This window comes from Teleopsis dalmanni, chromosome 2, assembly GCF_002237135.1.
Source record: "Teleopsis dalmanni isolate 2A chromosome 2, ASM223713v2, whole genome shotgun sequence".
Lineage (NCBI taxonomy): Eukaryota > Metazoa > Arthropoda > Insecta > Diptera > Diopsidae > Teleopsis > Teleopsis dalmanni.
Genome location: NC_051847.1, coordinates 223,165,204 through 223,237,292, shown reverse-complemented (window position 1 = coordinate 223,237,292; position 72,089 = coordinate 223,165,204). Strand labels below are relative to the sequence as shown.

The 72,089-nt window shown below is 30.9% G+C and overlaps 1 protein-coding gene across 1 annotated transcript; it reads left to right on the top strand.

Annotated features, from left to right (window-relative positions):
- Window positions 1–33,837: 33,837 nt before the first annotated feature.
- On the top strand, window positions 33,838–71,346 carry LOC119676827 (protein serrate-like). The gene is made up of 11 exons (XM_038088086.1): window positions 33,838–33,982; window positions 54,662–54,716; window positions 55,186–55,501; window positions 61,182–61,315; window positions 61,683–61,858; window positions 62,227–62,587; window positions 66,444–66,965; window positions 67,141–67,268; window positions 69,989–70,136; window positions 70,244–70,369; window positions 71,240–71,346. Exons 1-11 carry the CDS (start codon window positions 33,971–33,973, stop codon window positions 71,344–71,346), a joined length of 2,085 nt encoding a protein of 694 aa, XP_037944014.1. The 5' UTR covers window positions 33,838–33,970.
- The last annotated feature ends 743 nt before the right edge of the window (window positions 71,347–72,089 follow it).

The window sequence follows — 72,089 nt, the reverse complement described above, 5'->3', positions numbered from 1 at the left end:
CAAACATTTCATTTCTTTAAAATTCTGTATATGCGCCGGCAAACTATAAACTGTTTTGCTGTTCTTTTTTACAGTGTACATTCACATAGTAACATGCGCACCCGAATAGTTGGAGCCCCAAGTCTAAACTGCTGTTTGTTAAGCCGCAAATTGCTATTAAACCATAGCCGCTAGCATTCGTTTGTCATCGTTGCCTGCCAAGGCTTCGTATATGAGTGCTTATACGCTCATGCAAAGAGATTGAGACAAAATCTGCGTAAGCCTTTGCTACTTGTTATTTGATTTGACCACAAAATAGAAAAACAAAATTCTCTATTTAAAAAAGCATAAATAATAAATTTAAACAAATTATTTAATTTTGAAATTATTGTTGCAATACATATAACCATATATTCCATAATAAAAATTAACATAATGTAATAAAAACATCATGCAGTTAGTGTGGATTTTTTTATTTTAATATTTAAATGCCGCTAAAATCACTATTAAAACTCTTAACAGTTTTTATTACTAAGGCAATCAATTTTTACAAGTAGCTCAACCCTTGGGCTAGCACGATAAAATCTTATTTATTATATTGTATTAGTAGCCTCACATTCTTCATAACAATACTGTCCAAGCAAGCCAAAGTGCTCTCATTCATAAAATCATTGCTGCCGAAGTTATGGCAATTGCAACTCTTCGAGGCACACATAAAATTATGCTCAGCCACTCATAAACTTAGTGGGTTACACTCCTGCAGTCATTCTCTCGCTCATATCTTGTTTTGATATTTTTAGCCTAAAGGGGTATTAGCTCGTTACTGATTGGTCGGAAATAGCACAATTTTTGTTGTTGTTCCTTTTATTGTGTCAAGTGCTGGCAGCAACTAGCATTCGAGCGTACCAGCATTTATGCTGAATTGTTTTTGTTTGTGCGCAAAATAAAATTGTACCTGTTTCGTTGTTGTTGAAAGCATAAAGATTGTGGATCACATTAAACGGTGCGGTGCGTTTTACAGTTTTTACGATAGTTTTTGCCTGTAGCATTCAACGTCTGCATCATCATCAGCAGCAGCAGCTTCGTGCAGTAAAGTTCAGCAAACCGTGGTTCTGAATTTACCGAAGATTGCAACTTGCGTCGTTGAGATGCTTTAAATTCTGTTACACAGACGCAATTGCATAGTTTAACTTGGCTGCTGGCTAATATTGCGGTCTTTATTATGCTTTCCACTGTTGCCAATGTCTTGGCATAATTCTTATTAGGGTTTCATGTGCATTGCGTTTATTACATTTCAAAGATTTCAAATTTTAAATTGCATTTAAACTCTTATTACTAATGATAATAAATGACATGGACATTCTGCGTTCTTTACATAAAGCGTAACATAAAGCTTTTATCGAAGGGTTTCTGATTTGCTGTGAAGTTAAACATTTCCATCACAGCATCCTCTCAATGTTATCTCTAAATGTAACAAGATTTGAGAAGAACTCATGCCAAGCTTTAGATAGAGATGACATTGTGCGGGGCTCAATCGAAATTCCGGTTAGTGGTGTCTGCAGTGTAGTAAAAGGAGGGTTAAAATGTGATTTGTTTTGGGTTACAAACTATCATAAATAATAATTGTGTAAAATCCAGCTTAACCAGATGATGGGAGAGTTGGTGAGGTGCTTCAGGAGCTCAATCAAAGGTATATATATTATTAATGCATTATGGCTTTTTAATAAGACAAACGTTATTTTTTTATTTCTAGGAATTATCTGAAAGCCTCTCCCAAAGCCAATTTTTTAATACTGGTCTGTCTATATCGAATTAAAAGAATGGCAAAAAAGTTATTCATTTCGGATTACAAATTTCAATAAGTATCAATTGTGTGAAACGATTTATTGAATTCTTAGAAATCATAAATTATTTGAGGAAATGAAATCGTTTTTTGTGAATATATACAATTAGGTTAGGTTAAGTTGAAGTGTCGGCCTTGTACCCAAACCCCCGTAAAGCTCAAATAATGGTCTGTTGTGATATCACAGATTAACGTTGTTGTTGGAGTAAGTAGAAGGTCAGTGTGCATACGACGATGAAAGGCATGACTCTCCATTCAAGTGAAAGTAAACCAACTCAACAAGTCTATCAACTTAGCAAAACCCCTAATTTTTTAGGATGACAGCTTTGCATAAAGTACCATAGAGGACAGTTTTCTTCTCATCCACAAAGCGACACTACCATAATACTGAACAGGTTACGCTTGAATTGTTGAAGCTGTCTGTAACGTTTTTTGCCCATTTTGGACCACGTTAGTCTTAAGGTCATACAAAAGTATTTATCAGTCGAATTTTGATTTGGTATGCTCAGATATTTTTGTTTGATTGCTGACTTCACCATTGCAAGAAGGGTACCATATGTGAAAAATGAATAGCAGTGTAGCAGATTATCTGCCCTAGCAAGCTCGTTTGAACTACAATACTTACAGTTAAAAACATTCTTAATTTAAGTACAATAAATATTCCCTATGTTATCTATATGTTGCATATGTTCCCTATATGTATATACTTTTAAAACTAATGTTTTACATATACACTTATTAATTATCTAAATTTATAGTAACAAGAATTTTTCTGTATAAATTTACAAAATGCTTAATCGAATCTTACCATATTTTTCTCATTAACGTAAACGCATCGATATATAACACTTAAGTCTTTAAAATAAAGAACTTCTAAATATTAAAATTATTGAGACTATCCGACAAATTTTTATTCAAATAGATAAGCATATCAACAATTTGAAAATAGTCATTGAAATCCAACATTCAAATAAATCTTAAGCCCAGTAAAACCAATTTTGAAAAATGCGTGTGCCCCAGAGCCAGTCTCATCATCAAGTGTGGTTAATGCTTTCTCAACTTTATCACTCCACCTAAAACACGGTCTACCTCTAAGCCTTCTTTCTTCCTTCTATACACCTTCTTCTTCCTTTTAAAAGCTTGTGGTTCATTTGGATGTGGTTGTCATCGCCAATTCGTAAAGGACCAAAGATCTTACGCAGAACTTGAAATTTCGAAAATTCCCAATGCTGCTTCATCATTCAGTGATAACGTCCATACTTCTACGACATACAGAGCTTCTTAACATTAATAGCATTAAGACCGCCAGGGTACAATGGTGCTGTGAGTCCTATTTTAATCAAAATGAATGTGTTCACACCTTTTCACTATTTTACCATCTTACTATAACAATCATATCTTAATCATTAAACTTAGAACATTTTTAGTTTTGATCGATAAATTAATATTAGTTTAATTACTCAATATAAGCTCTCAAGGCCTTCCAGATTAAAAATAAGTCCATTTATTTGCTTAATATTTAAATTGAATAATAATAGAATAATACGTGGAATAATACGGATATGGAACCCTATTTTTTCATACTTTAAAGTAGAATGCAAAAACATTCTGTTTACATTATTTTAGAACAATTTTTACAATCCAGAAGATGGACATTGTCTGCAGTCAAATACGCATCATTCCTCTATTCATTCATTCATAAAATGTACTCTTTGATGTCGTACTTCGATTCCTTGATTGATGCTTCAATAAGTTGCACCACTATTGAGATTGAGACGGCAGTAAATATATTGTATAGAGTAACTACAAGACAGTACGAGTATCTGGTATCCTTTTAAGTGCAATGATGAAGTGTACCAATATGGCAGCAATATAAAAACAAGTATCTTTGTTTAACGTAATTATGGACCACAATAAAGTATGTTTTCTTGCGAAATGTGAATGTTTGAGATTTAAAGACCCACAAAGAAAATTTAGCTTTTATTACTGCAATTAGCGTTTTAAATCTCTCAGTGATTCACTAGGAAAACAATCTGCTGTAGCAAATTATGTACACGCCAGGAAATTACTTTATAATTCCAACAACATTTCATTTATTTGTATTAAACATCAGAGAAATGTTTGCGATTCCTTATTTGTCTATTTTGAACCGCTGGAACAGCACAGTCCAACTGTTTGATTGACTTCGTGTTAGATCCATCTTTTTATGGAAACTCATTCTCATATTTGCTTTTCTTTCAGCTTCGAAACTTGTGTGGCTTCAGCGGGAAGGCTTAATTAACTAATTTAAAAAGGTGTGGAAATATTTGTGATGCCATCTTTTAGCGCCTGAAGAGACAAAATTGTCTTTATTAGTCATTAATGTATGTAAACTAAAATAGAAATAATTAAGGAGTTTCATCTATTTAAGGTATTGAAATAATGTATGTTAAAAGAAGAATATAAATCTTATTTGTATGAAAGAAATATAACTAACTATTATATTATTTATATATCTTATATTATTTATTCGTGGAAAAGCTATATCTGGTGCACCTAGTATTAATTTCCAAATCCTCCAATTATAATTGGTATAACTATAAAAAAAAATATGATAAAAGCATGAGCAGTAACAATAACATTATAAATTTGATCATCTCCAATTAAAACTCCGGGATCTCCTAATTCAGCTCGAATTAAAATTCTTAAAGAAGTTCCCACTATTCCGGATCATGCATCAAATAGAAAGTAAAGAGTTCCAAAAAAAAGCCATTGTAAATTATTAAAGGTATTATAATGAAACGAATGTATTCATATTATGTTTTAGTAATACAGTCGAGTAACAAGCCAAAGTGGATTCCTAAGCTCACCATTATAATTTAAGCCTACATTTCGGAACAACACATTAAAATCATTTTGCAGTATCAAATTCTGTTGTAATAAGTAAAATAAATTAAAATGATAATGCAATATTTGTTTGAAATTCTGTTAAATAGATAATTATAATAATCTATTATAACATATAGTTGTATCTATCCTTAAATAGTTTCAGTACCTTTAAAACTATCACATTTAAACAGATTCTGTGTTCAGAACAATAAAATATTTGAACAATTGTTTATATGAAAAAAAAATATATTATTTTTTATTAAAATATATAATAAAAACGCGAAAACTTCATGCCAGGCTGCCAATTATAATACGAAAATATAACAAGGCGTTTATTTTCCGTCATAGCATTACAATGGGTACAAATTAGGTTTCGTGTTCTTATTCCTTCAGCCGAACCTTTAGTGGCAGTGGAGAAAAATTCTGTTACCAGTAGTTTTGCCCTGAAAAACAAATACAAATCCTGTTCAATTCAACCTTCCGTTTTTTTAGCGCTACAGTAAACTCACTTTATATAAGATATACGTGTAAATGTGAGCTATACCAAATGTAGACTCCGAGTCACTTTGCATCTATTTATTCAGAAATTGAACTTAAATTGTTAATTGCAGCAGCAGCAAATTGCAGTGCAGTGACAATATAGACTTCAGACTTTTTTAGTAAATAATATCCAGTAGAAAAAAGTGGTTGAATTATATAAAATCATTTGATAATTCAGTATCTTTGATAAGCTGACACACCTTCGTTTTATACATGTAAATTAGTTGTGATCTACTAGGTCTAGTTAAGAAAGCTAACTACAGTCTCCTAGGTCTTTAAGATATGTACAGGTGTTTCTAGTATGTATCCGATATTAAGGTACTCAACAAAAATACACTGACATCTTGCGCACTTGGAAAACAAATGCTCAGAGCCTGGCAGTATGTTATCCAAATAATGAAATTTATTTAGTATTTTATTTTATTTTTCAATTTTTCGGTTTTATACTGCTGTTAGCTGGCACTTTGAGTATTGCGAAAAACATTTCACCTGATATTTATAGTGTATGTATCTGTGTATAGCACATCGCTTTATTCAGTGAATTACTGTTTTGTGAGTATTCGAAGTGTAGGCGTTTACAGATTTTCTATTTATTTTCGCTGTCATTTTTTCTTTATGGTGAAAATGTTAATATTTTGTTACAAATTTGGTTAAGATTAACTGCAAATGGTAATGAACAATGCGATCCAGTAACAACAATGTAAAATGTGTTCATATACGTTGAACGAGACTCGAACTGAATATGAGGAGGATATATGTTTTTTGCCTATTGACTTCACTGACAGCAGATAAAACAAATTGACTTCGTGTGTGGAAACTAAAGTCACAACACAAAACAACATAGGAATGCATAACTTATTCGAAACACATACAAGACCTGAAATTTTTACAGCTTAGCTTTGAAGAACATAAATCATCGTGCCCGTTCTCAGGCGACCAATAAAACCAGAAGAAAGATGTAAATCCAAAAAAGTGCAACGGTATTGTAAGCAGTTTTGCAAAGTTTTAAGGAAATTTTAATGAGTCCACCCTCAGCGGTATTTTGCCAATTCTCCTTCTGTGTTCTTTCCTATTAAGAATTGTGTTGATGTGCAGAAAATAAGAACTTTATACATTTTTACAACAACTACTATACTACAATTGATACGGAGACTAGTGCAAAAAGTGTTATGAGTCTCAAGTCGCCCTCATAAAAAACGTACTACCATATTGAGCAGCGTCTCTCATAGGACATCATAAATTATCCGAGTAATTGACGCTTTCAATGAGTTCAAATATTATAAATTGCTACTTAGCCGAACAATTGCTTTTAACTGTTCGACTTGTTGTTGCTGCCAACATGTCAATGCGGCAACTTAACTTGGCCATTAGTACGCGGTGTTGTAAACGTTAAGTTCGTTTGTATGACAACCTGTTTGATAAGATCACCGACTTAACGCGTTCCATTGTTATTCTGTGAGTTGTTTCTCTAACTACAAATGGAAGTAGATGTACCCGTGGTGTGGTTGTACTGCTGTGTGTGCAGAGTGAGGAAACTAGTGCAATGACACAAAACACCATCACTGCTTGCAGGTGATCATAAAGGTAGTGCTCATAATGGTAATGGTGTGATGATGGCTCAAATGATGCTGTATCACTTTTCAGCAGAGTTTGTAGGTTTTGTTCTGATAATGGATCGTAGTAATTTGAATGCGTTGGTGTCGTTCAAAAGTAACTTGTTGATGTTAAATTTATTAATAACCAAATTGTTGTATATATTTTTAAGTAGATTTTTTATGTTTTTACTTTTATAAGTCAAGAAATGTAGCTTCTGCTCTCTACTGATGAATGATATAGCAACAGTTTAGTGTTTACGACTTCTCCTTTTAAACTGATTTGAATATTAATGCTTATAATCTTTGTTATAAATTCCGCTTTAGCAAATGAACAATATTATAGTATTATCATTATTGTGAGAGATAGATTATTAACTGAGGAATTTTCATTAAATACAGCTAAAACTAGATTTAACTCTATTTTTAGAAATTAAGAATATTTTTATAATAAAATATAGTAATAACAATGAACTTAATTTACAAAAAATGTTTTTCTTCTTTACTAAGAATGAATTAATTTTGTTTAAGGTATAGCAATTTAAAAAATAAATCTATTAATAAATTTATTAATTGATCACGAAGTAAATTGAAGTACCTATCTTAACTTACAACTTATTTATTTGAAAGAAATTTTTTCAATGTAAGAAAACTGTACCACAAACCCCAGAGCAGAAAAACTCCACCATATACCCGTAGCACTACAACTGTACTTTGACCTCGAGAGCAGAAGCTGAGCTGCTTCTCATAACCTCCACATCAACCTAAATGTAGTAATGTACAAATTGTACAGTTTTGACTGCAATAAGAGTTACTACAATGGACTCAGCTCTAGCCGCCATTTCAGTATTGCGAAGCAGACCGAGAAGAAGCCATCAATCGTAATCAAAGTAAACCTAACGTCGGCAGAGGTTACTAAATCTGCAGTACTACAACCTATAGAATACTTCTGTTGCAATTTCATAAAAAACAATAGCAACAACATACAGTGGAAACAACAACAATGTTTTTATCTAAAAAGTTGTTAATATTTCATTTCGTTGTTGGCTAAGACGAAACCAAATGGAAATTTTTATCTTTTTGATTGCGCGCTACGTATCTGCCAATTATTGGGCATACATAGTATATAACCCAACACCCGACTAGCAACAACAACATTCACAGCAACAATGTTGAATACCTAAATAGAATTAAAATGTGCTGCATTGGCAATGAAGTTTGCCTGTAAGCAATCTGAAAGCTGTTAACTGCGTTTTCCTCATTGATTTCGTGATGCACTTAAATGAAATGAAATCTGAGATTGGTGCAGTGGCAACCTCTATGAGCAACTCATCCAATAGCGACGGTAACGTTTGCCGCACCAAACTTAAACATTCGACTAACAACAAATTTATTATCGGACGTTTATCAATTGCAATATTAAGTTTCATAGCACGCCCTGCCCGCAAGACATGCCTTCACTACCTCACTTGTTGGAAACTTAGAAAGGATATTGTGAAGATAAGGCCAAAGATGATGGCAAACAATTAAAAATTGTTATACAACTTATGCAACAATCACTGATAATGTGAATATTCTTGCCACCGTCGATTACATGCAACAAAATCCAACATCTCTGGTTTTTGAGTCCATTTGACCATATTTTTATACCTGAAACACAAAAAAAAAGTTTTTATTTGGTACGAAAGTCGTCACGTAAAAGGATGGAAAGATTTTCTTTAAGAAAACAACAATACTACTTACAATCATTGATATGTATTAACAATTGTTTAATATTTAATTGCATACTTAAGATTATTGCGACAACTAAGAAAAAATATATTAAATATACACCGAGTTTCCAGAACAACTATTATAACGCCAACAATAATCGGTATTGATTATATGGTAGGGGTTGTAGAATCGAAATTAAAAAACAAAGAAGAATGTATTCCAGAGAAAATTTTGAGTTTGATATATCAAAGCAGAAAACAGATCAAGGCCAAGCGTTAATCATACTGGATAGCTGGCTGTCGCTATTTGCGTTCCTTGACTTGGGTACCGTATTATCTACCATGACACGCCATGTATGAATTCTGCATCCTGAGTTCTATTCAAATTTAAAACCTTTAAAATGAAAATTTTTCAAACCTTTAATGATTTTAATGGTTATACCCGAATATTTGAGGTCGGCTTGCCAACTTTAGTGTTAGAATAAGATGTTATATGGCGACAGATGTGTGAGCAGTTGTTTTTGATGTGAATACTCTAGTTTGGAACTGTGATTGTCCGGCAACCTTTGATTGATTCTCGTTATAGAAGCGCAGTTTACTTCTTTATTGATATTTGGTGTATATATATGTATTATAACGCGAATTCTATTAATTGATTTCCTTATTCTTCTGAGATAAATATAAATATAAAAATAAATTATTTTTTAAAACTCAAATATTTATTAAAATTTTATTCATTTGAATTAAGCCATTGGTTTCATTGTTTTATATATAAAAAACCTTTCTAACTTTTAAACTAGATTTTTAAATCTTTGAATATTGCTTATTACTTAAGCTGCTTAATCTTCATTAATAAACTTTATAATTCCCACCTCAATGGACATATTATAAGCCCAATTAAAGTATAAGCAACTTTCAATAAATTTTTCAAACCCAACAAATGTAATCTGATACGATTACCAATCTGATTCAGCAAAATGTAAAACGAAAGCCTTTTATCTAGTTTAACTTTTTCATTAGCTGAAATTTTTAATCGCTAATTTGATCGGACATAATCGATAATGTCAATGCGATTTCAATCCACGACAAGACGTGTTTATCTGTGCTCTAACATTATCGCAAACGATAATTGAAGCGAAATCGGATTTGGGCGCACATAGCACCAAATCCGTACACTTGACATGTGTACAAGTGCGTAATTCTGGAACAGCATTAAAATCTGGTTCACTGCAGACAGACTCACGCAATACCGTTTCACGTTTACAACGCAGATGTGAGCGAAGGCAAGACTGGAACACTAAGCAAACACCGCGAAAACTAATCTCATAAATCTCGATATGGAAAATACAGATAAATTTAAAGGAAAACAAAAAATTCAACATATTGAGTAATCAAAATTGGCACGCCATAATAGATACATTCTGCGTGCACATACTCGCTGGTCTTTGACTGTACTCATTGCTGGGATTGCGGTTTGCAGTTGTTGCTGTGCGTGGTGGACGTGGTGGATGTGGTGCACGTTGAGATGAAATGCTGCCACCCCAAAATTAACTGCAAATATGTTTGCAATTAAGCTTTGGTGGAAAATGTTGACATGTTGCACAAAAGTGACACATTTTCTAAAACGTAGTGCTATGAAGCACTTTTCTGTGAGGGGGTGAGTTATGTACGACTGGGCGTTAATCTGTGCAAATCATAAATAATTTTTAATTCTCAAAATGTCAAATAAAGAAACTTATAGTAACCATTTATGCAATGAGGTATTCCTTCTGTGGTCTTTATTAGTGTTTGTAACGATCTGTATATATTAGGTTAAAATATTTTTAAAACATGTTGAATTTATTTTTGTTTCTATGGTAGCAAAAGGATTGTTTTTTTTAATGTAGTAGAATTCTTTAAAAATATTAGAATACTTAACATCTGTGATTTAGAGTGTTTATGAAGTGGCACTCTACAATAAGCAGAGATGATCGATTATCTTATTTAATTACCTAAAATAAAGTTAATACAGTTCTGTTCAATAGAAAGCAATGATCGCTTTTCACATTTCTGAGCATTCCAGTACCAACTAATTTAGATAGGTAAAAAGAAAAAAAAAAAGTTTAAGCAAATCCAAATTGTCAAAGAGTTGAATGACTGATCTCAAAATCCATAATACTATATCTATCCAAAAAACGTAATTTATCAGAAAAATATTTGTAAAATTGTAAATTTCTCCCTCACGAATGAATAACATTACTATAACATACTACATATCCTAAACGAAAATATAAATTCCAATTTTTGGACAAAATATTTTTTAATAAATAGTAAATAACAGCTTTTCAAAATTCGGAAAAGGAAGAATGATTTGGTGTTTCTGATAAGCCACATTGAACCTTGAAACGAATTTTGAAGTGATTCAGACAGACATCTAGATTACCGATGGATTATTCACAAAGAGATATTTATTGATACTAATAAATCACAACAAAATTTGGAACCATTTTTATAATACTATTAGAGCACACAGAGCTCGAAAATGCGTTAAGATTGTAAGAAGTGGGGATTATTTTCTATAACTTCATAATTCTCTACTCTATGTATTGAGTATCTAGAGTCCTTTTTAGTGACCTGCGAGTAGCCTACAATAATGTTACTGAACTGTGTAATGCTTTAGATTTTCTACTTGAATGTAGTCCTATAACTACTAATTAGGCATATCTCAGGTTTGATGAAGGATATATTCAATGTATAGTATATATATATATATATATATATATAACACGCTTTCAAGTATGTACTATATGCAAAACAATATTTTTAAGTGATTGGTATGTAACATACCATTAAAAATCTAATACATAGAACTGGAGAAAAAAAAGAGGTAAATAATATTTGCTGATAAATTGTATTCACTTCCGTAGATAATACTATTTCGGGTAGAATTATTTTAATCCTCATCTGCTAGAATGCACATACCACCCGCAGTCTGATATTTCGTACTTATGTCAAAGAATCATCTTTAATCTTTTTATCTTTAGCTAGAAAATAAACCATATATATAAATAATGCTAGAATAAATATAATTTAAAAGTAAAGATATAAAATCTTCTACAAATATTTGATGTGAAGTTCAAGTATGCATTCGATTAGAAAGAGTGCTAAAACATTAATTTTGTCATATATATGAAAAATATATACGAGTATGCTCTATACAGTTACATCGTTAGTACAGTACTAGCATTTTCATAGACTATGTATTCTCTTGCCATACTTTCTAATAAACTTTGAAATAATAATATCATATGTAGAGTACAAAAATTAGCTCCCTCACAAAAGTAAAAAAGCTAAACATAAGCGTAAACAAGAATAGGTCAAGGACTTTCCGACACAAGCCAACGAAAAACATGTGCACCACTCTAACAATAACATGCCACAAGTTCATTAGATGCAACTACAAGGACTGAAAAGGACTGAAATATAAATAAAATAATCATAAAATAAAAAACCACAAAAAACACAGCACAAAGGATACACTTGTGCAACTGATACAAATTTCATGCGAAATTGTCACATGTTCAAAATTTCAATAAAAAGGCCTCGTAATCGATCCTCTACTGCAGTCGCAATAAATTTCCTATTAAACTTCAACTTGTTTATTTACGCTCATCAAAAAGGACACAATTTTCATAGGCGAACTGCTTTCTGTTATCTGTAGTGCTTGTAAATAGCGCTTAACGCCTCATTTAACACCCCTAACACTTCAAATGTGAACGAAAAGTTCCTTTTATACTCAGTATAAATGTGAGGGATGTGAGGTTGCGAGGCAGACATTAAAACCGGCTTTGATTTAATTTCATTTAAAAAAATTATATCTTCTACACAATTGAATTAATTAACTGCACGAAAGGGTGAGTTAGTAGGAAGAACCACTGCATGCGAAAGGTTTTCTGTAGTAAACCGATCACTTGTAAAGGTGCACTCAGACACAAATTTATGCGTATACACTCAAGCACGTCAGAGATAAATAATTATCTGAGTCAAAAAAGGAACAAGTGCCGGACCGGACTTGCATCGATTACAGAACTACTGAGCACATTAAACGATGGTATGGAACAGTGTTGTTTATATGGGAAAATCTGCTTCAAAAGCATTCTTTTGTGTATCCTTCAACATTCTTCGTACTAAACTTACTAAAAACGAAATTTCAATATAATAACGAATTAATGTTGAACGATAATCTTACAAAGTACTACATAAATTTGGTGTATGCGAGTATATAAAACTATTTTTATGTGTGCACTTGTATACACACTAATATACATGATGTCATAAATTCATATCGCATTGACGTTACATGCATTGCAGCCTCAGCAGCACGAAAACACTTGCTTTTGGCACATAACACGGCACCTTCGCACGGATCCAACTGAAAATTGCTTTCTGCCTATTTTCGTGGCAACGCTAACACCACCGATCAACTGAAATCATGGACGGCCACTTGTCCTGCTCTCCTCTCACATTTTATTGATGTTGCATGTTAAAGCGTTCACACATCTTTCGTTGTTTGTATCTTATGTGTGAAGATACAAGTGCATTCACTGCATAACTGGAAGCCACGAAACTCAGCACTTAGTTTCGTGCGGATATTTTGAAGATTGAAATCTGAGTGCGTTGCCATACAAATCCAGACACATTTCATATGTGTACCAGAAGAAAAATGAAGAAGTCATGTAAATATGTTTTACGTGTGCTTCTAATCGTAACGACACCAATAAGGAAGAAGTTCATATTAGCATTCGATCTTCGGAGTAAAATATGTACAAAAATGTTTAAGCTGCTAGAAAGTTTATTCAAGATTTGATATTGGTTTTATTTATTATTAATTTATTTTATAAAAGAGGTTTTCGAACAGAAGTGAAACAACAACAAAAATTTATTTTTTAAATTATTTTAATTAATTGAATTTTTGGTTGACCATACAGCCAAATACCCTTCATCAGTGGTCTTGGAAATTTTATATATTTAAATATAAATATATATTTAAATTTTATATATATTTAATTTATTTTAAATATATTGGCATCAGACTTTGAAATTATTACCACTTACTAGTTGGAATGAAATTAAATTAGAATTTATTCAAAATATTTATCATATTAAAATGATAAAATGTTATGATATAGCCATTCATGATAAAATAACACCAGCATCAGCTATTATTTAATTTTAATTAATTAGCCTTTATTATTAAATTTTATGTATCTGTCTTTTTCTGAAAGATATTGCTTTGCCAATTTCACCCAACGCTCGCATGCTATATATGTTACGCATAAAAAAAATATTCTGGACGCAATGTATCTTGGTCCCTAATAATAACTACATACAATTTATTTGGATATATAATAGCCAATAACATATTTTGAACACAATGCATCTTAATTTCAAATAATAATATTACATTCTTTATGTGGATATATAATAACCAATGACGCAGCAACTACAATAGATAGGTTCTGGACGCAATACCTCTTGACCCCCAATATAATTAACATATATTTTATATTTTATTCGTATATAATAACTAATCACACAATAAACACACGCCTCATACATATACAAACATACACGATTTAAGAGCATATAGATACCCAAATACCTAAAAACTATAATAGACAATATCTAAAATAAAGTATGATTCTATTAGTAGAACATTCAAGCTCCCCTAATATACAAATGTGTGGTTTCTAAGAAAACAACCCAATTTACTATTCAAAATACTACAAATTTATTTGAACATAACGCTTAAAATAATCCTTGTAGTACTATGTATCAGAATAGTAAATATATGCACAGATCTAAAAACAAAAATTTAATAGAATTTGTGAAAAAATTCGATGAGCATCAAAATGTTAATTTCTCCAAACCCCATATCTAAAAGAAGTTACTCACTCTATTGTTTGGTACAATATTGTATTGTGTAATGTACATTGCTGTAACTTAACTGGGTGTCTACACTGTCTAGAGTTTGAGGATTAATCTTGCCAAAAGTCAACACTATGTAAACGCAGAATGACTATTTACGAATACTCTGGGTATTCGTAAATATGGAAGAGTGAAGAGTATTTGATACTAACTCGAATCTTCTTCTAAAAAATTATTTGAAAACAAAGAAAATATATTAAATTGGATTAATTTTTGTCTAAACGTCAAAATCGTTTCTATGACAACACAGTATAATGAAAATTAATTGATAGAAATTAGTAAATTTTAAAATAGTTTGCCATGAAAATTTGACTTCATGTATTGAGAGAAAAAAATTTTCATTCAAAAATTTAATTCTTAACGTGCATTAACAAAAAAGCTCTGAAATTTTTGTTATAAATTACAATCTAACGAATTTCAAGAATTTCAAGAAACTAATCAATATGATTCGTGCTGGTATTGTTGGTTTAATGAAAACTGTGCGCTCTAGCAGCAACGCCAGTATTCCTATTTATCTGCAGCGTCGTCAGAATGCTTCACGTCCAATGGTCTCTCGTCCAAAGTATCCAATGTCGGCTGGTGAAAAGATACTTCTAGGTGGGGGATGGATATTGGTAATTTTTCTTATACCAATCTGGGGTCTTTTCAGTGTACCGGTCTGGGCAGAGCGGAATAGACAGCGGCAAAATCCTGATCCTGAGCCAGAAGAAGTCGCTGGAGGAGCTGACGCTATAAATGTGCAGGAGGTTGCAAATGAGGATGTGAAGGAGGTTGCGGAACCTTCATCTGAGAAACAAGAATAAGACAAAGGACCATGAAGTATTTATGTATTAGATTTAACATGCATTGCAAATAAAATAAATTAAAATAAAAGTTTATTTTCATTTCCATTAAAAATGTAATAATTATTTAATATTAGGATCTTGTGTATATATAGTCAAAAATATTTGCAATAATAATACAAAATCAGATAATTGAGAGATCACAATATCAAAAATATTAGTATTAGAAAAAAAACAATCATTTAATACATTTTTACATGTGACTGTCGTTTATGCGTCTGTTGTATTTGCTATTATTTGAATAACACAATTTAGGTGTGACGCTGGTTCAATGTTTCACCATGCGACTCGACATTTTGAATTTGGAAGGGCTCGATACCTGACGCTTGCAGACCAATATTTCTATATTATATAAATTAATTATTTAATTTATTTTTTAATATTTAATATTAGTTGTGGACATTTATGATAGAAATTTGTAGAAATCCTTTTCTACTTGACATTTTATCAAAATAAAAAAATTTATATTTCAAAATAATAAAGAATTCAATATGATAACAGCAATCAAAACTAAAATTTATTAAAGAGAAAATAATATATAGTATGTAATCAATAATTTTGATCTTATTGAAATAAATTTTACCAACATAAATAAGTTTTTAACTATAATTAGAAATTAATTTGGCTTGGACATTGCTGAAACTTCCGTGCTCTATATAAATGTAATAGGTTTTCTGATCAATGATTTAATATATATTTTACAATTTTTAAAATTTTACAAATAATGATATTTATCTGCATATAACATCTGAAGAGCAAGAATATTTAAGATTTGATTAACGATTATTGAACTAATACCATAGATTTAAATGTATATGGATTTAGTTTTCTTATTATTATTAGCACAAAATCTGGCTTTAAGAAAACTGATTAAGATTCTTAGGTATATTAGAACAACAGACATGTATAGAGATCAAAGAATGGACTCAGTGAAAAAATATATCAAGGACACAGCCCTAAAATTATTCACAAAAGTTGATACGTTGCCGAACCCCGCACTAACAAACCTTAAGTCCACTTCAGGACGCACAGGAAGATATGCTGATCTACGGTCCGTTATCAGTTAAAATATAAATAAATGATAATGATTCTAGTATAGTTAAAGCTTAGTGTGGGACAGGGATAAGCCCCCCAGCCATAAAAGAGTAAAAGTGCGCAATAGCACTAACTCAAGCCGCAACAACAACAACAATTATAAAAACTTGTGGATAATAAATTTCGATAATAAAAATGATAAATATATTAGCCTGTGAAATTAAGAAAATTCTCAATGTTTATTCAAAAGATTTTTATAGCATGAAATTAAACACTGTTTTGACTAGGTAAAGTGATAAATAAAGCTTTTATAATGGAAGTTCAAATAACTACGTTTTGAATAAAAACAAAATTTATTAAAAAAAAAATTTAAATTTACTTATTTGGAAAACCAACCATCATTTCCTTAATTACATTTATTTGAAACGACATCATGAATTGAAAAATACAACAACAAAAAAATAAAATGATTGAAAAAAGTGGAAAGCAATAAAATTTAATCCAGTGCAAAATATGATATTCAATATCAGATAATAATAATTTTGTTACTGTTGAGATTAACGTCAAGAATCCGACTTAACATTAAGATAGAACACAGCATAACATACATATGTTAAAGTGAATGTTGACACAAGTGTGAATTGCTACAGTTTAATACTGAAGATTGGCAGGGTCTTGTCGGATAGAGAAGTGCACTTTGCTAGCAAATTAAAAAAATAGATTTTGATGTTCATAAATTCTGTGTATAAATTTTGTATACTTATTTATTTTTTTATTTATTTGCTGTAAGAAAATGCAGAAACTACTTTAATGAAATATTAATATAATATTACTGAATTGAAGGAAAAGATGATATACTACGAGTAAGCCTTGTAATTTGGTTAACCCAATATATAGATAAATTTTTTGTTGCTTCTTAAAAAATTAAAATCATCTATTAACTTCATCTATCAAAGTACACATATTTAGAGAAATCTTAAATACGATTTCTAGCAAATTCTTTTATAATAGTGGACCAAATTAATATAATTTCTATTCATTACTACCCACCTATAAAGAGCTGACCGTCTAGTCATTAATTAATATTCAATAGCTTGAAGTAAAAACCGTACCTTTCTGTTTAGTAATCTGATAAAGTTTAACTGCATTCTTAATAAACCACCCAATATTCACTCTAATGAAATTTAACCCATTGATTTAAGTGAAGTCCGTGATATAAGGTTTACTTATTTTATTTTATGTTATACAATGTATATGTACAATGTATTATGTAATTAGTGAAAAGATTTCATTGCTTACGTCAAGTACATCAATATCAAATTGGAATTTCATATTGAAGTATTTTGGCGCAATCACCTTATAAAGTTAAATAACTTTAAGAAATACGTCGAAACCATTTTAAATTCGGTTTTTCCTAATATTAGGAATTCTCCAGATGAAGGCAAAAGCCACTTTGCTCAAATACGTATAGAAATATACTTAAAGTAACGCTCGAAATAAAAGTTAAAGTACTCGAAAAAACAAAATCGACTTTAACTTTAAGAAGCTTATTCGAATCTTTATCTTTTATGGGTTCCTAATCTCGTTTATAAATAACTCCAACGCGACGCAAATGATTCAGACCTCGAACGGAAGAGTTTTTTATAACTATGTCAAATACAAGGTCAAACCTAATGGTACAGAACCACCCAAATGCTGTTATCTTTTACTTTTTATGTCACTTGCATTAATGATTATTGATTTTTACATTGTAAAAAATGCTTTACCAGATGTCATGAACCTCCTGATTTACTTTCAATTAAGGCCCTATTAAAGCCCTGGATCCACTTAGGAGAGAAGCACAACAGTAAGTAAATAAGTAAGAAGCAAATTGACCAAACAAACCCATAATATGGTTTGTTATCATAATTTATAACTATAAATATGGTAACCTAGTAATTATTAGTAACCTATTGTAACCTAATTTTTGTAACGAATCAATCAATTAAATGCAATAACAAATTACAGGTGAGAAGAACAAATAGAAACACATTAATAGAATTTGTATTGCAATTCCGATAAATTCACCAAAAACAAAAAAAAAAAAACAAGAAGAATGCATTGTCGTTCCTAATGCCACTAATGGAATATATAAGGTTCCCCTAAATTCTAATGAATACCATATCTAAAAAAGAATCTTGAATGCAGTTTTTTGTAGTTAATTTTATAATATCTATGCAATATTAGGCTAAAAAAGTACTCAAAACGAATAGTTGTCCATGAGTACAGAATATATGCAAAAATCTAAGGATCACTGGATATTAAAAACTGTTCAATGAAATATTTCAAAATATTTTGAAATTGGATTTGCAGTGTTTGTGTTTTTAATTAAAATTCCAAAGTAGCAAAATTCAACATATGTAAAAAAAATAAAATTAAGAGAAATAAGAAGTCGTAACAAAGCACATCTGAAAGATACCGAAGACCGAAAATTTGTTTCTCTAAACTGAACATTGAGTTTTGCTGCTAATGAAGCAAATATTCCGAAAATTTCACATAAATTAAGGATTGCGAAATAACTCAACGTGCGGACGGAATGGTAGATACGTTTTTGGTAGCAAGTATGCGAATGCTCCGCAAATAAAACATACGGGTAAGCCCAAGTAAATACAATTCAAGCTCAGTGCGTAACATTTTAGAACATAAATAAAACTCACAGATTAAAAAAATAAATAAATTATTTTAAAAATTATAATAATAAAATAAAATAAGTTAAAGCAAAATTAATTAAATTTTATTGGATATATTTTTTTACACATTTATTTATATATTTATGTCTATATTTATTTACTGGAATATATTTATTTATACATTTACTGTTTAGAATATATTTATTTATATAGTTATTTATTAATTTCGGTAAAGTAGTTTCTATTGGATCCAAAAGTTAGTTTCCGCTTTCTAAAACGTTCACTTTGACCATTGAACTTGAAGATGGTGCAGCTGTAGTGCAACCTTCCCGCAGGCTTCACGCGAGCATGTTTTGTATTTGTGGGAGCAGTGGAGGATCAACACGCAGCTTTTGGCTATAAATAAAACAGTTCAAGCTGGCCGAGAAATTCAACCATAAAATTTTAAAAGGAAACTTAAAACCAATTCCATGAAAAATTCTTATGCAACTCCTCACCTTATAAGCCCATAAGTCCATAAGTTACTGCCACAGTTGCTGATGCATGCAAGCTGTGCACCAAATAATAACAACAACAACAACATCAACAACATAAGCAACAACAACAGCCACAATATGAGCCGTTGATGAACGATGAACATGCGATTTATTTGTGAAGTTTTATGGATTTAATGTTTCGTTGCTGCTGTTACCGTTTGAGATAATAAACCTAAATTCGAGGCTTTTTTAGCTCATTTAGTGAAAAATGTTTTTATGTGCATTGAAAAGTTAACATGAAAGCATTAATGAGTTACAAGTAGTAAAAATAATAACTGCAGGTTGTACAAACTTACGAAGGCATAAAATCAAATAAAAAATAATGAAAACTGCCGTGCGGCAAACTTATGCAGTTTTCGTATCTTTTTAACTGCAATACTAAAACTAAAGTCAATACTAGTCCATTAATTTAGTGAAATAAAAAGTTTTACTTCACATCTCTAAACCACGAATCAATGGAAATGATTTGCGTCATGTAAGTAACATAGAAGTCAAAAAGGTATTTTAAAATCGTACAAAAATTATATATTTGCCACTATCAAGACCTTGAGGTTTGCTACGTTAGAAAGTATATCTAAACATTTTATACTTTGAGTTATTGTTTTCAACATATACTTTCACCATCTCTATTTTGCAATTTCAATATTAATATTTCAATATTTAAGACTTTTCAACGATGCTGTTATTGGTGGATTTATGGATAACATATATCTTCGCCAAATGTAAGTACCTGCGAAACTTTTCGCAAAGAAAACGTCGTTCCGAAGAAATTTGTCATCATAAATGTTCATTGTAAATGCTTTTGTGATTTACTGTAATCATAGAGACTGCCAAATAAAATATTTCTTTCAGAATTCATTTACTCAAATATTATTCATTAACTTAATATGTGGAATAAAATACAATTAAATACCAACAAGAACAAGTTCATCTTGAACAAACCATTACAACCTAAGCAGGTCTTATATTCTAATACCACAAAAGCACAAAAGACTTTCAGCATTTGGACTGAAGAGGAGTTATTGAGAAGTTCTTACTCCTGACACCAATCAAAGCCAAGCAATTACAAAGAATGTGATTAGAATTTTTCTTTTTTTATACACGCTATTTTACCAAATTAATTTATAGTTACAATCTTATAAATTATATACAAATAATTAAATTCAAAAATATTTTTATAGACCACTGATGATTGGCATTTCTGTTTTGAAAAGGTGTTCATGTGTATCTTTAAAATAAAAGATTTATAAATTGGTTTTATTTCTCTTTATTGCTTCATATAGTTATCTATATGAACAAACTTATTTAATTAAAAATAAAATTTTATTAAAAATTATTTAATTCACCAGTTGTGTATGCAAAAATAGTTTCTTATTCTAATTGACTTTAAATAAATCAACCTTTACTATCCAGAAGCTGCAAGTTGCTTAAAGTCAGGTTCTCCAAAGACTCTTCAAAGTGTCTTGATACAATTGCACAAATGACATGCTAAGAGATCTTACAATAGACCCAGTCAAAAAAAAACATAAGAGGCAGAGTCTTGAAGCTATTCGCGAGAACCGACAGACTACCCGACTTATTACTATCTAATCTCAGAATAATCTCTAGCCGACGGGGCGGTACGTAGATCTTAGATCAGTCATCGAATAATCACGAAGCTTTATTCAGTGAGAAGGGCAGAAACCTCCAGCTATCAAAGAGGACAGCTGAATAAAGACAAAATCTTTAATCAGTTATTATCTTCCTACGTATATCTGATACCATCCAATTTATCAAGATGGTTAATAATACTATAAATGAAGTATATAAATTGAACATAAAATTAATTTTAAGATTACTCTTTGAGAACATAATTTATGAATATAAATCCATAAAAAATTAAGATAATAGCACCTTTAGATTATTAATATTGTTTACAAATCTATAATCAAATAAATTGGAAAATAAATCGAAAAAAAAAATTGTATTCAATCACAAATGTTACAGCGTTCCCACGCGCTCCACACCGCACAAAATGCAATGTAGTAGAGGACGCCTAATCCAAAACTGTTTTTATTTTCTTCATTAATACATTTTTGATTGCTTTCAAATGCGTGTAAAAAAGGAGCACCTTATCTGAAATTAAGCCAAAGTTGAAAACGGTAAAAACCTCTTAATTTTCAAATTCACGAGCGGCTCCCAACTTCAAACTTCCAACTCCCAAGTGGCAAAAGTTGCTAAATTCAAAGGCGTCAAATACTCAAACTCATGCATCCCCAGTCGCACTGCAGGTCGTAGCAAAGGAATACAATAAATTTCATGGCAAATTTTTAATTGTCCGCCATCATCTTTAACGAAACCCGCAACCATCGGAGCTCCAAGCTCCGAAGCCTAGAAGCCTGCAAGCCTCGAAGCCACGATGCCACTAGCAATCGTCCAGCTAAACATTGTGCAGCCACATCTTGCGGGCAGGGCGTGCTAGGAAACTTAATATTGCATTTGATAAACGTCCGATAATAAATTTGTTGTTGGTTGAATGTTGGTGCTTGAGTATTTTGCAGCTAGCAACTGTTGCTGTTGCTGCTGATGTTGCTGCTGCTGTTGCCATTTACCAGCTTCCTTTGCGGCTGCCGTTGGTTGAATTGCTTCTACAGGCTGCCACTGCACCGATCTCAGATTTCATTTCATTTAAGTGCATCACGAAATCAATGAGGAAAATGCAGTTAACAGCTTTTGGAGTGCTTACAGCAAACTTCACTGCACTTCAATGCAGCGCGTTTTATTACCATTTAGATTTTTAATATGATTTTTTTTTATATTTCATATTTTTATTGTAAGTCAGTTAGTTGTCTGGTTACATGTGCTCAATTATTGGCAGATACGTAGCGTAAAATCAAAAAGATAAAAATTTCATTCGGTTTCGTTTGGGCTAGCAAAGAAATGAATTATTAACAACTTTTTGTATATTAAACATTTATATTTCTATATTTTTGTTGTTATTGTTGTTGCTGTTGTTGTTGTTATTTCAGATACTTTTTTGATGCTGAAGTACGAGTACTCTTTTAATAGATTTTCATGGTGTAGTTGAAGTAGAACTTTTGCATGATTAAAATCGTTACTTCTTGCTCAAGTTGCTCAATAGACTGCGGATTCGTTGCAACCTTAGCTCTCCCACTGCTTCATCATTGTTGTCTATGGCAAATGATTTGTGTTTGTCGGCTAATTTTTTGGGTTATGAAATGTGGCTTGAAGTTTCTCAGCTTCATTTGCTGGGGTCAAAGCACAATGGCAAGTTTCAAAGGTAAATTTCTAAGTACGAGTACAAGCGAAATGTTGAAATAAAGTGAAGTAGAATGAATATTAAAAATTATGTTGATTCCTTTATCTATTGTAGATGTTACGAAGTAAATTGTCGATTGCTAAATTACTTCGTGACCATTTAATAATTGTAATTAGGGTCTTTTAATTTATGCTGTACATAACACAATTTTTTTTTATTCATGGCATGAAACAATTTTTTTCCTTCCATAATTAATCCTAGACCTTCTGAAATCATTAAAACCAGTACCAGTATGTCCGCATAATATAGCTCAAATAATTTAAAAACTCTTTATAAAAACTCAATACTATTCAATTTGACTAAAGCTGTTGAATAATATTATACTAAATTATTGTAATCCAAGATTTGTTTATTCATCTTTTCAAGATCTTGTTTTGTAAGTGCTTAAAATTTCTATAAAGTACTTTCCTGATGATGTTTAACTGAAAATTGATGAAGTGAATGTAAAACATTCAGTTCTGTTTTAGGAATCATTAAATGGAATTATTCATGTTTGCCTAACCGACAGTGACTCTTTAGCTAATCTACCTTAATTTTCACTACATAGTACATCGCTACATAGCAATATCTTAATATCAGTGATCCTTTGCATAATATAATTTACTGTTCTATATAATTGTTTGCAATTTGTGATAATATCCATAAGTCTTCAATATTTAAACATTTTAAAATTTCTCAAAGTTACCCTGTCAAGCTTATCCACCGTCCAACTTTTTGCCATATCCTTGCTATCGGAAGTTCAGAAAGACGAAAACTTTAATTGTACAGTGACATCTCATTCAGGGTGAAAATTAATAATTAATGATTAAATAAGTAGTTTTAAATGAATGTTTAATATTCAAATAAAATTAATAATTAATGATTAATTAAGTTGTTTTAATGAATGTTTAATATTCAAATAAGATTGACTAACTAAAACTATAAATATGTTTCTATTAAATATGAGTCTAATACCCATTTTAACGCAAACTATATCTTCTTTAATATACACAATTTTTATGTCAGATACAGTATAATAATCAGAAAATGTGTAATATTTTTATGTATCCAGTTATTCAGGAAACCCTACTACGTACCCTGTCACCTATGTTTAAACCAATTTTCATACAAATCGCCTAATTTACTTCTAATATGAGACCTCGCAACAGGATGTATATAGAAAATCAAAAACAAAGTTAGCTTTAGGAAAAAACTATGTCATAATTAGACTTCATTCCAATACGATAACTACTAACAACCAAGTATCTCTTCATAAAAAGTCGATAGTTAACTTTCTATTGAACGTAAGAATGGTACAAAGGTTATTAATATTTTCCAAAAAGTATTTAAAGAGTTTTAGGAAGAATATATAAATGTAGTCATAGTTAGATCCCTTTCACAAAAATACGTTATCTTTAAATGAAATCCAATAATGAATTGTGAATTAGAAATACTATTAAATACTTTTTTATTGAAATGGCTTGAGGTTAAGTCTTAAAAGGCTCTGCAGACATCTCTTAGATTACAAAATGATTACCAAAACTATTTTCGTGATAGAGAAATTCGTAAGAAAAATTTTAAAGGAATAGCTAGTAGCTATAACTCTAAAACTATGGGAGTGCATCATTACTTTTAGAAAAAATTACACATTTATTTATAATAATATATGTTTATTATTATTATATTTATTATAATGTATTTAAGTTATAAAATATTATCATATTTTAAAATATTTCTTTGAAAAAATGTCGTAATAAAATTGTTTAATAAAATATTAATATTTCAAAGTTGTTTAACTGTCAGTTCATTAATAACACATAAAATATTATTATAACACCCATCAACATGCTACAAGCCGGGAATATAATATAAGAAAGAACATCTTCAAACACAATATTTATAACTTATTAACTTAATTTGTATGCAGAGATCAAGATATTAATATGCAAATCATTCTCAAATACAATTTCTCATAACTGTCATCACTGAACCGAATACTGACAATGGTCATTAAAATATATAAGTAGAAGCAGAAAAAATGTGAAGCCATACATAAAAAATAAACAAACAAAAACAGAATACTCATGTTAAAAATCATAAATGAAAAATTTTAAATATCTTTAAGTAAGTCATGTGACAATCTTATTACCAATAATAAATTTTCCAACAAAAAGCCACCAATGAATGACACCAACGCATTGAAATTGCCACGATCCAATATCAAAACAAAAGCTTACGAATGCCGCATCTCAAAAACGCTGTATTATTGGAGCCATCATCACACCATTACCATTATGAGCACTACCTTTATGATCACCTGCAGGCAGTGCAGGTTTCTTCTGTCGCAGCACTAGTCCCTTTACTCCGCGCACACACCAACACAACGACCACAACGGCCACAACTTCAACTTTAACTCCATTTGTAGCTAAAGAAACAACTAACAGAGTAACAATGGAACGCGTTCAGTCGGTGATCTTATCAAACACGTTGTCATACAAACGCGATTTAACGTTTACAGCACCGTACTTTAATGGCCAAGTGCTGCCTTCTGGCCAAGCCAAGTTGCCGCATTGACAAGTTGGCAGCGAAAATAGCAGTTAACACAATTTTCCTCAAACTCCGAATCACTGAAAGCGTCAATTATTCGCATAATTTATGATGTCGTATGAAAAGTGATACCAAATACAGCGAACCAAATCCCGTAGGAGGCAGCACTTTGCCTTGTCGACCAGGTGGTAACATTTTGTCTTTGCTGCAATTTTATTGTGGCTGCTGTTATTGTCTTTTAAACTTTCTTAAGCTGTAGTCTTTTATATTTCTACGGTCTTTTTAGAGGTTGGTGGGACGTATAGTACTAATAAGTTAGTGTTTAAGTACAAAAGATTTTTTGCATAATGAATTATGGCATTTTGAAGCACAGTGGTACATTTAATGCAGTACATCAAACAGATAGATATTGCTCTCTATAAGTACAGGAACTTTTTGTAAAGTTATTTACATGATATAGTGCATATTCTTTTGGACTATTTAGTAATGTTGGGAATGATGCCACAGATGACCTTATTAATAATAATCAGATATTAAAATAATTCAAGCTATATATCTAAAAGTTTTGATTGTGATATATACCTAAATGCAGAAAAGACAAAGTGTACAGGAACCCATCGACAAAAGATATTCAAACTCTCATTGAGGTACTTGTATTCAGTAGAAGAGATCTAGAGATTAAGAGAGATTGGATTTGAAATAATTTTTTTATTTGGTAGTCTTCGTCTCTAGCATCTTATTATTACTATTTGGGTCAGTTGGATAATTAACACTGACTCTGAGTTACAAATTTGGCAGGGCACGAGCTCAACGCTTAGTACCTGCAATCTCAAAAAATTATTTACGAATACTTAAATACAAGACGAATTTACAATAGAACACTGATGATGCTGTATGGTCCGCCAAAAATTCAATTAATTAATAAATAATAAAAAATTTAGTTAATGTAATTTACATCTGTTTAAAATGTCTCTCCATAAAGTTATTATATTTCGATATATAAGAAATAATGACAAATCATGATTCGAGAATTCGTTCGAAATTATTCAAAAATAGAAATCTAGAAAATAATTACTTGTCTTAAATTATGATCTCCCAGTTTTAAATCTTATCTTAAGCGAAATTTATTGAAAAATTTGTTACATTCTTACATATAGAATCAGCAATGGAAGAGAAGTTTTACACTAATTGAAGGGAATATCAATTAGTGTGCCGCTGCTGTGAGGAAGATCAAGAAAGTCATTCTTGTCTTAAAGTAAATTACACAAACTTGAATTTACTATATAAATGATTTTAGTTAGTTTGAAGACATTCACATGAAAAACATCTTAAGTTCTATTAAAGGTTCAGCCCTCCGACATTTATATTAAAAAACAAAAGGCCAACAAAAAGAAGAATCGCATACATATGTATGTACTATTTTATATTATTAATGATTATTAAGTTTTTAACTTTAAATATTTTTTTTAACAATAAATAGAAATTTCATTTAACTTGGAAAACTTTCATTTTTCCAAAAAATTTCCAATATCTTAACGTTGTCTTAAAAGTGCTATTAGTTCCTTTTATGAGTAGCTACAGAGTAAAAGATTTCCCAAACTTTATTTTCTACACACGAAGTCAATTTGTTTTATCTGCTGTCAGCGGAGTCAATAGGCAAGGAACATGTTTCCGTATATTCAGTTTGGGTCTGCCTGTCTTCTGTCTTCAATGTACGTGAGTCTATGTGAGAGTTTATTTCGCAGTTATGTGTCTGCAACCCATTGTGTATTACCATTTTTCGGTTAATCATAACCAAATTTGTAACAAAATATTAACATTTTCACAATAAACAAAAAATGACAGCGAAAACAAATAGTAAATCTGTAAACGCCCACGCTTAGAGCTTCCACAAATCGTAATGCACTGACCAAAAGTTGAGCTACGATCTATGTAAATATTTTCTGTTTCTAGAATTTCAAAAAATTTATTTAATCTTAAATAAAAATAAACAAATTTATTTATTTATATTTAACATAAAGTAATCAAGACTAAAGAGTCGTCAAGTTCAACATCAATATAATATGTTCAATACAAATCTAGTTAGTGTGGTTAGATATTTTTATCTATCTATGTTTCAATGAAATACAATTTACATAATTAATTGCAAAATAAACCAAAAGAGTATATTACCTTTCCCTACCTTTCACAATTCACACTATAAATATAGGGTTCCTAGCGAAAAGATATAAATGAGTACATTTACATTCCATATTAGCTCTCAGAGCAGCTGGAATCAGAAATTTGAGTGGTACGTGCTAAAATTAAGAGACAACTAATACAATTAGTGCGATAATATAAGAATTTCCACAATAATTTTGATGCAATACTAATGAGTACGAGCGAGAAAAACAAAACTGGAAGAAGCTTTTTTTTACCTTCTCACGCTAGAATCTAAAAGATATAACAACAAACACATATACAACAGCAACAACCTCAGAATTTTGAATAAGTAATGAATATTATTTAACTTTTATAGTGTAAATTGGGGCAGAAGCTTGAACAATTACCAAAAGTGATGAGAAGTCTTTAGGTGCATTCGAGAGATAAAATTCTTCGGAAGATCTATGGTCCCTTACGCGTTGGCAACAAGTATCGAATTAGATGGAACGATGAACTGTATGAGCCATATCGCGACATTGACATAGTTAAGTGCATAAAAATTCAACAACTTTGTTGGCTTGGTCACGTCGTGTGAATAGAAGAAAATGCTCCAGCTGGAAAGGTGTTTGAATCGGTACCCGCAGGAGGAAATCACGGTAGAGGACGTCCGTATCTTTGGTGAAAGGACCAGGTGACCAACGATTTGGGAACGTTCGGTACTACCAACTAGCGACAGCAAGCAACTATTCGGGTTAGCTGGCGGAGGCTACTCGACGCGACCAAAGACGACTCACGTCTGTAATGACCAACTAAGTAAATAAGTGTAAAGCTTAAATTTTTTTATGTATAAATTTAATAAAATAAATAAGAACCAAAGTGGAATGCTAAAACCACAAAAAAGGAATATAAAGTAAAGCATTTGTAATATCAGCTAGAATTTTTAATAATCATAGAGCATATAGTATAGTTGTAATTAATATTTTTGAGTCGAATTTTTCAAAATTTTAAATAGTCGTAAATCCAAATACGTTAATTAGTTTTAATAAATTCACCCATAGGGTCATCCTGAAAGACGTTCTGAATCTGCAGAATGAGAGCTAACCGTACATTTTAAATAAGATGTGTGAATAATGCTAATCATAAGATAAATATAATAATAATGATATTGTTATATTAGTGAATAGCAGAAATGAATAGCTCCCTTTCGTTGTCAAAGTAACAGATTAAAAATAAGATCGCACATGCATTCGGACTTGTTGTTTTGGGATTTGGTTTTTACAGTACAGAATTGCAACGAAGAGAATTTTCGTTTGCTGCCGCCAAGAGCTCGGCTAAGGGAGTTGGAACTGAGACTGGAGTTGTGTCCATTGTCATGATGTGGGGAAAAATATTCGCTTTGCTATATTTTTGTTTTATAATTGGCAACTTGGCAGACCATTTTCGTATTTTTATTATTTATTTTAAATTGACAATAATTTTTATATTTTCATGTAAACAATTGTTTACATTTATTATTGTTCTAAAAGCAGAAACCATGATTTATGGCCATTTTCCAGAAAGGTTAATAAAAATAAAAACAAAGAATAGAAAATCAGAATTGATGGGAAATTTTAAATTTTATTAAAATTTCCTTATATTTTTAAAGTTTTTTACAAACATATAATATTTTAGTGCTAAAATATAGCAATGTAAAAATGAGTGCATTTAATTTAATCTAGCAGTGTTAGTAATATGAACTTAAATTATAATTATAATACTATTTTTATTAGGATTTCATTGAGTTGTCGTTTATTTATTAATATTAATAAAAATTTTTATTAATTTGTGAAATGTACTAAAATACTTTACGTTATATATACATGTATATTTATATATACTAATTATAATGAATCGCTGTATAGTAATTAATATATGAACTACATAAATAAAACGATTTCTACTATATACGCAAGTGCTAGTTGAATGGAATATGGAAAAAGACTAGCACACCTTAATAAATTTAAACTAATATAGTTGTAACTCCTACTCGTCTTAAAGATCTTGGTTAAAATTCTATATTTTTAGCGTAGGAATCACTGCAAACCTTAAATACATTTACATACGACTTACATATTTATCACTACGATATAAACGTGCTAATTGTTTCCATTTTATTTTGCATATAAAAATGGCAAACAAATAATATTTTTTTTATTCAACAGGCGCGAAAAGATAAATATTTTCACACATTTTTAAATTAGTTAATTGGGCTTTCCAAGTGCACATAAATCTAAGTGCTAAGATGAAAGCAAACATCAGCATGAGTTGCCATAAAAGGGCGGATCCAATATTCAGTCAAACAAACAAGTGAACTAAGATACTACATGCAGAAGGCAAATAATGGATTTAGGTATAAATGTTATGATACACGATTTATATTTACTAAATTACATTGATAAATTACATCTGTATACTATAGTGTACGTTTATATGTATTATATTATCTAACCATATGGAATAAATGCAGGACATGATTTCTTAGTTCAGAAAACAAGAGTTCGCATTTTGAATACAGGGAGATACTTACTTACCAGAAAGACTACTCAAATTCAATATTAAGATTCATAAGATGCAATATTGTTTCTCTGTTTAATATATATTTCTTCCACAAATATTATTAATTAAACGAACTACCTAGAATTCTTCTATCCACTGTTTGTAACCACCCTTTCCACTTCATCTACTATCTACCTTGGAGAAAGTACTGGATTGATCTATCTCTGAGTCCATTCGATAAAGATGGCTTTTAGTTTAGCGTCTTTAACATAGTAAGTAGTATCGTTGCTTAAACAGACTATGCTTGTACGCTCTTCAGTAGAAATAGATATCCATTCTCCCTCAGAGAAGTAATTACTAAGGAACAGTTTTTGTATAGGTATGGAATCTGACGTATTATACAGTGCAAAAGATGGAAACATATTTCACATACATTTTTCTTGAAATGTTTAAAGACACTATCAAAAAACATAATTGCACAGGCAAAAAAGCGTCTGGTTTTTCTTCTTCGGTTCCTATTATGTATCAGAACTAAATATGAGTACGCCTCACTGATTTATGAGAATGAACTGCTGAAATCTAATAAGTCAGAGAATAATAATTACTGATTCATGTATAATTACGGTTGAACTCCTAAAGTCGTATAAGTCTGAGAAGAATAATCACTTATTCATGAAGATGAACTTCTGAAATCGAATAAGGCTGAGGAAAACAATCGCTAATTTATAAGTATGAACTGCTAAGATCTAATAAGTCTAAGTAGAATGACCATTGATTCATGAGGATGAACTCCTGAAATCGAATAAGTTTAAGGAAATTAGTCACTGATTCATGAGAATAAATTCCTTAAATCGAATAAGTTTGAGAAGAATAATCATAATTTATAAGGAAGAACTCCTAGAATCTTATAATAGGTCTGAGGAGAATAATGTTCTCAAACACTTGTACCATAGACACAATAGAAAAATCAATAATAGAAATTATTCCGAACCAAATGTTAAATACTTTTATGTATAGTTCTTTGATATTTAAACAGTATAAAATATGTTTCAGTGTACATATGTATATTGAGACTCTATATCCAAGACATCTAAGTAGACAAAAAACATCATTATTATCATCATCATCAATGTAAAAACTGACAAATCTCAATTTCTTGAAATGACTCTAAGCTTAAATGATGAAAACATTAACTAAATTCATAAAATAATATTTGTTTGCATAATAAATGAAGCATTATTTATTTCAATGCATTTGTGTTATGTGTTATGTGTACACACATATATAAGCACATACATAATGTAGGTTTTTATGGATTAAATTATACTGTGAAAGATATAAATGCCAATAAATGCGCGATTAAATGTGAAATCGTATGTTCGCATGAAGGAAAGAAGAAATCGCACGCAGTCGTACGCATAATTAAGTCGGACGCATGTACCCAACAGAAGCTGCCACAAACCGCAGCATTTCGCTTCTGTTGCCTTACCAAAATACAAAAATACGAAATACAACAACAATAACAACAACCACAACAGCAGCAACAATAACAACAGTAACAACGTCAATAATTGTTGCAAGGAAGGAGCTTATGATTCTGCGGTTGCTGAACTCGGCTGTATTTAGCTTTTTATACTGACGCCATTCGGACACGGGCTTCGAGCAAAAAACTGTAAACGCATCGTTCGCTGTTTGCTGTTAGCCGTTTTTCTGTGATTCTGTGATTCTTTAGCTTTCCTCGTCGAAACAGGTACATTTTTTGCTTTCAAACCAGAAACAAAAAGTAATTCGTATAAATTTGTAAGTGGCTTTGCAGCATTTGACATATGCAATAATTTGTGAAAGATAGAAAATATTGGCATTAAATAACCAATCAGTGAGCAGTTGAATTTCCCCTGCAAATATCACTGATGTTAAAGACGAGTGTAATTGAGTAAATGAGAATAAGAGAGCGATTCAGTACTCAGTACGAGTGTTTAGTTCAATTGAGTAGTTTTAAGACGATACCTAAAGAAATTTTTAAAAATACCATTTCATATAGTTAATAAATTCTAAATTGTTTATAAATAAATTCAATTTAGCAGAGTCCCAATCTATCATAATAAGAAGAAATAATGACTTTTAAGTTAACATATTAATAAAAGTTAAAATAACTACTCCAAAATAAAGCATTGTAGCATTGTAGATATATAAGCGAAGTGTTATGGACCAACAGTGCATTCTTAATTTGCCTAAAGTCTTTTCGATTCATGACAATTAAGAATACACGATTTTTTTAAATAAATTTATTTAAAATATTTCAATGAAATAGTCAAATGTGGTTTCTAAATTTCCTACTTATTTTTCTTTTTTGAGGACATGTCATTCTCACGTAGATTTAGTCATCAATCTACGTGAGAAGAACCCTAACCTTCTGTAATCAACAACTGTTATAATATCTTATAATTATAATTAAAAAATATATATTTATGACTAAAAATATTTAAAGATTTCAAGCAACCACTACTGTTTAAAAATATAAATGTAATCTACAATCCTATACATTGCACGAGTGTTAAGGTTTTTGGAGTTTACAATCGATTTTATACCATCACGACTCTTCAAAAACATAAATATGAACTGGAGTGAATTATATCATGGGAATGTTAAGGTTTTTAGATTTTACAATTGATTTAAAAAAATAAATTGGTACAAATTACCAATTAGTACCATTATTCGTCAGTTCTTCACAAAACCGTACATCTGCATACAGTATCATATAACGTCATATTCATTTTGTAAGTCTTCCATGCATAATGTCATAACTTAGAATAAAATGAAAATATTTAAATTGTCTTCTCACATTCTGCATATTTATGAAAAAATTTTCATCTGATCTATTGTACAATATAAAATGAGATCTTTGATAAAGAATTAGCAAAATAACGATTTAGATTTTGAATATGCAAGTATATATTAACTTTTAAATTTTAGTTTTAATAGAAAACTAACATTAAACATAAATTTTAGAAATTCTGTTTGATATATATTTGGTAGCACAAAAGAGTACCAGGTCAATATGGTACTCTATATGCGATGCTATCTAATTTGACATAATTTAAGTAATGCAACACAAATTTTTGTGAATTAAGAGTTATGCACATCCTAAATCCTAATCGAAGTTTTTGATAAATATCTAATTATTCAAACATATGATTTTTTCATAAAATAAAATAAAATAAAATAAATTAAATAAATAAAATCTAAGATAAATACAAATTCTTTTCAATTAATTAAACGTTTTTCATTTAAATCAGTTAATATCTTAAAAATGATTAAAAGCAAAGGAAAATTTCCTCTCGCATAACAAAAGACTTCTCTTTTGGTCATACTCTCATACGCTCATATCTAGTTCTTTGTGGTTGTTTACTGTAAACATAAAGTGTTTGCTCGTTTGCTCCGCCCAAAGCCGCAAGTTATTACCGCAGGATTGTCATTTTTAGTTGTACAGCGTGCTTTGAACTAAATGTAACGTCGGTCGCATTAAAAGTATGTCGTATATTATATATACAGCGGCCATATGCGAATATTTATAACAAATATTATTGCCATTAATTGTTGTAGACTTTCAACTTAAATATACTGCGAACTATTTCGATTTTCTCACCAATTAAGTTTTTTTTATAACTTATTTACAATTGAATAAATAAAAATGAACAATAACATAATTAAATTAAAAATGCTTTGCATATCGCTTTTGTTAGCAATTGATAACGTAATGCCGTTATATGTCAACAGTGGAACATAGTGAAAACGAAACACTGTTGGAGCTGCTGATTAAGCTTTTGTTTACCTATTATAAAAGTTATATATAAAAATGATTTTATGTGGGAATTTGTGAGTATTATAATTTGTTATTAGTTGTAAATAATAAATGTAGTGTTTTTTTTTAAATTACAGTACTTCACAGTATTTGAAAATGAGATTGAAATGTATTAAAATAAAAATTCCATTAAAAAGTTGGCATGTGTGTCCATTTCCTATCACTAACAACCGCATGCACTTTTAATTTATATTTAACAAAAAGCCGCATATTAATTAATTACATAAATGTGTAATCAACACTTCATAAGCAAAAAGAAAACAACAAATAATAAGCATATATTATGCATATCTGCAAAGAATTCCCACAAAATGTAAATTGATATACCCCCACTCATTACCTTCGCCTTCGCATGTGCCTTCATCGTCATCTTCATTCATATTTTACTCTGTGTTCCGCACAACAAATGTTCAGTCACGCACAAGTGCATTGTAATTGTATACGTCGATGACGACGACAACAACAAACAGCACTGTTTGTTGAGTTGCTGTTCATCGATCTCTTTACCATAGTAACAGCAACAACAGCAAGAACAACAACAACAACATTAACAGCATCAGTAGCAGTGACACTATGCGACGCTGCCACAAACAGCAGTCGGCAGTAGTTGATTTGGTGACTGCATTTTAAATTAATGCAAATTGATTTGCTGCATTTTCCACATGAATTGCGTTTAATTTTATGGCACAATGCTGACGTTTATGCAATGAATGAGCATTTTGCGTGAATATAAATTTTATTCTTTTTTACTTTTTTACTTTTTTACTGTAAATTTGTTGGAAGTTATTTTCTGTAACTAAATACTATATTAATGTCAACCAGCTACCACAGAGAGGTTCTAAAAAATTTTATTCCCAGTAATTAACCAATATTTTAGTCACTCCCTATTTAATTATATATTATATTTGCCTTTCAAAAATACACCTTTGATGGATATATATTATTTATGCTATATTAATGTCAGCCAGCTATCTGATAGAAATTCTTAAAAGTTTGTTACCAGTAATTAACCAATATTTTAGTCACTTCTTGTTTAATTATATATATTATATTTGCCTTTCAAACTACCACCTTAGATGGATATATATGTGTTTTAATTAACGTGGTAATGCATGTAGTTTTTAAACTTTAGATGAATAATATTACTAGGAACCAAACTATAACTGCCCTCTAGTTATTTAAGAGATTTTAGCAAAAGTGTCAAATTTTTTTAAACATTATTATTGGAAAAAAATACAACTAATATTTTTGAGGTAAAGCCTATAAAATTTTTGTACATATACTGACCAATATGAATCCATTCCAAATTTCATAAATAGACTAAAACATTTTTTTAGGGTAGAGTTCATGACTGAGTTCAATTACAAAGGTCGATCACTTCATGATGTATTTTTCATATCCCATCCACATTAACGCAAGTTGCTTTCTTCTTGTGACAATAAACATAGGAATTCAGAATAAAAAAATATGTCTTGTTCAACTTTTGATATTAGCGAAGTAGATCTATAGATCTCTTCAGAGTAGTATTCTAGTCATAGTTACAAATAGCTCTGGTTTAGACTTCTAGGTACTAAGCCTATTAAGCCAAACACAATTAGAAAAATTAAGACTAAGACCCAAAAAATACATGACTGCTACTAAAGTTCGAATGACAGACAATACAACGTGTGATCGCACTTGGGGTATAGAGGTAACTTTACGACTAGGTGCTGATACCATATAAATACACCTCCTGGTGTTAACCGGAAGTACGGATGTCATAATTTTAGGCGTGAACTTTTGCCAAGCAATCAGAATCACTATCACCATAGGAGAAGCAAGTATTTCCATAAGCGGACACACGATACGAGCATCTAGCATAGGAATCAACCACACTCCCGTTAACGAGAGAAGAGAAATGTAAGGAAATTGACAGGCACAAACATCACAACCCGTAAGATTGCGATGAAAGCCGATCGCCCCATTAAACAAAGATGTTATCCCAAGAATACATACATTTATTTTAGATAATTACTTTCCCATAAGCGGTCATAAAGTCTTTACCTCAAAATATTAGATTTCCACTTTGAAAAATAAAGTCAATTAATAAAAGGAATTTGTTATTATAATTAAATTATCCTCCATTTAAGTTTTTTTGGCAAGTAATTAAAACACACTTCATAATTTTATTACATATAAGTGCATGCAACAAATTTTCTGTTACGATCATGTCTACGATGAGGACAGAACAGAAAAAACTATCTTAAAAGCGGCAAGAGTTCATAGTAAATCTGCTGCTGCCTGTATATTTAAAATCGACTTGCCAGTTGAAAAGTGCAGAAGTGTGTATAGAGTGTTCACTTGCAACGTGCTATGTGCACCGTTTGGTGCAACAAACGATGGCTAATAATTCAAAAATCTCCTATGTGACGGCGTACATGACATTCATTAATAAAACTGAACGCTCTGACTGAGCTTCACTAACGCCGATACTGTCAGCAGTCAAAACAACTAAAAATAAAGGACGTTGCGTGCTCAGAGTGCCAATATGGCTAACGTACGGGTAACTGCAACATGACTAGGAAGGCTGCAGGCTGTATGCAACTAAAACTAATGAATAATCGAAGACTGCATAAGAATCACGGCGACAGCAGACAACTGAAAAAAATACTGCAGATAAAAATATGCAAAAAATCCAGTTTGTGTGCGAAGAAGTGAAAAAACATAGAAGAATTCTAAAGAAATTGGCCATCGTCCAGACAGATTCTTGGTGCAACGAGCAAGGAGCAACGAGCTGTAAGATTCCGAGGTAGAAGAATTTTCGCAGTGATTGATAGTTGTTGTTGCTGCATGTGATTACATTTAAGAGAGATAATAACCATCAATGTTTATCAGAATTACATATACAGGTGGATGTAACCTAAAAGATTTTATTAATTATGCAAATTTGATGTTTATGACGAGGAGGAACGCTTAGACGGACAACTGCTATGTGCATAAGATTAAAGCTAAGTTGGAGCGTTGAAATTTATGTTAAAGCAAATATTTTCTGATTTTATGAATAGTAAGTGATGTAGAAAATAAATAAGCTATACATCATATTATGTTACGGAGACGATTAGATTCACATTATCATTACTGTATTTATTAATTAATTATGTTGTAAATATTGTTATTAATAACAAAATATTATCTTCAATTATAATTGCAAACTTTATGCCTCGGTTATGCACAACTTCGTTTAGATTTTTTTCCTGTTTAATTTAGTTGACTAACCAAGAAAACAACTTAATTTATTCACTCTCAACTTTTGCAAATGTTTTATAATATTAGCATAAGAACTCCATAAGGGCTTCTTAATTATTTCCATCTGTCATACTTATCAACCAAACTATGCCGTATTGATTAGTATTTCAAAAAGGTATATCTTAAAAACAATTCTCTAAGAACTTAATATATTACATAGTTTTTTCTAAATGTGACAATCTAAGAAGACCTTTCTGATCAGAAGTCAACATTGCATCCTACTGCTTTAAAAATAAGCATCAGGAAGCTGCAACTACGAGTATTTTTTATCAATTAATACTTTAATTCTATATAATTTATGATTTAATTCTACAAAGCTTGTTGAAACTGCTATCTTAGTATTATTTATATACATAATTGTAATTAAAAGTACTTAAAGATACAATTGTTAAATATACGAAATCCTATAGTTACCAAAAGTTACCAAGGTTTCCAAGGTAGTGTGCAAAGATTCGTCACTGTTTACAAAACACAGACTATAAAAATAACACTAACGTAGGCAGTCTTCATAATTTTTTTGTGAAATATATTTTATTTCAGATTGCTGTCATGTCTTTACCCAGACCTAATTCCAGCTCCATGAGGCTAACTCGACCCTTAGCCCACCTTAGCTGAACCATTATAATAAAAATTTTATGTAAACGATATCAAATTTTTATAAATAATAAATAAATAACGATAATAAATTTAAATAATAATGAAAATTTTAATTTTAATTTCCATATTTACCTAACATAGCTAAAAGGGTTTTACATTTTATCTTCAAAACCCTTTTAGGTTCTTCATAAAAGTTATGGAACATTTCTGAAAAGGCAATAACTTTGAACAGTCATTACTTTCAAACTTATTAGAAAAATAACTAATGAACTAAACTATTTTTAATAAATCTAAATTAACAATATAGATCCTACATTATTTTTTTTTTGTCTTCTTGCACCAAAACATCATACTCGGTATTTACGGGACATTCTCAAGAAAAATCCTGTTTAAAAGACTCATTTTTATATATTTCATTTACAACCACATAAATATCCATTTCAAGTAAATATTGTTAATAAAAATATAATGATGTCATAATTTAAAATTTTTATTAAATTATTACACTAACTATCATTCCATATATTAAGAAAGCTATGAATTTAAATTTCATTTCACAATATTTAAAACAAACTTCAAAATAGATTTCAACATATTTTATAATCAAAAACCATTCGATAATTAACACAAACCTCATTCGTTAACTAAATTCAAATTTGCCGCTAACTAAATCGGTTGTTTACCGCTCTTAGCTGAGAACCATATGTGCTGTCCCGTCACAAAAGTAATGTGCGCCATTAGCAATAACTTTGTCAACGGCATTAAAATGCAAAATTTATTTAAATTACTTCTGCCACTGTAGACCCAAAGTAGTCGGGAAATCTGCTTGGCCTCAAAGCCAAGACCAAAGTCAAGACGGACGGCATCAGAAATATGCAAAACCATAAAATTAATAAAAATTAAAGCGTCGCTTAGTTCGAATAGTTCCTGGCAAGCAGCCGCTGTTGCAGTTGCAGTTGCAGTCGTTGGGAGTTTTACTATTCTTTCATTGACTATTATGGACCTGAGATGAGTTTCTCTAGTGCGTGTATGATGTGGTGAATAGCTTTCCTGGTATGCAATCATACGCTTAATTCGCTTAGTCATCGTTAAGTATGAGTAAGTGAATCAGTTTTTCAGTTTTTCATAATAGCAAACCATAAACTTTCAGTTAAGCTGTTGATTGGTTAATTTTTGATTATTACTATTTTTAATTTTGGTTTTTATTTTTTGTAGATACGTATATCTATCTGTATATCTTATGTTTTGTATTTTGTGTTTTGTATTTCTGATTGTTAGAAAAATGGCCTATTTGATTCTAGCACAGCAGCAGGTCTAAGCACAGCTTCGTTTGAGCTGCTGGCTGGCATCAGTTGAAGTTTGCTGCAGCAGTCAAACTGTTGGATATCTCATTTAATTAAATTGCGGACTTGCCTTTCTGTTGTACCCTTGTGAGTAGACCTTACATGCGTGTCTTTCTATTAAATCTCAGCTGAATTTAATTTCTATTTTTTGATTGTGATTTAGGTTTTATAATCGAATCAATAATTTTTAAGTACAATTTTTCCACAACATTTCTCAATTTAAGTGCGGCGAAATGTGAGTAAAGCCAAGCTTTGTTCAATTTATTTTTCATCATAAATCATCGTTTAAACGTTCATCTGTATTTGTATCTTATACATTCGTATCTTGTACTTTTTAATGAATACAAGATTTTCTGTTTCGTTCAATGTAACTGCTAATTTAGTATAGCATTTGCTTTTATTACTTTTTTAATTAAAATTTGAATTTCTTCTAATTACGCACCGGCATGAGACTGCGATTTTTATAAATATTTTTAGTTCGATTTGGAAAAAGTCAGACCTAAACTCAATCTTATCTGCATTTATTGCATTTTTTTGTTACATAAAAATATATTTTTTGCAATTAGCAAATCGTTAAAAAATCATTTAGATTTAATTTTATGTTAATTTTAACTGCTTGGGGTGTGGTGCTAGAATCCATTACATCGCTTTCAGTTATTAATAATACCGTTTCAAGTAATTTACATATAAAAATAACAATATCTGTGTGAAAATATTTAATATCGTGTTGCTGAAGGTATATGATTAGTGGATTAAGATTTTTAGTTTTTATTTCAATTGAAATATATTATCATGATTTTTATTATATTTTCCATAGTCCATTTGAACTGTGTGGGCTTGTTCCTATAATGACTCAATAAAAAATTAGATTACGAATGCAAAATAGTGCGATTATTTCACAGTTGTTATTTAGTTATAACAATTTTCCAACGAGAGTTATAAAAATTAATTTATAAAAACTATTTATTTTTAAATGCTGAGAATATTAAAAAGAATAGTTACACTAAGTCAACGATGACTAAAACTAAAAACTATTTGGTTTAAGTAACTAAAAACTCAAAATTTTTATTATTTTAATAAGAATTTATCGTTATATAAAGTGGAAAAAGAAAAGTTCTTCGTATGATTTTTGGATCCCTACGATGAACCGTATCGTAATAAACAACTAGATGTACGAGCATTGTCATGACATTGATATTGGTAAACTTATAAATTACCATTCAATCAAGGCTTCGCTAGCTTGATCATGTCGCAATTACAGAAGATGTTAATCCATCAAACAAAATGTTTGAAGCTGCAACATGTTGCTACACGAAGACACAGAGATAGACTACATCTCAATCTTATCAATTGAGAGAGTGCGTGCTGATATGACTATCAACACTTCTAACCTCGCAACATCTATTCTATATTATAATGCCCTCAAAATTTCTGTGTATTTTCTTTGTTAAACCATTATCTTTTATAATCTTTGTCATTATCTTTTATCAGACTAGTGAAAAAATAATATTCAAGATATTAAAGTCGCTTCGTATATAGTAACGGAAGAAGGCATATAAAGTGATAGATGGACTCTACTCCTTTTCATCATGTTAACTCCTGAAGAAGCCACAACAATAATAACAATTTTTTCTAAATTTGATATCAATTATCTGAAAAATTGCCCATTTCAATAAATCATAATATATTGTTTTATAAATATTAGGGATTTAAAATTCGCTTGTCATTATTTTTTTAATAATTTATACACAATACACTTTACTTGGATACTAAATTATATATGCAGTGCGTGCATGGCACAAGTTAAAACCACAAATTTTTGATAAAACCAACTTATGTTATTATGTATGCAGGATTTATGAACTTGAACGACATTTTTTTACTTTAGGGTTCTGGTGATAAGTTGCTATGGCTGAAAACACAAAATAAAAACAAAATTACAAAAAAGTTAAAAATTTATTTATATAAACATCATTTAGTAAAGTATTTAATTCACACATTAATTCACACTTTCTCTTGGATATACTCCTCATAAAAATAATTGTTTTGCAGATCAATATTTAGCTTATAAAATTTTAATTTTTAATCATTTACTCGCAATATAATTATGTATTTAACTGTTTCATAGTATCTAGTTAAACGTATTTCGTATATGCAAACAAACTCTGTTAGCACAGAAGACAACATGGTTGTTGTAGCAAATTAGAGAATTTTTAATTTCAGTGTCGTTTTTTAGTGAGCCTCAACAAAGAACAAAGAATAAAATAAGACTAAGAAAATCAAAGTAAGAACACAATTAACAATGACAGCAATGATGATACCAGCAGCAGATTAATAATTAATAAAAAACGTATTCCTGAAGAATATATCTAAATAAAGAAATTATTTATAGAAATTCGTTTTGAGTATTTACAAAGTTAACTACACCTACTTCCTACTCTAAGTCTACAAACAAAAGGATTCTTAGAGTTTTTGAAAAGTTTCTTTAATATATCTTAATCATCTATTTCATTAAATGAAATATTATTTATTTTAAATTTTAAAAGAAAACGTTAAATTATGTCTGAATTCATATCGATCATTTAAAACTTCCTTCCGATATTTTAAACACACTGATCATAAAACAAGGTCATCAATGGAAACGCTGATTTTTACAAGTTCTATAAACATCAAATTTGGTTCCAACAGAGGCTTTTTCAAGGTTTTTTCAAATATTTCTCTAGAGTTCAATTTAATTTGTAGTTATTGTATCTTTTGGAAGCGGGAAAGTGTAAAAAGCGAAAAATGTGTAAAAAATCATTTTATTATTTTATGTTTGGTCTTGGTCTGAACTTCATGTACACACTAAACTGTAGCATTTATAAATCGATCTTTATAATAAATATTTTGAATGAGGTGTTCAAATTCCGATTAGAAAAAAATCGAAACGTGTAAAACGAATCGATTGAAAATTTTAATGAAAATGATTGAACGCACAATTCAAGCGCATAGCATGTCATGGATTTTTTTTTGATGTTTGGCTGTGCTACTGCTGCTTTGAAACTGCTTTGAAATTTTGTTAATAGGATAAACACATTTTAGTCATGGTCTGTACCAACTTTTGATATCGCACACATAAATTACACAAAACTACTTAACTTTGAATTAGTAGTGGTTCCAGCTTTCTTACACAAAATCCAACTAAGCGCTAATGAATTTTGATAAATGACCAGTTAGTTGATCATCAGCAAAGAAGAGTGGACACAAAAATTAATCAGACAGCATTAAATATAAACTCAAAATAAAACTAAGTAATATATATTTTCAATTTATAAATAAATTAAATACACAATTTTAATCGATACTTCTGCAAAAGTTTATAAAAAATGCGGAGTCATTGTTCAAGACTAAAGTTTATGCAATGTTTCCAAAAGTTTAAGGAATAAAAGCATAACATACAATGAAACATCTGCCAAAAACAGTCAGTGAACCATCAAAAAAAAAACCAATTAAAAAGTGTTAATTGCGGGTTGTTAATTTAAATTAGAGTTTCTATTGTGCTTGCCTAGCCCAATTGCCAGTTCCGCACTTTGGCGTGTTTACCACTATAACTGAGTTGTCTTATAAAATCCCATTTTCATTACCTCACTGACTTCAAATTCAAATTTTCATAAAGTATTTTTAATATAAAAAATTATAATTTAAAAAAATTTATAAATTGAACAATTGTTTATAGTTGCTTTTAAGTTTTATACTGAGAGCTCGTTACCTCCTCCAAAAATGCTTCTATTTACAATATTTTATCTGTGTTTAGGCTTATGAACACAGTCATAATTAATTATTTAATTTTGTTACTCAAACATATATTTTCATACTATAAATATTTAAAATTCCTTGTCTTCATAAACAATCGAATATTGGAATGTATTTTAGAACATTTTATCTTTTTGTGTTAACTTGAGAAATGAATATACCAAGAGGGTACTTTATATAAATATCGTGTCAGAAAATGTAAATAATAAATAATTGTCACAATTTATTAAAATAAATAAGTAAATAAGTTAATTTAAATTTATATCACAATAATTCGTTATAATTCCTCTTACTTTATTCTCAGAAGTTATTAGCTCGTAGATTAGCACAAATAAACACAAATGAATTAAAACCAAAGTGCCAGCTAGTAAGACCAAAAAATGTAAAAAATTCAATGTGGAGTTAAGTTAGATTATAACGACAATATAAACGATTTACTTAGGCTTTTAAACCCATTAATACAAAATATGAGTATAAAAAACTCAAAAATTTAAAAGCCAAACTTAATTTGTAGCAAAGTTTAAAATACTTTTTAGAGGGAGGTTCTGTAATTGGTTAAGATCCTCAGAGAAGGATGTCCCTCAAATAATAAATAGAAAGCTTTCTTTACGGTGAAATTTTATTTAGTGATATAATTTATTTATAACAAAAAAAAAACAGTTCGAAAAAGAAAAACAAATAAATGGAATTAAATTTAAAACAAAATTGAATCAATAAATTGATATATACAAATATTCTTTATTGACTGTGTTAATTTGATTTCACGTCGCTATCAGCTTGTGGCTTGATATACCAACAAATCGTCCACTTAACAGATTACAATAACAGCAGTAGTATAAAGTTACAACAACACCAATAACCAACAACAAGACTAATGCCACTTAAAGTACAGAACAAGAATAATTTGAGGCTAATATGTGCAATATACACTGTAAAACGAATTAAACGGTCAAAGAATGTGTGACTGGAGTGGCCGATTGCTCTTGGCGAAAGTTCGGTGACGAAGTCAAATAAAACGAACACAGCCAGTCAGCCAGCATATTCTCAATGCATGGCATGTAGCATTGAGACTTGCGCCGTCGCCAAAAGCTTGCAACCAAATATTCGTATATTGCTGGGCTTCGAACCGAACTCATTGCAGTTCTGAGCATTTGTGTTGTGACGTGCATGAGTTAAAGTGTATGAAGTGTATGAAGTGCGAGACGTACAGACAACCTGTTTCGTGGGAACATTGCTGGCTTGACTCTGCCAGCACCTACCAACTAATTTTTTTTGTTGTTTTGTTTAGCCGCGTGTGTTTGTCTAACGTGGTTACTTTGCTTACTTGCCAGCATGTTAATGCTTGCTGTTTGTGGGCTTGTTGAGCTCATAAATGAAACCTGTAAAATGAATGAAGCAAAATGTGAAATGTTATTTACCTAACTAAAATCGGGTGGTGACTGCTTGGTTATGCTTGGGGAACTACTGCTTACAATATATCGAACAATAGCCTTCAAGTTTATATTTCTTCTGTTTAATATTTCGTTTTTTAGCAGCTTTTTTTATTTTATTTAAAATTCCATTTAGTAAAATTTGATGAAATACTTAAACCCACTCTAGTTTTAGGTTTGATGTGCATTTAACTAAAACGTTTTCTTAGGCTCATAAATTTTTACAGAGAGAAAAGCCTTGCTTAAAGCTTTAGTTATGTTATAGTATATCATTATTGCATATCTTTGCGCAATTGTGGATAGTTTACAATATAGCAAAATATTCAATAAAAAAGTTTTGATGTGAAATCACACAATAGCCGGTATTGCGGCCAGAAGAGTCCTATTGTACCAATTTCACTATTGATTACAAAAAGCCCTTTAAAGCTTTGTGAATAAAGTCCAGAACTAATTATAAAGACAATAGATGATAGAAATTCTACATGAAACAAGTTTCTTCTGTGCGTTATTAAAACTGGACAGTCACAAAGAATATGCATACTAGTTTCGTCATCTCCGAGACTTAATCTGTATTCTGAATTAGCAGTTGATCGTAGTTTATGATGGTGATATTTCAGATCATAATGACCTGTAATGAAAAGCGTTATCAATCTTAAATTACATTTTGTGAATTTAAGAATGTTTTTGTAGGAGTACGGTCTTCCCAGTTTTGTACTGGCCCAGTTTACCCCCCAAAATGTTTAAGGGCCTATAAAAGCAGTTTTTAATGCAGTTCTAGGCAGCTAGGCAGACGAGATCACAGTCGATTACGGAACAATGCCAGAATTCGAATCTTTTAAGCCTTGCTAAAGAATCAATAACGTTTTTAAAACACTGATAATATAATGAACTAATAAACCTAAGTGAATCCTTTGGATTGGCATATGCTAACCTAATCTAAAGTTTAAAATAATCTCCATTATCTGTTCCAACAAAAACTCTTGACTTATATGGTATTGTGTTAATTTATATTTGAAATAAATTTATGCATTTTCCGATTTATTAGCAATGAGTAATGGAACCCCCCTACTTAACGACTTGGCGACAATGATAGAGAAACCGTTGCTAAAAACTATGAGGACTGACGACAATAACAACATGTAAGCGAGATGTCAAAAACCTTTGTTATAGAACTACTTATAATTTTGTATAGTAGTACTGTATCACAACTATATTAATATTTTGTTTTTGTTTTTATTTTGAATTTTACGTCTTAAATAATTCATTTGTGAACGTCTTAATTTGTAGTTGAGCTTCTCAACAGATTTTTAATGTGTGTTTTTGAATAAACCAAAGCTGCTTAATACGAAGGTAAATTGCTTTAAATTACTTTAATTGGACAAGTTAATGTGAGGCTTGATGTGTTTCACCTTTTCATGCTCACAGAATAAGTACGCATAATGGATCTTTTTCGAGTGTTTCTTCCAATTAAAGTTAACAAATTTATTTAAATTTATTTTTATACGAATTCCTCGAAGTGCGTTGAATTAAAAATTCTTTTATTATACAAGGTGCGAAAAATGATTTTAATATGGCTTCATAGTGTTTTTTGATTAAACGAAACATTATAATTATATTCAAATGCGTATGAAATGAAATACTTGCATAAATTAAATTTAACAAGCAATTTAAATCAAAAACAATAATATTACATTTCTATTAAATATAATTGATTTGCAAAATATAATAAATAAAAATATTTTTTAACAACAATTTATGTCCAATATTAATAAGTATTTACACGTTTGTCTAGTCTTCATAAATAATTACAAAACCTCTACCACTTCTGGAGCTCCTGATTGTAGTAACAAAATCGACAACAATATTCAAATAATGATAAGTATACAAACTAACCACAGAAATACATGAAATATTGACAACAAAATTTCACTTGACAATGCTAAGAAGACAACAACAATGTTGAAGTGCTGAGGATGTACGAGATGAGATGTACTTCATATTTTGACCAGTCATGCTCCTGACATGCGTAACATCACTCACTGGTCGTAGAGTTTTAGTTTGTCAGTCTCCAAATTACAATAAATAAAAATAAGCAAAGTTTTAAAATCAGAAGCAATCACATTCACATTCAGATTCGAATTCGATTAGAGTTTCCAGTTTCGAAGTGTTCACACAAATTCGAGATACTTGACAATTAAAGTAGGCAAAAGTTGCTCCAATATAACAAGCAATATAAATAATGTTCAATATCTGACATTTTTCAAATTGAACTACGAAAATGGAGAAATGCCACCTGGAGGCATTGTTAAGTCCAACAAGTGAGTTTTTGGGTATTTGATAAATGGACAAGTAGAAAATTGCAGAAATATGAAAGAAACTAACTAAATAAAAAGCATTATATTCAAATATTGTAATTAAATTAGATCTCTGCAGTATAATGAAACTTTTTCAAATGTATATATTTTTATAAATTTATAAAACTTAAAATATTTTTTATTTTAGATTATAAAAAAATTTTAACTAATCACGTTTCCGTTTACTTATTAAACGGTGAAAAAAATAAGTCAATTGTAGCACTGCAGTTCAACTGCACGATCATAGAAAAATTTAGCAGTTTTTACTAACATTTAACTGCAATCTGTGTTCGCAGGTTGCTATTCTTTCAACCATGTCTTACCCATTGTTGCTCCCACAAAGACCATCCTAACTTTGTGTTGTATTTAAAATCTTTAATATTCATAAGCAAGCGAAAGTAATCGACATTGTCTCGATCGTGTTCCATCGATACGCTACATGTGAGTAACTCACTTGTTCGAATATTTATACTTTTTGTTCTTACAAGTTTTTATGGTTGGTGGATTGCATATAAATTCAATAATCAAAAATTCAATAATTCTGCATTTGACTAGACTAGGTTCAACTGGCGATGGTTAAGTAAGTAAGCAACTGACATAAACCAAAGCTTCCGGTCACGTCAACAGCAGATATCTCCTCAAAGGATACTAAAATTGAATTGAAGTTCTTTTTAAACTCTAAAACTTTTTCAATCTAAATGCATTTCTGTTAAAACTCCGCTGTTGAAAAGCGTGTAACGCCCCTCCGAAGCATCTCCAAAGCAATAATTCTGTACTCAACTTTACAGAAGTTTTCGTCTATTTTCAGATTTCAGTTTTGGTTCGGTTGACTGCGAAAATATTACAACGCCTCACTCTGTAAATGTCTGCCTTCTTTGAATATTTCTGCAAAGCGGGTCTTACCATTTGAGTCACGATCACATGTGAACGATTACAATGAAACATAAAAGTATCTGCAACTATAAATAATAACGATTTCTTTCGATTTCTGTTCTTTATGAGTACTTTTACGAGTGCAATTCATGGAATTCTGGAATTCGCTCTGACAAAGTACGAGATCGTACGAATATCGTTCTGAATAACAAAAACATTAAAATAATTTGTTGAGGTGCTTCTTTGGATTATTAATTTATTTATTTCTTCGTTTATTTTTTTAATTACAACTGATTTACATTATGCAAAAGGTGTGATTCGAAGGTGATAACAAAGTGTGACAGTTTTCTATTATTTTTTGGTGTGATTGACAATTTAAAATATATTTGAATGAAAGAAACAATTAATAAAAATTAAAATGGCATTTCAAGTAGACGCATGAAAGTCCCCGAGAAGAGAAATATGTGAATCATGTCCACCTCTTGAGTTCAACGTGATTTTATTTTAACTGTAACAGTTTTCGTACACAAATCGATTTTAAATGACTTCATTATTAAATGAAGTAATGACTCTAAATGAATGAAATTAAATTGAAAGCTTATTTTATTTACTGAAACTCAAAATAAAGTTAACTGAATCACTTCATTTCAATAAAATCATTTCGTTGTAGTTCTTGACTTAATTATGTTGAAATAAAATAAATTTTTTTGGAAAATTGATTTTTATTGCCGATGAATACAAAACGTGGAACATGATTTTGAATGTCTGCCTTTATTTCTGACCATTTAAGCAAATTAAAAACAATTTTGTTTTTAGGAAGTTTTATTTATACCTTAATGAAGATACGAAAATCCTAATTGACCTGAAGTATATTTACAAAACTTTTGTTTCAATTATTGCTTTTTGAATGTCTTGTTTTATTAAAAAATATTACTGCGAATGAAAGTTACTTACACGGTATGAAAGACTAGGCTTTCGAAATTTCGAAAACCTAACCATTCGTTTTGGCTGATAAACTGAATCTTCAAAAGAAATCGGTTTCTAAAGAAAAGGTTGAATGTGTGATTTAAATAATTGTTGTATATACTTAACTCAATATTAAGTAATAAACTGTTTAAGATATATAAAGGAACTTAATATAATTAAAATTGTCAAAGAAGAAATTTGCTATAAATCTGTTTTCTGAGCATATATAAGCTCCAACAGATGAAATATTCATTTAAGAAAAAATGAAAGTTTTTAATTTGTTTTTAAGTTTTTTTAGTATAAAATTTTATACAAAATTATTGCTTTTATTATCGAATATTTAGAATATTCTATATAATAACTCCAGTACATTAGGTGTAGAAACGTTGTTCAAAACACAATTGCGGCATTTTTTTCTTTGTAGTTTCATTCAGTAATTTTATAGTACATAACTCCATCTAATTTCCAATCTTCTGTGATTTCTTATTTAAGGTCTGCATGCACAAACAGTTTATTTGTGGATTGTTTATCAAGCTTTCACATCATATAACTCAACCACATCATACTTAGAAATTTGGAAGTTTTCCGTTCCAAGAGAATTGATTGGTTTAATTCGACTAAATTTAGAAGATCTTATATCTTTGTGTCAGAGATGACCATATAAGATGAGATAATCGATTTATACTAATATATGCTATGCTTTGTTCTAATTAGTTCTAAACTAAACAAATCTACATGAAAAAATTATAAGAACTCTACTAAAATTAATATAAATTAGCTAAGATATTCATAAAACTAAATACATTAAAATCAAAATATCGTACAGTTCAAGTAAGCCTCGTCGAAGTTGGACTGGATTGCTACTAAGATGTCCTATCCACTTTTATCGATACTGATCGTTTACAAAAAAAAAAATGATTAATATTTGTGGTTAAAGACACAAAAAATTTTTTCAAGTTCCAAATATTTATTCTCCCCAATTTTTGAAAAGATTCATGTATTTGATGATGAAAAAATTATTAAAAAATTTATAGTTTTGTTTGTTGAAATTACTTTCATTTATCTAATAATATATATTTTTTTTTATTTTTATTTCTTTAAAATTTATAAAATTCTATAAATATTAATATAATAATTAATGTGTTATAATGAAATTAATATATTTTGATAAATAAAATAAAATTTATTTTGTTCCAGGCTGCCATAATTTTAATATTATGACAGCCTCGAACATAGAAAATATTGAAACTCATATACCTTATTCATCTTACTTTCTTAACAGCTACTTTTAAACTATTTGTTGCTAATGTTGAGAAAAGACTTAAGATTTAATAAGTCAAATAGGAGTAGCTCCGCTAATTCCTCATTATAAAAATCTCTTAAAGAGATCCAACAGTTTTTATCTGGAAACTGTTGGACAATGATAAAATATACTACTGAAAGGTGTCATCCTGACAGTTCCTACAGAAGTCTCTTTTAGGATTTCCTGAAATTTTTTCGAGCATATCTGTCAAAACTTATTCAACTGAAAAAAGTATTTTTATTTTAACATATCTTCCGTCTTCCATTTATTGTTTAAAAACGGTGAACCATTAAGAAAGTAAATGGTTTCTTAATGTTATCCGAAGGGATTAACGAAGATTTATATGAAAAATGTAATATATTTTGCATTATAATAAAAAGTACAACTAAAACTATTAATTATGACCAAATTATGCAATATATTCCCCCGTAGACCTTAAAGTTTTAGAACTACAACATCAGTTTCATAACTTATGATCGACCAATAAGTCAACGGCGAAGTCTTCGAATTGTAAATTGTTTTAAATCTGTTTGTAATATAAAATAATTAAAATATAAATATTAATTATATGTCTTAAAATTTTTAACTATTATATTTTGTTAATCGATATTTCCAAAAAATCTTAAATTTCTAAAAATCCAAACTCCGAACCGAATTATTAAGTTAAATTTTGGTTCTTGTACTGCTGTCAACAAAAAAGCGATGATCGTAAATTTTATTAAAACAATAAATTGTTTTGATTGCTTTTTTAATTTCTAAATCATTTTATTAAATTAACAATAAAATGTTTTATGCAAATCGAGTTCACTAAATCTTTTCGAACATTTCGTTTAACTATATAATAATAGAAATTAGGAACAAATTATATTTGCATATCCACAAAACGTTTCACGGGTATATTGTTATTAATAAGACAATAAACCGCATTCAACAACGTTGACGTTGGCGTTACAGAGGGTTGGCGAGGGAGGCGACTTAAAGTGAAATATTCGCACAATTAGCCACTAATTTTGAAATCAACTAAAATTTATTTGACAACAAAAAACTAAAACAAGCAAAATTTAAATAATAAAATAAAATGGATTAATAAATTAATTTGATTGCCGTGGTTTGTCAGATCATCAGCATTATCATCGACAATGCCGATTGGAATGATGTGGAATATAATATAGTTTGATAGCCAGGGTGAAGGTGGAAGATGTCACTTAAGTCGCTCATTAAGGTTTTAAATGTATTCTGAATTTTTATTCTATTTAAAAAAAAAGTAATTAATTCACACCTAATCGAGTGTGTTTAGCGAAGTTCTCGTAGTAAAGTTGACAATATTTGAACTGATGAGGATTTTCACACAAATGGAGAATCTGCATAATAGATTAAATCTCACGACCATCCACAGCTGTAAAATTAACGCTTTAATTTTGGCAATTAACTAAGTAAATAAACAAAACCATATCAAAACTGGTTAAGAAAACATCCGCAAACGAGATAAATAAGTTTTTAATTAGCGAAGACATTGATTTCATAAAAGATTCATTTATAATCAAATAAAAAGCATAGAAACAAAACGAAATCCATTAAATTTGGTGCAGTGACTTAAATTGATTTATAAATTCTTTTGTTTTAATTTGTATTGGTCTATGTTTGATGGCAAAACCATAACATCATAATTTTTATAAACGAAATATAAAACACAAAAACGACTGAGTGTGAGATTTTAATCCGCTAAAACCATTTTATAGAAATTATTTAGAAAAAGGCTTTAGCTATCGGTCAGCGACTAAGGTCAAGACATAGAAATATTTTCTTTTTCTTTCTTAGCATGGCAGTCCGACAGTCCAATGCTTTCTATCTTTGCCTCTTTACTCTATTTAAATATGCTGTACCTAACTATCTTTTTAGTGCCTCCTTTTTTCTTTTACCAGTTGGCACTCTGATGTAAGTTTGATTCATTCTATATGGATGTATCTTTCAACATTTTAGTCTATTATTATTTTTTTTTTTGGATTGTCGCAAATTCGGTTATGAAAAAGAAGAGTTTGAATATTTGGATCTCCAAGTTTATCCAAAAATTAATAGTATAAGTTAATTATAAGGAAAGTCGAATATTAACATATTATTCGATTGTGATTCACAATGAGAGAATTTCTATATTCCCTATTAAATATTCGGAATATAACAAGGGAAATGGTTCTATTCAAAATGTTGAACACTATAGGTCCTTATTAAATTTTTCGAACAAAGCAGTAATATAAAGAACAGATTTGGTGGGATATTGGCTATTAATCTTGTGCTGTTATTAATACAATTATAATAGACTTATTTCATAAATTTATTTGGGTGGGATTATATGTAAATAACTCAACGAAAATTCATTTTCTTTGTGTTGAATTTTCTATATGTTAATAATGCAGAAGAATACGAAAACACTTAATTAATACTAATTTTTTTTCATGATTCATCTAAAGTATTTTAATATATATTCGTATTTAGCATCACACCGAAAGCCTTAAAAAGTACTGCTCATTTTATTGCTCAAATACTTCTATATATCATTCATCATAAAATTTTTATTGCTACTCTAAGGTGGACTGTTTATATTCGCTTGACGTTTTGTAATTGAATCATTAATTTCAGAAAATGACATTCACTGGACCTCTGACAGCAATAACACTCGCATAAGATACTATAAAAATAGTCATAAAATCAACAAAAAGATCGTTTTACATACTTATGTAGAATTTAGTAAGATCAGTGCACGACACGAAAATTAAAAAATTTTAGTACTTCAGGTTAAATAATATTATTGCAGTCAAAAATGTCAACAAACAATCTTTAAAATTGAGATGCTGTACAATTTTTCAAGCAGCGAGCAAAAATAGCGCAAAAAATTTACAAAAATCGGAGCAAAGCAAGACAAATTTGATTTTCAATGAGACACAACGAATTCAACAACTTCAATTGACCAAATGACCTAAACAGGCAAATTGACAAAGGCACTCATACGAAGTCTTAGAAGTCTTAGGTACATTTGAATGTGATACAGCACAAAAAGACGCAGTTCCAGATACGGATACAGATAGATAGACAGATAGAGATACAGATACGAATTGAACGGAAGATGGAGAGACGCACGAATGTGTACTTGATTTATGACGCTTTCGAATATGCAAAATAAGACCTTTTTTTTAAAAAAATAAATAAAAAAAAATTACAACTAAAGTGCTTAGCGTGGCATGATCATAATCGTAACTAATTTAATTGCCGATTGATGCAATCCGCTTGGCTACATAATTTTGAATATTTAAGTACCGCGAGAGTGAGGGAAATGATATTGGAATCCCGCTGTTCATGTCAACGCGTGTATTTGTGTACAAAATTAAATTGAAAATCGTAAAATGTACAAATTGGCAAAAAGAAAAATCAGCTTAAGTAATGTGATCACTACCATAAACAAGCGATCAGTGCGGACTTCTTCAATTGCATCCCCGTCCTCCCTCCTCCCCCCTCCCTCTTGTTTGCCTCTTCCATAACATAACCGAGCATTCATAACTGAGTTCAGCCTCATAAAAGTTCCTTAAGAATTCTTTATGTACTCGTTGCACTTGTCCAATACATTATTCTGTAAATCCTATTCGTTTCCAACCGTTTCAGTGGTAATCTCACGTTGGAGCACTGCGTAACCTGATTTAGTAGACATTGGACATTGCCGAAGACTTAAGATTGTCTTCAATAAGAATTTCCTGACTTCCAGCCGCGCAGCAACATTCGAACTTAATTGCTTTCGTGGTGCACAATCTTCGTGTGCAGTAAGCCGAATTTTTATGCTTTTTCAGTTCTTGGCTCTGTAAGTCATTACGTATGATAGCAATTTACATTATTGTTACCGCTGATGTTGTTGTAGTAGTTGTAGTAGTTGTAGTAGTTGATATTGTAGATGTACTGAAAGTTACTTGAAATGAGAAGAAAAACATCGCCCAACAACAAAATCATTATGATCAACGCGATCGGCAACATGTTGCTGCTGTCTGCTGACTGTTGGTTGTTGCTTGTTGGTTTGTTGGTTTGTTAGTTTGTTATCGTTGCGATAAAACTGATCGCATAAATATATTTGAGTTTCTTGAAGCGTTGCTTATGCATGTTTCCACACCATGAACTGCCATAAATTAAACATCCAGACCCATTAAACAAGGAACAGACGTGGCTATTGCAATTTGGATTCACAGTTACGGTTGTTCGGATTAGATTAGAAATTAGTAGCGAATATTTTAATTGCAAAATTTCCCTTTTGGAAAGGCGCTGTGAAGTTGCTTAAAAATCACTTGACATTTAAATAGAGTTGACGTTAGTTTTTATTACAACAGTCGCTTCGATTACTTTAATCTTTATTGTGCAAGATTGAGATCTTTGAGATTCATTAGAGTGCACAGATAAACAGAACTTCGCGACTTGATTGGGTGTAAACGGACTGTGACAATTGGCTTTGTATTTCCCGCAACTTCAAATGAGTTTTGTGCAATAAAATTTGTAAAATGGTTTTGCAGAAATTTGTCAAAATAAAAAATGTTTTCTTCTTTGCAAATATCAAATCGCACAAATGCTCTCTGAACCCTTTTCAGGATCTTTATTTTCAGTTATTTCATTATAAACAGAAGTCCACTGTACATGACAGCGACACAAATACGTTTGCTATTTGCAGTTAAATGAGATTTTTTACATTTTCTAATGAGTTTTTTCTTTTTTTTAATTTCAGAAGTCATTTACGCTGATACTGCAGGCGTTGGATATGTACAACAAGTCTTATCCAGGTAATTCGATTTGAAACGAGCAGAGACAGTAACAAATGTGAACCTGAATTGCTGACCCAAAACGGTGGCTACATTAGCTACTGTCTTTAATTAAACCAACTCGTAGTTGGTGACATTTCAGCTTAGAATAATTTAAATAAAAATAAACTTAACATATTTTTTTATATTTTTCTGTTTTATTTGATTTCGTTTGCTTGGTTGTGGACTTTTTCAACTGCTTCCAACCCATTTGACTACTTTGTGTAACTAAACTTGTTAACAACATGAACGCCAACGATGTTATTTTTCTGAACAATATCTTAACTACAACAATTCGAACAACAACTCCAACATTTTCTTACAACAAATGCCACCGTGATCGTTGTTACACAAAACATCAACAATGTCGACATCGTCATCGTCATCATCATCGTCAACGCTGTCGTCATGACAATCTCTATTGGCAACTACATAAAATCGACGCAAACAGATTCAGAGAGGTTAATTGAAGAGGCATCATATTCAGGTGTAATACTACCATCGCCCGAATGGAAGACTCTGGATCACATCGGTACCAATGCCCGTATTACATATCGGGTCAGAGTTCAATGCGCCGTTACTTATTACAACACAACATGCACAACGTTCTGCCGAGCGCGCGATGACCAATTCGGCCATTACACTTGCGGTTCGGAGGGTCAGAAGCTCTGTCTGCAAGGCTGGCAGGGTGTTAACTGTGAAGAGGCAATTTGCAAACCAGGCTGTGACCCGACACATGGGAAATGCGATCGACCTGGTGAATGCGAGTAAGTAAACCTAAGTTTAAGTAATTATTTAGCAAAGTTAGAAAAGTTTATTTAGTTTAGTTACGTATTTACACTCTTGTAACATTATTTGGAAGATAAGTTTAATGGAATGAATGTCTATACAATGTCTTCTGTAGCGCAATTGGTCTCCTAAAATATAAATTTGATTTTAATATATTGAAAGTTGCTGAAATGAATTTCAAATTTCATATAAAATGTTTTAATTCACCACCAACGAAATGTGTCAGCAGAAATCACTTCCAATTGATCGGAAATAGCCACAGAATATTAAAGAAATAGAAATCTTGTAACTTGTATCGCTGACATAAACACAACTGTTGCAGATACAAACAACATAAAAATGGCAGCACGATCTTCATATGTATAAAATACACATATCAGTAAATGTGATTCATAGTCGAAAAAACCATTTTCGAAATCGATTTGTGATATGAAACAAATAAAAACGACAACAACAATATTGAGTAGCATTGAGAAGCAACAACAATTGCTACAATGCAGCGATTGCATTGGTAACATTTCCATTAATTTTGGATCAGTTCAATTGTTTGTTCCTGATGGTCTTGTTGTTTTTGCAGTTCGTCGGCAATCATTGTTTCGAATGCTGCTTAAACCAACAAATTGTCGTTGTTTGTACAGTGGCAACAAAAGTCGCTGAGGGCATCTATCGAAGCCATCAACCCTAGTGGCACCTACAACTGCAACAATGTACAGCGGGAGCTGTTTTAGTTCCTCACTGCCCTCACTTCCCTCATCTTCCGCAACTCGTTTAAGATACTTTTTAACTTATTTTCTCATATTTAACGATTAGGAATTTTCATTAAATGTTGTTTTAGGTTGTAATTTTGTCTATTCAATTTTGATTTGTTGTTAAACATTTTCAATACAATTTTTTCAGTCTTAGTTGCCTCTTAATGCAGAATTCGTAATAATTTTTATGGGAGGTGGAGCTTTTCTACTATTAATAGCAAAAGAAGAAAAAACGTGGAAAAAATGAAGCATTTAATTTTGTTTTTATGGCCATTAAATTAAGTTCAGTCGCCGTACTGGAGTTGCATCAAACCACTCATCATCTCGGCGAACAACAATTGGCACAGAAAATTTACAACCGCAACAACAATAGCCGCCTTCATATGTCCCTCGGACTTTGTATCAGTCTCAGATGCGGTGTCTCAGTCTCAATCGTCAAAAACAGTACCTCAGTCTTCAGCTGTACCACCGTACCACCAACGGACTCAGTATCGATGCAACATTTGCTGCTCTGCATTTGCAGTTTTTTGATTTTTGCTACTCGATTCAGGCACGAAAAAACGTTTCAGTTTTTGTTGAAATAAGCGTAACACAAAATACGTGATTTCAATGTTGTTCGCAACTACAACAACAATAAAATTCCTTTGTTGAAAAAAAAACTAGAACGATAACCACAAGTTCTACCATTGAGAATTCGAATAGATAGACGCTGCAATGTCTTAGTATTACGCCTGCTTCAAAGTTTCATCTCGTCTCTTTGCTAGTTTTCCTCCATAAAAGCCAACTCAACTCACTTACTGCGGTCTTGGTTTAAGTAAATCATAATTTGGTCAAATTTACGATTTTCCGACTGGATCTGCTATTCTATTTGGCCTTAAACAGTCGAAAAAAGTAGAACTAAGTAAATGACTAATTTGGATTAAGTTTTTTGCAATAATTGAACAGATCAATCTATACAATTGCAGATTTGTTAATTATCATAAAGTTGCTGTGAGAATATTTATATCTATCACCCTTTTTAGTTTCATAAATTTTTATTGCAAAGATGCGTGTGAGGTTAACCAATAGTCTAGGTACAGCTGAATATGTAATTGTTGCTTCTGCCTCCAACCCAATCCCACTTAAATTTCAATTATGAAGTAAAATCTCCTGAAACTCTGCTCGCTGTCTTAGAGAAAACACCAACCTCACGACTTTTTGAACGACTCTAATCAAAAATAAGGCAAAACGAATACCGATCTTGGCCGCGATGGCAATGATCTTGCTCCAGAATTTGTAAATGATACCAGCGAATTGTTTCAGGCTTTGTATCAACTTCAACTGGGCTATGTGCCACGAAATGAAAGACTGAAAAATGAATTACTTTAGGTTTTGCACATTGTCTCGACTGCGTTGACTGCTTGGACATCCACTGAGCGGCTCTGTATTCCGCGGCACACCACTGCTGCTTAGATTGGTCTTCAGATAAACTTTTCCTTCCTAATGAAATCATAAATCATGCTTCGCTTCTCTCATATTTCCCCTTCGCTGCACTGAGCCAACTGATTTCTTGTCCACTTTCTATCACGGCATATTCTGTCAGCAATAGCTCCAATGACATGTCTCATATGTGGCTGATGAGATACAGTTTTTCTCGTGCTGCACTTGCTGCAACGAAACTTTTAGTGCCTATCAGCTTGAATTCGCAAGCTTTGTGCTGTGCTTTGTAATGAAAAGTATATTTGTAGTGTTGGCACTTGTTGCAGATGCAACGGTATTTTCCCATTAACTTAATTTGGCTATTATTCAATTTTAATCTCTTCTGATATTTGAGTTTGTTTTTAAAAATTAATAGCCAAGACAATTTAAAAGTGCTTCACGTCATCACACCTTTAAGTGCCATCGAGTTATCCAAAGTGGTAATGTAATTCGTATCAGCAACAGGAACGACGACACCTTTGTGCTTTCTGGCACCTTTGGAACACGTTTTAATTGTAAGCCAATGCAGTTGGGTGCCGCAGGGAGACTTCATCCGGGTTGGGTTTATCAGTGAGTTCAGCTAATTTCGATGTGAAGCCAAACACCGATAAAAATTTGTCGTTTTCTGCTTTTCATCAGTCGTAAGGCAAAGGTTGCTCAATGCTGTAATTGGCACGAATGCTGCAAGGAGCTTAGAAGCTAATTCCTCTATGTGTTATATTTCTCCTTATGAGTTTGCAGAAAAACGAATCCTCAGCGTTCCGAGCAAATACTTGCTGCATTATAATTTGTGTGTGGAATTTTTATTGTTCTGAGAATTTGTTATTAATTGAGTTGTAGTTGCAGTTGCAGTTGCAGTGAAACCAACTGCGCTGATACGGTATCAGTGTCCCGATCACCATATGAACTGATCTTCGTTGACTTGGCTTGTGTCTTTTGTTATTGTTTTATATTTGTTATTCTGTATAATAGTTTTTTCGTGCTTTCTCAACCGTATTCATGGACAATTTTCTTTTATGAATATGTTTAAATGGAATTAGCCATCGCTGTAGTGGTACGTACAGACTTTAGTTCTAATTTTGACTTTGATCAATATTTGTCTTAACAAAGCTGCCAATGAGTAAAGTAAACGTTTTCTTTGGTTATTGATTTTATTATGAATTTTTCTGTTAGTTTTTGGTGTATTTGTGGGGAGTTCGCACTGGTAATCCGGTAATTAGCTGATACGGTATTTGACACGGTGCGGAGTCTGAGATGGAGTCTGTGAACGAAAACTCAATTACAGCATCTTCAAAGCAACAAGCCTCACAGTTGTATTTGCTCTTTTCTTGTTGACGAACACTGAACGGTGAACGGTGAACAGTGAGATCACAAGTCCGAATTGACGTCCGACTATTGTGTCCATTGACGAGTTACCATTGTTCAGCGTTTCGGTTTGTTAGCATCTCAAAGTTAAGATTTCGCGGCTCACAGATTTAAGTAGAAACTTGTGTTTGCTGTTTGCTTTTAAGTCATTTTAAGCGTGAAACTGATTTTTTAGTTACGTTTTGTTTATCACTTAATGAGAAATCAAATTACAAACTCAAACTTATGAGCTGTGAAAATATTTTAATTTTTTTACAGTTGGTCTTCCTTTTCGCTTTGGTCACATAGAAGCCTTAAGTTGGAGTTTGCATTGCAGCGATGTAACCCTTTTGGTATTTTATAATTATTTCTGCAAATAAAACTTATTTTCAATAAGAAAAAAACTGAGTGAACTTTTCATTGAAACCGACGTTTGTAGTTAAAGTTTGTACTGAAGAGTTCACACTTACAAATCTCACAAATCTCACTAATCAACTGAAGGTACCAGCTTTGAGAGGGAAATTAGTTAGAAGCATTTTCAGTTGGGAGGTGAAATTTTTCTGCCAATTTGACATTGTCGTTAGCCAGCCGAAAACATTTTTAAAGTTTTTCGGTTTAACAAGTCACAACACAATTTTCAATTAAATTCAATGGCTAAGGAAGCTCACCCAGGCTTCCAGGCTGGGTCATGCAACAACTAAGAGTTTCTTGAAAGGATGCCATTGCGCAGAGTCTTTGATTTCGCCAGAAACCAAATCACATTTTGCAACTTTTTCGTTTTTTGAATTCACATTTGCAGTTGACGTGCGACCAATTTGATTAGGAAAAATTCAGAAATCACGAAGAAATTTTGTTTTCATTGTCATTAGGGCATGTTTTTGATGTTGGTAATTCTGTTGTTGTTATTGTATTGGTATTGTTGCTGTTATTGCTAATGTTGCTGTTGCCATTGCCATTTCAATTGATGTTGTTTGATAGAGCACAAAGCACATAGCAATAAGCATTGAGCATGTTTCGTTGACAATATTTGGTGTTTGTAATTAAATGTTGTTGCCACAAAAAGTGTTGAAAATTGTACCAGTAAACGATTTTCATGGAAATTAGTTCCCAGCCTCACAGAAAACGGGACATACTTTGTTGAAGATCTTCAAAATTGTCACGAGACTTGAACACACTTTTTCAATAAATTCGCTTTGCCATACGATTAATGAGCTTAGAAAATGGCCTCTTCAACGGTTGATATGTTAAGTTCAGAGGAAAAGTCATCCATGAAAACAATCAGTGACGAAGGGGGCACAATTTCAATTAGAAGATTTCAACTATTTAATCGAACTTCATTAAGCAAATATCTATGAATAATCAATGTTAATTTAAAGAACTCGCTGGTCACATATAGTATATGTAGTTTATATCTTCATATCTTTATATATATATATACCTTCTTATGAAAGTGTTCATCTTCCTTCTTATATTATTGGAATTTATTAAATATGCCTTTAATGATTCACTGTGATGTTGGTATAATGCTTCATTTTATAGCTTTCATAACTACTTTAGATATGCCAATAATCCGTGTGTAATACTAGCTGCATTGCTAGCACATGAATTTTCAGGATTACTTAAGGAATGGCTGACACAATGTGCCATTTAAACAATAATTTAGGGAATTATTTACGTGAGTATGATTGCACTCCTCAAATAGAATATTAACGACTCCAAATGTCTGCATTTCACATTATAATTTGCCGACACTTGATTGCATTTAGTCGTCATCTGTTTAATATTCTGAATCTTCGTATGATTTGTTAATACAGAAAAGGTTTTAGATACGAAAAGGAGTAGTTTAGAGTATCTATTATGTGCGCTCCATACTTAAAAAAATATTTATTTATCGAAAGCAGACAATTTGCTTTCACCTCAATCCTTCATGGTTAAAAGAATAAAGTGGCACGCACTAACATAGACTGACATAGACTTCCTTACAATAGCTTTAAATCTTCTTCATATAATCATTCATTATACTGAAACACCTCTCTCTTCACACTTATATTAAATTTATTGTTGTTTTATATTTTTAATTTTATTTTTATTTCAACTTAATTTTTAGATGTCGGCCAGGTTGGCGTGGCCCACTGTGCAACGAATGCAACGTATATCCTGGCTGCAAGCATGGATCGTGCAATGGCGTTGCCTGGAAATGTGTCTGTGACACAAACTGGGGAGGCATATTATGTGATCAAGGTAAGCAGAGACTGGATGCACAGATTTTCCTGCAAATTATTGAAGTTAATCGAAAATTATAATAAATCGAATACAAAATTGAGCGCAGTTGCACGAATCTGAATCTGAATCAGAATCGCATCGCTCTAAGAATAACAACAACGGTTAGCAATATGAGGATACATGGACCGGTAGGTTCATATATGCAACACGATTTCATATATCATATTTTGTTGCTTCTGCTGCTGCTGCTGCTGCCGATGCTATTATTACTATGTTGTTGTATTATTTGTTATTGTTGCTGAGCACTTAACAATTTCCACATTGTGCAATTTTCAATTGTTTTTCTTTATTTTTTCAATTTTATCGATCATTTTTCGTTTTGCAGATTTAAATTACTGTGGCACTCATGAACCCTGCATGCATGGCGGTACCTGTGAGAACACTGCACCTGATCAATATCGTTGCACTTGCGCAGAGGGGCTCTCGGGCGAACGTTGCCAAATTGTGGAGCATCCATGCGCAACGCAACCATGCAAAAATGGTGGCACTTGCACATTAAAAGTGAGTAAACCGAAAACGAATATAAAGAAAAAATCAGAAAAATCAGAATTTTAAGATCAAAATATCTTTGAGGTAGCGAAATGAATGTATGCAGTATCCTTGACTGCATCCGTGATTTGCTGCAAGTCAATTAAGCCTATAAATAAATTATTAAATTATCTTTTACGGTGCTTTTAATAATCATAAACAACAATTTACACACGTTAACTTACATTCCATTCTCGCACTTGCATAAATCTTTATTAGCCTTTAATATGAGTTTTATGCTTAATGCAATGCATACCACTCGATCCTAATACTCGAATTCTCTCCAGCGTTTCATAATTCATATCTCAAATTAAAAATTACTTTCTTACTGTTGCGAATAGGAATCGGCGATGCTGAACATAACTGCACTGCCGACATATCGTTCCATGCGTGGTATGAGTTCCGCCATGGGTAAACCGGTTAGCCGCCGCAGCTCACTATTGGGTCTAGCAGGACTTGCTGCAACTAACACGGCCACGACAAAAACACTAACTCTGAGTAACGAGCTGCAGCCTCGAAACGGCACGAGCGCTACTCTGAATGCTGCACTTGCTGCAGTGAAATTGATACCAAACGTTGCAGGCAGCAATCCGTCCTCCGCATCAGCCTTAATGCAGTTGCAGCAGCAAATGCATCACCATCACCACGCCGACTACACTTGCGCCTGCGCGCCCGGTTGGACTGGTCCGTCATGTGAAATAAGTGAGTTTTACAATATTTACAATTAATTTATTTCAATTATTTTCAATTCAATTTTTTCGTCGCTGCTCTGTGCTTTGCATTTCAAATCCGAATCCAAACTGCGGAATCGAATTCGTTTTAAGTAGAAACGGATTTGTACGAGTCGGGGTTTGCGTGAATCGTGGAGTGAATAGTGAATAGTGAATAGACAAGCGAAATGGCGAACAACACGCAACATGTGCAATTGCTGCTACGCGGCTGCTACGCGGCTGATAGATTGAAAGATACGCCGTGTAGCATTTGTAGCAATATTTGTAAAGTATCTGAAGTTAATAGCGTTTTCACTAAAACTGCATTTCGAACAAGTCAAACATTTGCAATTGAAATTAGTTTGTTGTTTGCCACTTAAAATATGTAAAAATTTCGTTTTAATTTAGAATTTAGTTTGAAAAGTTGTTTGATGCAGTTTTGATTTAATTTTGATGCAATATTTTAATTGCATGCAACAAATTCGCATTTACGAAATATTTCATTTGTGCTAAATTGGCACTTGTTTTGCTTTCAAAAGTTGTCAAAAACAATTAAGTTTGTTCCTGAGAAAATTTAAGTGTCACTAGGAACCAGAAAACATTTTTTTATTAAAACTTTTGTTGTGTGCATTACAATCTATAGTTTGACTATTGCTGTGCAGTGTTTAAAGCAATTGCTTAGTTTTCTATTTTAGGAAGTTGTACACATAATATAAAAAACCAAAAGAATAAATTTGAATCAAAGACGATGTTATCTTGTATACTATAGGACCTACCTTAGCTCCTATAGTTCACTTATTTTAATGTATATATATATGTATGTGTATATATATATATTGAATTGACTCAAGCGGACGTAAATTTACAAGTAAATTTAGAGTTTGTTGGTTAAAAGGGAGGAGGGGGATCTATCACTCCATTTTTACTGCATATACCACTTAGTCTACCTGTGACAGTCTCCCTTTCATTCAATGGTGATGGGTAAAATGGTTCACAATTAAGTAACCACCAATTACTGATAATATAAATAAATATAACTTTGGGTCAGTTGATTAAGGTGTACTGACTCTGAGTTTCAAATTTGGCATGATACGAGAGTTCTATCCTTCAGTGTCAAAAATTTATTTACGAATAATTAAATATAAGAATTATTTCCAGGACCACTGATGATAGGTATTTGACAAATTTTTATGTCTGGTGAATGGTAATGTAGCTGTTATTATACTTGTAATGCATAGATGTCACTACATACCTTACACACTTTGAACATTTTGTAAATAAATATTTGAAAAAACTTTTTTCAAATAATATATACTAGATTTACTTCAAAGTTCTTTGTTCTCTTACTCGTTTTTTTTTATTATATACTTACTATGTCAGAACTATGAAAATTAATCGGCCTTTATCAAAAGACTTAAACAACAAACCTTACAAATTCGTTGGGGAAGTTCCGTTAAGATGACTTATAGCTTGTGAGTACTGGCATTTTAAACATAACTGGCGTCCAGGTCAATGTATACGATATGATATATGATTAGAACATTTATTAATATAATATAAAAAATTCTCTCTGTGAGTGGAGTCCATATCATGAAAAACAGTCTTACCCTGCCGTTTTTTCACGATGATTTGTAAGCAATATATATAAGGAAACTTATAACTGCTGAAATAAATAAACTGTATTAAGCTATGCATAATTTTTCGCAAACATCAAATAAGTATGACTAAGAGTATGACTAAGTGCCATTAGATGGAAATCAATGTATAGCAACAAAATCCGTTGAACAGTAACAGCAATATAAAATTCATACAAAAGTTGTCTCTGCGTAGCTAAAAGTTGACAATGAATAAAAACGAAAAGGTGAACATTTTTATTGCTGACGATTAAAGATATTTGTCGCTCAAATTAGTTTAAAAATACAAAAAACTCAACTATGAAAACAAAAACAATATTAACTTGAGTTTGTAATGTTACTTGAGAGTTAAAAATTACAAAAGTATATAAAACAAAAATTATGACAACGAATCACTTTAGGTGCTTCTTATGTGCGCACTTAACAAACCCGAATGGTAAATTTTTTCGCTTTGAAGATGTTCACACAGGAATCTTATAAATCAAATCTGAGATCTTTTGGTTGTTTTAAGTGTTTTTTTTTGTTTTGACAAATGAGTTTCTTGTCAGAAAGGTGTTAAGTGTTCACTTTTTAGTAATAGACAAGCTGCGGAGGCAGTAGCTGGGGAAGTAATGCTGCAAGTGGATTTCACTTGCGTGTACAGCATCTTTGGAAATTTAAAAGCTGCAATTCTCTTTTTAGTCTTTAGTAAATATTTAAACTAAAATGTTGCAAATGTGCAAGAAATTCAATTTTATTATCCAAATAACCAAACAACCAAACCACCAAACAAGAAAGAAGAAGAGGAGAAGCAGAAATCCTATTTATCAGATACTTTACAAATTTAAGTAACAAAGATGAACAAAAGGTGAAATGAAGCGAGTTGGTGCGTGTTTGTACGATGCTCATGTGCAATATTATTCCAAAAAAACAAATTTTTAATTGAAAAGCAAATAAAAATTAAAAAGATTAAATATTTGAAAGTACTGAAATGGGCCAGCAAATGAAGCACAAATTCACATAAGAAAATATTTACACTCTTTGAGCAGAAATCTGGAATCTATTAAGAGCTTCGGTTTTTAAAACTGTGCAAACATTTCAATTAATTTCAGCTTTTATCTCAGTGACAGGCGTCATTGTTGTGAATCAAATTTCATCAATCCATGCCTTCGTTTTTCCTTATGTGCTTCAAATTAGAAACGAATTTGGACAAATTAGGCACGCATTTTCAATTGGATTTGTGCTTTGAGGAAGGAATAGAAACTTGTTACAGTTACAAATTTCGCGATATGGTTTAAGAAGCCCAGAAATATTAAAATATGAAAGTCTGAAATCGCAGTGGATCCCGCTGTTTCGTCGCCTTTCACTTTCGCTCAGTGCCTTTTCAATTCGTGCGATTTAGTTTTGTTAATTTATTATATTTCCAAATCCAAAATTCACATGAAGATTTGCAGGTTTGAGAATTTGGATTTTGCATCATTGAGATGTTGCGGCTCTGTATTTTCTGCATCCAAGCACTTGTTAATTTAAATGGCTACGGTAAAATGCGGTCATAATTTCTGCAAATATACTCTTTTCGTTATTATTTAAAGATTCGCTTTACTTCATAATTTGCTTTTTACAGATTTTTTATTTCATATTTTATGTAAGTTAGCTTGGAAGATTTGTTTTTTTCTCATCGAATGTTTATTTAAAACCTGTTCGATGGTTTGTTGATCTGGGACAGAAATTACCACATTCATCACTAATGGCATAAAGTACTGTCTTTCGCGCAAGAAGTTACCAAAAATGGTACCGCAAAAGTCAAAATTCTTGAAAGTACAAACATGAATGGATTTTCCGAAAAAGGAATTTTTCAATAAATCAAGCTTAATATGTTCCTAAAGAGTTATTTTAAATAAATTGCAGTCTTGTAATTTGTATTTAAAGATTATATAAAATTGTTTGAAAATTATGAACGTAGTTAAATATTTCCTTGACGATTAGTAAGCTTGTCGTTGATTTATAATCACAGATAAAAATGTCACTTACAAGTTGAAAGCTACATGTTTACATTTGCATTCAAGAAAAGTGCTTGAATGCTGCTCCACTTCAACTTGTCTTGATGGAGCAAGAAAATACACAAATGAATTAAGTTTTCCTACTCTTTTTCTTAATCAAAAACAAAAAATCTCATTTTGTAACTTGAAGTTTATTTGTTTTAATTTTAATGCACATATCGTTTATCCCTTGTAGATATCGACGAATGTGCTGGCGGTCCCTGCGAACATGGTGGCACTTGCATTGATCTAATCGGTGGTTTCCGCTGCGAATGTCCTCCAGAGTGGACCGGTGATGTGTGTCAAATGGATGTAAATGAATGCGAGACTGCGTACGCTATTCCCACCGTACAAACCACAACAACATCGTCTTTGGCTTTCATAGCTGCCTTAACTGCTGCATCATCATTATCCACAAAAACATCTACTTCAGTTTCTTCGTCATTGTCATCATCAGCATCAGCATCGGCATCAAAGTCGACAATTGCAACTGGATTAGCAGCAGCAGTCGCAGCTACAGCAACTACACTGGGTCCCTGCATTAATGCACGCAAATGCATAAATCTACCTGGTTCGTTCTCATGCGTTTGCTTAGAGGGCTGGGGTGGTCCAACATGCGCTAAGAATTTGGATGATTGCGTGGGACAGTGTAAGAATGGTGCTACTTGCATTGATTTAGTGAACGATTATCATTGCGCATGCACAAATGGTTATACCGGTAAGTTGAACGTTTTTATCTTTTGTATTTTTGAGTTTTTTATTTTTTTATTTTTTATTATATCTTTAAATATTTTTTAAATACTTTTAAATCTGGAACAGTTAGTCTTTTTCGTGTATTAAAAATTGCTTCAGTTCTGAGCTCTATTTTTTGTTTTTTTTCTTGTTATTTTTAGGTCGCGATTGTGAAACTGACATCGATGAGTGTGCGAATTCACCTTGTCGTAACGGCGGAGAGTGCGTAGATTTAATTGGCAAATTCAAGTGCATTTGTCCGTTGGGCTATCTGGGTTCCTTATGTGAGGTAAGTTCGATCATTTTAATTATTAAATTATTTTTAAAAAATATTATTTACTAAAATGTTTTGCCTATCAATTTTTTATTATTAAAAAGATATATTAAACATTATTGTTATTCATTTAACTATGATTTTGCTTTAAAAGGATTATCGTTTTATAAGTTATATTTTGAAAATAAATATTTTCGTTTACAATAACTCAGAATTGATATAATAACATAAGGTTTACACTTTATTACATATTTTTTTCATTGCCATTATTATATTTCTTATTATAATTGCTTCTTTATTAGCAACTTTTCATATTTTTTTACAAACATTCTATATATAATATAACAGTAATAACTTGTCTTCTTTATGCATGTCAGAAACACACATTATTTAATTTTTTTTAGAACCTCACCACGTGTGGTACGCAATCTTAGATTTTTCTTAATGCATGCCCTGAAGAGTTAAGTTCGTTTCTTAAATCATTTGATTGCTACAATCGCTTTACTTTTCAACACCTTTCGTGAAAACAAAGCATTGATGAAGTTCTTTAAATTATAATAAAAAGAAAATTTTGTATTAAGAACAAGAATACAATAACAACCTCAGTGTATAGATACTAAATGGATGGTAAAAGCTGCCAACATTAAATATTTTATAATTTTCTAAGTCAGAATGCGTTTTTTTTTTAAATTAAATCGATTGACGTAAAAAAGCATATTTCAGTTTTGATTGGAAAAAAATTACTACAATAAAATGATAATAAAGAAAATAATCTACCTAAGTCGATGACACTTATGAGGATGATGACCAATCAGTTCACCTAAAAACCTAAAATCTAAGATTTTTCAATATTTCATTTACGCGGTTGCCCCATACAACATTTGTGTGTTGCTTTTTGCCTTCAAAATTAAATTAGGGACAGAAACGAGATTGGGAGAAAAAATTAGTTATTGACTGGTAGGAAGAAGTTCATAATCTACTTCTTCGACTTCTTTCACGCGTACTCGTAGCTACGCTGCGGCAGATTAAATCGAATGAAAAAGTTCAATGCCAAACATAAAAACTGTAGAAAGAAACGTTTAGTAGCCGCGGGTATTTGTCACTTTCAGTGCAGTTGTTGTTGTTGTTGTTGTTGTTGTTGTTGTTGTTGTTGTTTTTGGTTGCTGTATCTGTATCTGTTATATGTTATGTACCTTTTAAAGGTGAATATAGTATGCGTCTGGTTCGTTCATATGTATCTGTCACATGAGTTCGATGCTTTAATACCTTTTAACACTAATCGCATTACGAGCAATCAGTTGTGATGAGAATATAAAATACAAAATGTTAAGTCCAAAGACGAGGCTCCACACAAAAGCAAAAAATATTTGTGGCAATTTAGAGATTTTCTCACGTGTTATATACATAAATTGTTGCTGTTGTTATTATTTGTTTTTGTAATGCTAAAACTGAAACTTGACACAGGAGGAATGAATTAAGATTTATTTTGGACTACAAAATATTATGAGTTAGAGATAAACTAAACTGAAATGCTGTGTGGACACCAAGAAGGCACAGGAAATGATTGTATCATTTTTTAAAACGTTTCATTGATAAAAATGATATTCAAAATTTTTTAATTTATAGTTTAAAATAATTAACAAAAAAAAGGTTATTGTTATTTAAAATAATTTTCTATTTAATATCCTTTAATGAAATATTTAATTTTCAAAATGACTTGACAGTCAGTCGTAATAATTAGATTTATATACTTTATATAAAAAGTTCATTAAAATTATTTTTAAAAATTTTTAATTCAGTTTTGTATGATTCGTTTAAACAAATACATATGATTTTTTATACACTTATAAGGTTCTGAGTATCTGAGTAATTATATTCATTTGTTTCAACTATTCGTTTCTTATCTAGTATCTTTTTAGAGAATCCCGTTTTATATTGCTTATGTTGGCTTCAGTTTGCCAGATATGTTAAGATATGTTAATTTATATTTCCATACTTGTGTATTTATTCTAAATTTAATTCAAAAATCTAATTTTAAACTGATATCGTTGTACTGCGTAATGGTAATGTCTGTGTAAATATACGAATCAAAAATTTGCTACCCTTGTCTATCACAAATAATACTTTGGTACTTTGGCCTTTCAATGATCCAATTGAATTCTTGTGGGCATAAAGATTAATTATATTTATGATAATTATCATAACATTTTAAATAGCTGTTGAACTGAGCACTTTCATTAAAAATTTTAGAAAATAAAGTTTATATTCCGTACATTTAAAGATAGACTATTCTATGAAATATTCCTGGACTTAACTATATTAAAGTTCTAACTTATATTACTATATTTATATTTTGTTACTTAGTCTATCTTTATAAAAGAAGTAGTTTAGATTACCTGGTATTGTTATTTTATAACAATTAATAACAAATTAATTGCAGCATAGTAGGAGAATAAATACCAATGGGTCTAAAATCTATTGCAGTATGGAAGGTGAAAGTCACTTCTTTTACCTGGGGATACATAAATTCTATAACCAATGTAAATCCACTTCAACAAACTCACTCACATTATTCTTGCTGAAAATGAGCTTTTCCAAGTATTTTTACAGATAGTCTGACTGTTATCAGTTTATTTGTATAAACTTTAGCCGTCAAAATATCTTTCCCACACGAAATGAAAATTTTTGTACTCAAAATTAATTACAAATCTTTAAAATTGATATTTTTATTCTAGGAAGCCAAAGATCACTGCACTCCATCTCCATGCTTACAAGGCCGCTGCTTGAACACGCCGGGCAGTTATTACTGTCATTGTCCTTCAGATCGCGCCGGTAAACACTGTGAACAGATAAGACCACTTTGTTCACAGCCTCCTTGCAACGGTAAGTAGCATTATTAATTGTTAATCATATTACATTATTAATTATATTAACTAATTTTATTAATTTTAATTCATATATTAATTAAAAATTTTAATTTATATCTCCAGAAGGTTGCTTTGCTAATTCCACCACAAATACTTTGCCCTGCAGTGGGCATGGAAACTGCGAAATACGTGAGGTGGGCACATTTTGTAAATGCCATGTGGGCCACACAGGCACTTTTTGTGAACACAGTAAGTAAAAAATAAAAAAAATTTTATTAATAAATTAAGCGTAAAATCTCAATTTTTTGTGATCAAGGAAGATACAAAATAGGTATAAGGTAGTGAACTCACAACTTCTTAAGTTGTATGATTTTTGTATAATTTTTAATAGCATTTAATTAATCATTTAATCAAAAACATAAATTGTGTATATATAATGCTGAAAAATGTTAAGAAAATATATAAAAATAGTTTCTCTACGGGTGACGTAGAGTTCCAAACAATACACTCCACTCCATACACGCCAAAGAAGAAATCAAAATAAATAAATAACTTTGAATATTTTCAAGTCAAGCTAATGAAGCTGAATGAATCAATAGAAATCAAATGTTACTATTTGTCTACGAACACAGTCATCTACAAATAAATATATAACACATGCAGTAGATATAAATTTTGTTGTGTCTACAAAAGATACCGATTAGTTTCTGGGAACTTAGATTTGTAGTGAGTTGCTGCTGATGGGCAGCATAGCTGAACAATTTAGAAAAATACAAGTATTCAGTAAATGTCAATAATGAACATAAAAAAAATTCAAAAAAAAAAAAAATAAACTGGGAAAAGAAAACAAAACCTAAAAATTTTTGTTAATTAAAACCTTTTTTCTGGAAAGTTTTAAGGTACGATGCATTTTTACTTACAAGCCTCTTGCAGCGCTAACAACAATTTAGACAGAAACATTTTAGACAATTTAAGTTGCTTACAAACAAGCGATTAGCGTCTCGACAATCGAGCGTTAAGCCTTGCTAATTGACAAAATGTTCTAATATAAACTTTTTCATTATTATCTGCAAGTACTTTTCTCATCTGAATTTTTTGCAAATTATTCTTCACTAACAGATTTAAACGAATGTTCACCAAATCCGTGTCGAAATGGTGGAATTTGTCTTGATGGCGATGGTGATTTTACATGTGAATGCCCAACGGGTTGGACAGGTAAGCGCTAAAAAATTTCAAAAATAAAATAAAGAAAAAACAGTTTTAAAAACCTGCAAAAAGAGTTATATAAATAATAATAACAATAACAAGCAGAACAAGTGCATAAGACAGTGGAAAAAAGATAAAAACCTACTTAAAGGCAGTTAAGAAATTGCATGAGTTGAACGCCGGTATAGCTCGCGGATTATGTGCCCTCCTGTAGTTAAGCTAATGGCAGCGTACAAAACTCCTGCCAGCAGCATGTTAATGAACATTTTTTAGTATCGACTGGCTCGGTTGTGTTGTTGCTATTGTTGTTGTTGCTGTTACTGTTGCTGTTGCTGAATTATTGCAGTTTAATCCTATCTTCAGCTTGGAAAATTCAAAAATTCTTATATTGCATTCCAGACTCATAGGATTCGATTGCATTTGTTAATATGTTTTGTTGCAACATATAGCATAGCCTTCCCCACTATTGCAGAAAAACAGAAGAGCAACAATTTAAAGCACTGCATTGCATGTCAAGTTTTTTTAAATACTGGATTTTATTTAACTTATTTAAAAGGTCAAGTTATGCTTAGAAATCTATTTCTTATACACATTTTCTATATATTTAATCTATTTCTATTCTTTCTTTTCTATTTTTTCTGAATGATCATTTACTACAACCCTTGGTATATAGATAAAGATTTTAGAATAATTTAAATAAATAAATACAGGCTAATGCAAGAACATCTTAGGGTAGACAGACTCACTTAAGCCATAAGAAGAA

Excerpts from the sequence above, each read along its gene's own strand:
- LOC119676827 (XM_038088086.1), top strand. Across the intron at positions 61,316-61,682 it reads AGGCATATTATGTGATCAAG|ATTTAAATTACTGTGGCACT; the intron begins GTAAGCAGAGAC and ends TTCGTTTTGCAG. Across the intron at positions 61,859-62,226 it reads GTGGCACTTGCACATTAAAA|GAATCGGCGATGCTGAACAT; the intron begins GTGAGTAAACCG and ends TGTTGCGAATAG.